The 72,089-nt window shown below is 41.3% G+C and overlaps 1 non-coding gene and 2 pseudogenes across 1 annotated transcript; 2 read left to right on the top strand and 1 right to left on the bottom strand.

The window, feature by feature from the left end:
- Window positions 1-752: 752 nt before the first annotated feature.
- Window positions 753-880, bottom strand: LOC120093452 (small nucleolar RNA SNORA17). The gene has a single exon (XR_005486508.1). It is a non-coding gene; the product is annotated as a small nucleolar RNA SNORA17 (small nucleolar RNA).
- A 29,302-nt stretch (window positions 881-30,182) lies between these two features.
- Rpsa-ps12 (ribosomal protein SA, pseudogene 12) lies at window positions 30,183-31,802 on the top strand (annotated as a pseudogene).
- A 20,901-nt stretch (window positions 31,803-52,703) lies between these two features.
- On the top strand, window positions 52,704-54,947 carry Tomm70-ps1 (translocase of outer mitochondrial membrane 70, pseudogene 1; annotated as a pseudogene).
- The last annotated feature ends 17,142 nt before the right edge of the window (window positions 54,948-72,089 follow it).

Raw genomic sequence — 72,089 nt, 5'->3', positions numbered from 1 at the left:
TAATGCAGCCGGCTAGGGGCAGATTCAGCTGTCTTTCTTTCATGTCTCCAGAGACAGCTCTCTCGTGATGCCAGGTGAGGGCTAGGGCCAGTTCTGCACAGCACTCAGACATTATGTCCCTGGAGCTGCAGCCCTGACAAGGGATGTCTGCCTGTCCTGCCTGCTACTGCAGGGCCACACATAGGCCGGGACCTCACCGTGGTTTCAGGTGACATCTTACTCCAGATTGTTCATCATTACTCTCAACTCTTCTGTTCTGGCTCTCTTCACTGTGCCCATATCCGTCTGTTTCTTTTTCTCTTCCCTTTCTCCACCACTGACTTGCTTCTCTCAAAGGTGCCCAGGGTCTCTTGAGTATCTGCAATCATATCCCAAGAGTACTATTCCCTGCTCATGCGTTATGGGACCAGACAGGGGTCATCTCAGGCATGGTCTTTCCTCCCAGTCCTGTGTAGCATCAGACTCATGGCCATCTCAATATAGCTCCCTGTCCAGGTCCCATGGCTGGTCATCTCTGGCTCTCTCCTTATGAGGCCAGCCAGAGTGGACCCATGTAAGGGTCATCTGTCTCTGGCTCACTTCCACCCAGGGCCCCAGGATCCCAGGAGGGGTTCTAGCATCTAGCTTGATCCCTATCCTGGGAGCCCATCCAGGTCTGCATATCATGAGACTGGTGTCATTTTAGACTAGCTTCCTGACCGGATCCCTGACACTGGACAAGTTGTAATCTCGGGCTTTTTTTTTTTTCAGGGAATATTAGGATACTAGTCATTCGGATCAGGTCAGAACACTGAGCAGAGACACAGCTTCTCTCCTCTCTGCCACCTATCGATGCAGATGTGACACCGCATCCACATCTGCAATGCCTCTAGGGGGCAGTCAATAATATTGTTTTCCCAGGATTAAATAAATAAAATCTTTGTAACAAATGCTTCTTCCAAGAAGCACTCTATTAATTCTAAATGTACATTTTTATTCTTTAGAATACCCTATGCCAGCAGGAACAAATGGGAACAAAAAAATTTTAGGACAAAGCTATGAATAAGACAGTATTTTTTAAAAAATTATTTACTTACTATCCAACTGACCCCCCCTCCAGGTCCCCCTCCCTCAGTTCCTCATCCCATTCCTCCTCCCCCTGTCTCCAAGAGGGTACTCTGCCTCAAGAGGTCTGCCCCCTCCTTGGGGTCTCAAGTCTCTAGGTTTAGGAGAGTATTCTCCCACCAAGGCCAGAACAGGCAGTCTTCTGCTATGTATGTGCCAAGGGCCTTGGACCAGCTTGTGTATGCTGCCTGGTTGGTGGCTCAGTGTCTGGGAGATCCCTGGGGTCCTGGTTAGTTCAGACTGCTGGTCTTCCTATAGGGATCCCTCCTCCTCAGCTTCTTCAATCCTTCCCCTAAACCAACCACAGGGATCCCCAACTTCAGTTCAATGGTTGGGTGTAAGTATCTGCTTCTGTCTCAGTCAGCTGTAGGTTGGACCTCTCAAAGAAGAGCCATTCTAGGCTCCTGTATGTAAGCACACTAGAGCATCAGTAAGAGTGTCAAGCCATTGTTGCCCCTACCACCCTCATGCGATGGATCCCAAGTTGGGCTGGTCACTGAACCACCTTTCCTTCATACTCTTCTCCATTTTGTCCCTGCAGTTTTTTTAGACAGAAACAATTCTGGGTCCGAAATTTTGACTGGGTTGGTAAACCCTTCCCTCCACTTGAGGCCATGTCTGTCTACTGGAAGTGGACTCTAAGAGTTCCCCCTCCCCAGTGTTGGGCATTTCCATCTAAGATCCCTCACATTGAGTCCTGATAGTCTCTCACCTCCCAGATCTTTGGTACTTTCTAGAGGATCCTCCCACCTCCCACCTCCCACCTCCCCGCCCAAGGCTACATATTTCTATTCATTCTACTGGACCTCTGGGCTCCCCGGCCCCCGCCATACCTAATCCTGTTTTCCCTTCCTCCTCTCCCCTCTCCCACCAAGAACCCTCCCTCCCCCTGTCTTCCATGATTTTTTCCTTCCCCCATCTAAGTGGGATTGAAGCATCCTTACTTGGGCCTTTCTCCTTGTTGTGTGTGTTGTATCCTAAGTATTCTGTATACTCAGCTAATATCCACTTATTACTGAATATAAACCACTTATGTCCATTTGAGTCTGGGTTACCTCACAAAGGATGACATTTGCTAGTTCCATCCATCTGCCTACAAAACACATGATGTCTTCATTCTTACTGGCTGAATAGTATTTCATTGTGTAAAGGAACCATATTTTCTGCATCTATTCTTTGTTAGAGGGACAGCTGAGTTGTTTCCAGCTTCTGGTTATTACAAATAAGGCCACTAAAATCACAGTGGAGCATGTGTCCCTGTGGCATGGTGGGGCATCTTTTGGATATATTCCCAAGAGTTGTATAGCTGGGTCTTCAGGTAGATCTACTTACAGTTTTCTTAGGAACCTCCAGAGTGATTTCCAGAGTGGTTGTAGCAGTCCCACCAGCAGTGGAGGAGTGTTCCTCTTTCTTCACACCCTCCCCAGCATCGGCTGTTATCTTAGCCACTCTGACTGCTGTGAGTGGAATCTTAGGGTTATTATGACTTGCATTTCCTTGATGACTAAGGACTTGTACGTTTCTTTAAGTGCTTCTCAGCAATTTGAGATTTCTCTATTGTGAACTCTCTGTTTAGTTCTCTACCCCGTATTTTAATTGGGTTATTTGGTTTTCTGGAGTCTAACTTTTTGAGTTCTTTGTATATTTTGGATATTAGCCCTCTATCAGATGTAGGATTGGTAAATATCTTTTCCCAATCTGTTGGTTGCCATTTTGTCCTAATGACAGTGACCTTTGTCTTCAGAAGCTTTGCAGTTTTATGAGGTCCTATTTGTCAATTCTTGATCTTAGAGCATAAGCCATTGGCGTTCTGTTCAGGAAAATGTCCCCAGTGCCCATTTGTTCAATGCTCTTCCCCACTTTCTTTTCTATTAGCTCCAGTGTATCTAGTTTTATGTGGAGGTCCTTGATCCACTTGGAATTGAGCTTTGTACAAGGAGGTAAAAATGGATAAACTTGCATTCTTCTACATGCTGACCTCCAGTTGAACCAGTACTATTTGTTGAAAATGATGTCTTTTTTCTACTGGATGCTTTTAGCTCCTTTGTCAAAGATCTGGTGACCATAGGTGTGTGGATTTCTGGGTCTTCAATTCTATTCCATTGATTGGTTTGTCTGTCTCTGTACCAATATCATCCAGTTTTGTTTTATCACTATTGCTCTGTAATAGAGCTTGAGGTCAAGGATGGTGATTCCCCCAGAAGTTCTTATTACTATGCTGCGTTTTTTGTTTTTCCATATGAAATTGAGAATTGCTCTTTCTTTCTTTTTTTTATAGCATTTCTCAATCAGTTTATTTTACCACAGACTCCAGGGAAACAAATTTTATTTTAAAAAAATTTTTTTTATTAACTTGAGTATTTCTTATATACATTTCGAGTGTTATTCCCTTTCCCGGTATCCGGGCAAACATCCCCCTCCCCCCTCCCCTTCCTTATGGGTGTTCCCCTCCCAACCCTCCCCCCATTGCCGCCCTCCCTCCACCAGTCTAGTTCACTGGGGGTTCAGTCTTAGCAGGACCCAGGGCTTCCCCTTCCACTGGTGCTCTTACTAGGATATTCATTGCTACCTATGAGGTCAGAGTCCAGGGTCAGTCCATGTATAGTCTTTAGGTAGTGGCTTAGTCCCTGGAAGCTCTGGTTGCTTGGCATTGTTGTACATATGGGGTCTCTAGCACCTTCAAGCTCTTCCAGTTCTTTCTCTGATTCCTTCAACGGGGGTCCAATTCTCAGTTCAGTGGTTTGCTGCTGGCATTCGCCTCTGTATTTGCTGTATTCTGGCTGTGTCTCTCAGGAGCGATCTACATCCGGCTCCTGTCAGTCTGCACTTCTTTGCTTCATCCATCTTGTCTAATTGGGTGGCTGTATATGTATGGGCCACATGTGGGGCAGACTCTGAATGGGTGTTCCTTCAGTCTCTGTTTAAATCTTTGCCTCTCCCTTCCCTGCCAAGGGTATTCTTGTTCCCCTGTTAAAGAAGGAGTGAAGCATTCACATTTTGATCATCCGTCTTGAGTTTCATTTGTTCTAGGCATCTAGGGTAATTCAAGCATTTGGGCTAATAGCCACTTATCAATGAGTGCATACCATGTATGTCTTTCTGTGACTGGGTTACCTCACTCAGGATGATATTCTCCAGTTCCAACCATTTGCCTACGAATTTCATAAAGCCGTTGTTTTTGATAGCTGAGTAATATTCCATTGTGTAGATGTACCACATTTTCTGTATCCATTCCTCTGTTGAAGGGCATCTGGGTTCTTTCCAGTTTCTGGCTATTATAAATAAGGCTGCGATGAACATAGTGGAGCATGTGTCTCTTTTATATGTTGAGGCATCTTTTGGGTATATGCCCAAGAGAGGTATAGCTGGATCCTCAGGCAGTTCAATGTCCAATTTTCTGAGGATCCTCCAGACTGATTTCCAGAATGGTTTTACCAGTCTGCAATCCCACCAACAATGGAGGAGTGTTCCTCTTTCTCCACATCCTCGTCACCATCTGCTGTCACCTGAGTTTTTGATCTTAGCCATTCTCACTGGTGTGAGGTGAAATCTCAGGGTTGTTTTGATTTGCATTTCCCTTATGACTAAAGATGTTGACCATTTCTTTAGGTGTTTCTCAGCCATTCGGCATTCCTCAGCTGTGAATTCTTTGTTTAGCTCTGAACCCCATTTTTTAATAGGGTTATTTGTTTCCCTGCGGTCTAACTTCTTGAGTTCTTTGTATATTTTGGATATAAGGCCTCTATCTGTTGTAGGACTGGTAGAGATCTTTTCCCAATCTGTTGGTTGCCGTTTTGTCCTAACCACAGTGTCCTTTGCCTTACAGAAGCTTTGCAGTTTTATGAGATCCCATTTGTCGATTCTTGATCTTAGAGCGTAAGCCATTGGTGTTTTGTTCAGGAAATTTTTTCCAGTGCCCATGTGTTCCAGATGCTTCCCTAGTTTTTCTTCTATTAGTTTGAGTGTGTCTGGTTTGATGTGGAGGTCCTTGATCCACTTGGACTTAAGCTTTGTACGGGGTGATAAGCATGGATTGATCTGCATTCTTCTACATGTTGACCTCCAGGTGAACCAGCACCATTTGCTGAAAATGCTATCTTTTTTCCATTGGATGGTTTTGGCTCCTTTGTCAAAAATCAAGTGCCCATAGGTGTGTGGGTTCATTTCTGGGTCTTCAATTCTATTCCATTGGTCTATCTGCCTGTCTCTGTACCAATACCATGCAGTTTTTATCACTATTGCTCTGTAATACTGCTTGAGTTCAGGGATAGTGATTCCCCCTGAAGTCCTTTTATTGTTGAGGATAGCTTTAGCTATCCTGGGTTTTTTGTTATTCCAGATGAATTTGCAAATTGTAATGTCTAACTCTTTGAAGAATTGGATTGGTATTTTGATGGGGATTGCATTGAATCTGTAGATTGCTTTTGGTAAAATGGCCATTTTTAAATGGACATATATGTTGGAGGTAAAATGGACATATATGTTGGAGGGATAGTGATTCCCCCTGAAGTCCTTTTATTGTTGAGGATAGCTTTAGCTATCCTGGGTTTTTTGTTATTCCAGATGAATTTGCAAATTGTTCTGTCTAACAATTTGAAGAATTGGATTGGTATTTTGATGGGGATTGCATTGAATCTGTAGATTGCTTTTGGTAAAATGGCCATTTTTACTATATTAATCCTGCCAATCCATGAGCATAGGACATCTTTCCATCTTCTGAGGTCTTCTTCAATTTCTTTCCTCAGTGTCTTGAAGTTCTTATTGTAGAGATCTTTTACTTGCTTGGTTAAAGTCACACCGAGGTACTTTATATTATTTGGGTCGATTATGAAGGGTGTCGTTTCCCTAATTTCTTTCTCGGCTTGTTTCTCTTTTGTATAGAGGAAGGCAACTGATTTATTTGAGTTAATTTTATACCCAGCCACTTTGCTGAAGTTGTTTATCAGCTTTAGTAGTTCTCTGGTGGAACTTTTGGGATCACTTAAATATACTATCATATCATCTGCAAATAGTGATATTTTGACCTCTTCTTTTCTGATCTGTATCCCCTTGATCTCCTTTTGTTGTCTGATTGCTCTGGCTAGAACTTCAAGAACTATATTGAATAAGTAGGGAGAGAGTGGGCAGCCTTGTCTAGTCCCTGATTTTAGTGGGATTGCTTCAAGTTTCTCTCCATTTAGTTTAATGTTAGCAACTGGTTTGCTGTATACGGCTTTTACTATGTTTAGGTATGGGCCTTGAATTCCTATTCTTTGCAGGACTTTTATCATGAAGGGGTGTTGAATTTTGTCAAATGCTTTCTCAGCATCTAATGAAATGAGCATGTGGTTTTGTTCTTTCAGTTTGTTTATATAATGGATCACGTTGATTGTTTTCCATATATTAAAACATCCCTGCATGCCTGGGATGAAGCCTACTTGGTCATGGTGGATGATTGTTCTGATGTGCTCTTGGATTCGGTTTGCCAGAATTTTGTTGAGTATTTTTGCGTCGATATTCATAAGGGAAATTGGTCTGAAGTTCTCTTTCTTTGTTGTGTCTTTATGTGGTTTAGGTATAAGAGTAATTTTGGCTTCGTAGAAGGTATTCGGTAGTGATCCATCTGTTTCAATTTTGTGGAATAGTTTGGATAATATTGGTATGAGGTCTTCAAGTAAGGTTTGATAGAATTCTGCACTAAACCCGTCTGGACCTGGGCTCTTTTTGGTTGGGAGACCTTTAATGACTGCTTCTATTTCCTTAGGAGTTATGGGGTTCTTTAACTGGTTTATCTGTTCCTGATTTAACTTCGGTACCTGGTATCTGTCTAGGAAATTGTCCATTTCCTGAAGATTTTCAAGTTTTGTTGAATATAGGTTTTTATAGTAAGATCTGATGATTTTTTGAATTTCCTCTGAATCTGTTGTTATGTCTCCCTTTTCATTTCTGATTTTGTTAATTTGGACGCACTGTCTGTGTCCTCTCGTTAGTCTGGCTAAGGGTTTATCTATCTTGTTGATTTTCTCAAAGAACCAACTTTTGGTTCTGTTGATTCTTTCTATGGTCCTTTTTGTTTCTACTTGGTTGATTTCAGCTCTGAGTTTGATTATTTCCTGCCTTCTACTCCTCCTGGGTGTATTTGCTTCTTTTTGTTCTAGAGCTTTTAGGTGTGCTGTCAAGCTGCTGACATATGCTCTTTCCTGTTTCTTTCTGCAGGCACTCAGCGCTATGAGTTTTCCTCTTAGCACAGCTTTCACTGTGTCCCATAAGTTTGGGTATGTTGTACCTTCATTTTCATTAAATTCTAAAAAGTTTTTAATTTCTTTCTTTATTTCTTCCTTGACCAGGTTATCATTGAGTAGAGCATTGTTCAATTTCCAAGTATATGTGGGCATTCTTCCCTTATTGTTATTGAAGACCAGTTTTAGGCCGTGGTGGTCTGATAGCACGCATGGGATTATTTCTATCTTTCTGTACCTGTTGAGGCCCGTTTTTTGACCAATTTTATGGTCAATTTTGGAGAAAGTACCATGAGGAGCTGAGAAGAAGTTATATCCTTTTGCTTTAGGATAGAATGTTCTATAAATATACGTTAAGTCCATTAGGCTCATGACTTCTCTTAGTCTGTCTACATCTCTGTTTAATTTCTGTTTCCATGATCTGTCCATTGATGAGAGTGGGGTGTTGAAATCTCCCACTATTATTGTGTGAGGTGCAATGTGTGTTTTGAGCTTTAGTAAAGTTTCTTTTACGTATGTAGGTGCCCTTGTATTTGGGGCATAGATATTTAGGATTGAAAGTTCATCTTGGTGGATTTTTCCTTTGATGAATATGAAGTGTCCTTCCTTATCTTTTTTGATGACTTTTAGTTGAAAATTGATTTTATTTGATATTAGAATGGCTACTCCAGCTTGCTTCTTCTGACCATTTGCTTGGAAAATTGTTTTCCAGCCTTTCACTCTGAGGTAGTGTCTGTCTTTGTCTCTGAGGTGTGTTTCCTGTAGGCAGCAGAATGCAGGGTCCTCGTTGCGTATCCAGTTTGTTAATCTATTTCTTTTTATTGGGGAGTTGAGGCCATTGATGTTGAGAGATATTAAGGAATAGTGATTATTGCTTCCCGTTATATTCATATTTGGATGTGAGGTTATGTTTGTGTGCTTTCATTCTCTTTGTTTTGTTGCCAAGACGATTAGTTTCTTGCTTCTTCTAGGGTATAGCTTGCCTCCTTATGTTGGGCTTTACCATTTATTATCCTTTGTAGTGCTGGATTTGTAGAAAGATATTGTGTAAATTTGGTTTTGTCATGGAATATCTTGGTTTCTCCATCTATGTTAATTGAGAGTTTTGCAGGATACAGTAACCTGGGCTGGCATTTGTGTTCTCTTAGGGCCTGTATGACATCAGTCCAGGATCTTCTGGCCTCCATAGTTTCTGGCGAGAAGTCTGCTGTGATTCTGATAGGTCTGCCTTTATATGTTACTTGACCTTTTTCCCTTACTGCTTTTAATATTCTTTCTTTATTTTGTGCGTTTGGTGTTTTGACTATTATGTGACGGGAGGTGTTTCTTTTCTGGTCCAATCTATTTGGAGTTCTGTAGGCTTCTTGTATGTCTATGGGTATCTCTTTTTTTAGGTTAGGGAAGTTTTCTTCTATGATTTTGTTGAAGATATTTACTGGTCCTTTGAGCTGGGAGTCTTCACTCTCTTCTATACCTATTATCCTTAGGTTTGATCTTCTCATTGAGTCCTGGATTTCCTGTATGTTTTGGACCAGTAGCTTTTTCCGCTTTACATTATCTTTGACAGTTGAGTCAATGATTTCTATGGAATCTTCTGCTCCTGAGATTCTCTCTTCCATCTGTTGTATTCTGTTGGTGAAGCTTGTATCTACAGCTCCTTGTCTCTTCTTTTGGTTTTCTATATCCAGGGTTGTTTCCATGTGTTCTTTCTTGATTGCTTCTATTTCCATTTTTAATTCTTTCAACTGTTTGATTGTGTTTTCCTGGAATTCTTTCAGGGATTTTTGTGTCTCCTCACTATGGGCTTCTACTTGTTTATTTATGTTTTCCTGGAATTCTTTGAGGCATTTTTGCAATTCCTTTCTGTAGGCTTCTACTTGTTTATTAATGTTTTCCTGTGTTTCTCTAAGGGAGTTCTTCACGTCTTTCTTGAAGTCCTCCAGCATCATGATCAAATATGATTTTGAAACTAGATCTTGCTTTTCTGGTGTGTTTGGATATTCCATGTTTGTTTTGGTGGGAGAATTGGGCTCCAATGATACCATGTAATCTTGGTTTCTGTTGCTTGGGTTCCTGCGCTTGCCTCTCGCCATCAGATTATCTCTAGTGTTACTTTGTTCTGCTATTTCTGACAGTGGCTAGACTGTCCTATAAGCCTGTGTGTCAGGAGTGCTGTAGACCTGTTTTCCTCTCTTTCAGTCAGTTATGGGGACAGAGTGTTCTGCTTTCGTGCGTGTAGTTTTTCCTCTGTATAGGTCTTCAGCTGTTCCTGTGGTCCTGTGTCTTGAGTTCACCAGGCAGATCACTTGCAGCAGAAAAGTTGGTCTTACCTGTGGTCCTGAGGCTCAAGTTCACTCGCGGGGTGCTGCCCTCGGGCTCCCTGTGGCGGCAGCAACCAGGAAGATATGCGCCGCCCTTTCCGGGAGCCTCAGTGCATCAGGGTTCCAGATGGGGTTTGGTGTTTTCCTCTGGCGTCTGAGATGTATGTGCAGAGAGCAGTCTCTTCTGGTTTCCCAGGCTTGTCTGCCTCTCTGAAGGTTTAGCTCTCCCTCCCACGGGATTTGGGTGCAGAGAACTGCTTATCTGGTCTGTTTCCTTCAGTTTCCTGCGGTGTCTCAGGCAGGGGTCCTGCCACTCCTGGGCCCTCCCCCACGGGAGCCCAGAGGCCTTATACAGTTTCCTCTTGGGCCAGGGATGTGGGCAGGGGTGGGCAGTGTTGGTGGTCTCTTCCGCTCTGCAGCCTCAGGAGTGCCCACCTGACCAGGCGGTGAGGTCTCTCTCTCTCACGGGGTCTGGGAGCAGAGAGCTGCTGCAGGCCGGGATCCGAGGGTGTGGGACTTCCGGTAAACACAGGACGTGCCCGGTCCTAGAGGAATTCTGCCTCCATGTGTCCCGATTTCACCAGGCAGCTTTCTTGCAGCAGAAAAGTTGGTCTTACCTGTGGTCCCGAGGCTCAAGTTCGCTCGCCGGGTGCTGCCCACGGGCTCTCTGCGGCGGCAGCAACCAGGAAGCGAGAATTGCTCTTTCTAACTCTATGAAGAATTGAGTTGGAATTTTGATGGGGATTACATTGAATCTGTAGATTACTTTGAGCAAAATGGCCATTTTTACTGTATTAATCCTGCCAATCCATGAGCATGGGCGATCTTTCCATCTTCTGAGGTTTTTGATTTCTTTCTTCAGAGAATTGAAGCTTTTGTCATACAGATCTTTCACTTGTTTGGTTAGAGTTAAGCCAAAATGTTTTTATATTATCTGTGCTATTGTGAAGCTTGTTGTTTCCTATTTTCTTTCTCAGCCCATTTATCATTTGTATAAAGGAAGGCTACTGATTTGTTTGAGTTAATTTTATATCCAGCCACTTTGCTGAAGTTATTTATCAGCTCTAGAAGTACTCTGGTAGAATTTTTGGTGTCACTTATATATTTTATTGTATCATCTTTTTTTCCTATTTGTGCCCCCTTGATCTCCTTTTGTTGTCTTATTGCTCTAGCTAGAACTTTGAGTGCTATATCGAATAGATATGGAGAGAGTGGACATCCTTATTCTGTCCCTGATTTTAGTGGGATTGATTCAAGTATCTCTCCATTTAATTTGACATTGGCTGTTGGTTTGCATTTATTATTATTTTATTATTTACTGGTTTTTATTATGTTTAGGCATGGGCCATGAATTCCTGTTCTCTCCAATACTTTTAACATAAAGGGGTTTTGTGTTTTGTCAAATACTTTTTCAGCAACTAATGAGATGATCACATGATTTATTTTCTGAGTTTATATAGTGAATTACACTAATGGATTTTCATATATTGAACCATCCCTGTATCCTTGGGATGAAGCCTAATTGATCATAGTGAATTATGTTTTTGATATCTTCTTGGATTTAGTTTGCTAGGACTTTATTGAGTATTTTTGCATTGATATTCATAAGCAAAATTGCTCTGAAGCTCTCTTTCTTGGATCTTTGTGTGGTTTAACTGTGGCTTCACAGAATGAATTAGTTGGTTTTCCTTATGTTTCTATTGTTTGGAATAGTTTGAGGAGTGTTGGAATTAGTTCTTCTTTGAAGATCTGGTGGAATTCTGCACTAAAACCACCTGGCCGTGGGCAGTTTTTGGCTGAGAGTTTTTTAGTGACTATTTCTATTCCCTTATGGGACTTAGCTTATCTGTGCTTGAGTTAACTTTGATACATGGTACCTGCCTAGAAAGTAATCCATTTCATCTAGATTTTTCCAGTTTTGTTGAGTAAAGGCTTTTGTAGTAAGATCTGATAATTTTTTGAATTTCTTCAGTTTCTGCTGTTATGTTGCCCCTTTCATTTCTGATTTTGTTAATTTGAATACCGTCTCTGTCCTTTGGTTAGCTTGGCTAAGGGTTTACCGATCTTGTTGATTTTCTCAAAGAACCAGCTTTTAGTTTTGTTGATTCCTAATATTGTTCTCTTTGTTTCTAATTGGCTGATTTCAGCCCTGAGCTTGATTCTTTCCTGCTGTCCACTCCTCTTGGGTGTGTTTGCTTCTTTTTGTTCTAGAGCTTTCAGGTGTGCTGTTAAGTTACTGGTGTAGGATTTCTCAAATTTCTTTACAAAGGCAGTTAGTGCTATGAATTTTCCTCAGCACTGCTTTCATTGTGTCCTATAAGTTTGGGTATGATATGTCTTCATTTTCATTGAGTTATAGAAAGTCTGATTTTTTTATTTCTTCCCCACCCAAGTAGAGAGTTGTTCAGTTTTGATTGGTATGTGGGCTTTCTGTTGTTTTTGTTATTCTTGAAGTCTAGCCTTAGTCCGTGGTGATCTGATAGGATGCATAGGATTATTCCAAACTTCTTGTATCTGTTAAGGTTTGTTTTGTGTCCAATTATGTGGTCAGTTTTTAAAAAGGTAACATGAGATGCTGAGAGAAAGGTATATTCTTTTGTTGTAGGGTGAAATGTTCTGAATATATCTGTTAAATCCATTTGGTTCATAACTTCTGTTAGTTTCACTATGTCTCTGTTTAGTTTCTGTTTCATTGACCTGCCGATTGATGGGAGTAGGGTATAGAAGTCTCCTGCTATTATTGTGTGAGTTTCAGTGTGTGTTTTGAGCTTTAGTCAAGTTTCTTTTGTGAACATGTGTTGTGGTAATTATTAAATATATATGGTTCTTTTATCCCACACTAGAGCCAGAACCATAGGGCCACATGGCATTTGCAGGGTACTTTCATCTCAGCAGCAGCCTGTTTTAGTGTGGCACCACAACACCTTATCTCTTGTTATCCTCTAGCCCCATCAGTCTCTCAGCCCCCATTGCTAGCTGCCCTCTCCTGGCTGTCCTTCTACCAACTGTGAACTCTCTGGTCCCAGGTACTGGGTAAAATCAGAACACTAGAGGTCCAGCAGTGGCTGGTTTATTGAAACACCCTGTCACAGACTCTGCCCACACTCCCAACAACTACCCTCCCCACTTCCCCTGGTGTTTATAGTGTAAACTCCCAACAACCTGATAAAATAACTCAATAAGCCGCAATTTAGCAATCAGATTTATGTTAAATTCTCAATCCACAGTACATCCACACAATAAACTCACAACCAATTGATAAAGATATAAACTGCCCACATAGATAAGATAAATTGACCTGTAGAAATGCATCCCTTAAGAAATATTCATAACTAAGTATGGCCCTAAGACCACATGGATCTGGGTCACCCTTTTCTGCTTCCTTCTTGGTTCTTCTCCCTTCTTTCCTCTTCTCTATCTCCTTACCAAAACTTTGTCTGCACCTTACTTTTTACTGTCCAATCATGGGCCTTAACTTAACTTGCCCTCAGCTGCATATAGACATCAACCAACAAACATGGGTACCCTTGCATTTGGGGCATAGATTTTCATAATTGAGACTTCCTTCTGATAGACTTTATATTTGATGACTATCAAGTGTCCTTCTCCATCTTGTTTGATTACTTTGGGTTGAAAGTCTATTTTATTGAATATTAGAATGTCAACTCCGCTTGTTTCTTGGGACCATTTGCTTGGCAAACTTTTAAATCAGTCTTTTACTCTGAGGTAATCCTGTTTTTGTCATTGAGGTGTGTTTCTTGTATGCAGCAAAATGCTGGATTCTCCTTGTATATCCAGTCTGTTAGCTTGTGTCTTTTTATTGAGGAATTGAGTCTGTTGATGTTGAGAGATATTAAAGATGGAAGACTGTGAGTTCTTGTCATATTTGTTGTTAGAGGTAGAATTATGTGTGTGTGTGATTCTCTCCTTTGGGGTTTCTTGTGAGATGATTAATTTTTTGTCATCCCCCCTCACCCCACTTTGCTGTAGATACCCTCTCTGGGTTGGAGTTTTCTTTCTAGAATCCTCTATGGGGTTGGATTAGTAGATACATATTGTTTAAATTTGGTTTTGTTTCTCCATCTACGATGATTGAGAGTTTTACTGGGTATAGTAGCCTGTGCTGACATTTGTGTTCTCTTAGAGTCCACATGACATCAGTGCAGGATATTCTACCTTTTAGAGTCTCTGTTGAGAAGTTTGGTATAATTCTGATAGAATTTATATGTTACCTTTATGTGCCTTTATGTGTTACTTGGCCTTTTTCCCGTATAGCTTTTAGTATTCTTTCTTTTTTCTGTGCATTTAGTGTTTTGATTATTATGTGACAGGAGGATTTTCTTGTCTGGTTCAGTCTATGTGGTGTTTTGTAGGCTTCTTGTACATTTGTGGCCATCTCTTTCTTCAGGTTAAGGATGTTTTATTCTATGATTTTTGTCAAAGGTTATTTTGTTTCTTTGTTTTTGTTTTTGTTTGAGGCTTTTTTTGTTTTTGATTTTGTTTTGTTTTTTGCTCTTTAAGCTGGGAATCTTCAGAATCTTCACTCTCCTCTATTCTGATTATTCTTAGGTTTGGCCTTTTGTTTGTGGCCTGGATTTCCTGAATGTTTTGGGTTAGGAGTTTTTCATGCTTTCCTTTTTCTTTGACTGTTGTGTCAATCTCTTCTACAGTATCTTCTACACTGAGATTCTTTTTTTTCTATCCCTTGTATTTTGCTATTGATGTTTGCATCTGTAGCTCCAGATCTCTTTCCTAGGTTTTCCATTTCCAGGATTTCCTCCATTTGTGATTTCTTTATTGTTTCTACTTCCATTTTTAGGTCTTCAACTGCTTTGTTCAATTCCTTCACCTGTTGTGTTTTCCTGTATTTCTTTAAGGGATTTGTTTGTTTCCTCTGTTTACTTATATTTTCCTATATTTCTTTGAGTTATTCAGATCCTCCTTAAAGGTCTCTACTATCTTCATGAGATGGGATATTTTGGTCAGCATCATACTTTTCAGGTGTGTTAGGGTACGCAGAGCTTGCGGTGGTGGAAGAACTGAGTTCTGATGATGCCAAAGTATATTTGCTTCTGTTGCTTCTGTTCTTCCACATGCCTCTAGTTATCTGGTTATCTCTGGTATTAACTGGTCTGGGTGTCTGGAGTCTGCCCACTGTGTCCCTGGTTGCAACAGATCTCCTGGGAGACCTGCAGACTGTGGGATGCTGAGAAGGTCAGATATGCAGATCTGCCCCAGCAGAGGTGCAGACTGGAAGGGAGATTGGGATTCGTGTAGAGTAGAGGGGTCCTGCATCTGCCGAGCTTCTTGGGGGTCCCAGCTGGTGAAGTTTTTTGGGTGGATGTCTTACCTGTTATCCTGCTTACACCAGATGTCCTGAAAGACCTAGAGACTGTGGGATGTTGAGAGGGACAATTTGCCCTGGTGGGCGTGCAGACCAGAAGGGAGAAGGGGTTTGCATGAAGGGAGAATAGAACAATATTTCTAACAATGGCATTTTTCCTAAAAATTTCAAATGAGAAGATGCATTAAGGGTAAATTTCAGACATATGATGAAGGAATTGGTAGAGAGAATATAGAAAAAGCATTAAAATACAAGAATATATGAAAAAATCAAGTTTTGTTGAAGTTAGAGTTTGCAAAGACTTTAAAATGTTTCCTGAAATACAAACTTTATATTGATAAAAACAAAGCAAAAAAAAAGAACCTTAAAATTACAAATAAACGTTCTCTAAAAATAAAAAAAATTTAAAACACCACAAGTTATAATCTCTCATTCCTTTAAAGAAGCTACACAGAATAAGAGATACAATTTTGAAATCAGAATCCGAAGTCTTGTGTTATAATTTAGTATCTAGAACCACAGTAGACATGGTGATTAGAATAAAAACATACTCTTTTTCTGGGCTTCATGTAAAATTCAAAAACTGGCCTAGATAGTTTATAACATTTCTTTAAGTGTTAAAATTCTCTGATACATGATAAAAAAAAAAACAGTCTTGGATAATATCGACTCTAGTTGAAATCACATAAAACACTGGCATCTCTTGTACAGATATCTGTAATAGCTAAATGATGATCCATCATTTAGATCTATGTACCCAAATCCTGTGAGGGAGAAAGCAGGACTCTCAGAAGTGTGGATATTCCTGAGAACTCAGGGGAGACCTCCACTTCTGCTGATATTCCTGGCCCAAGACCTCTGGGCACAGGAAACTAAGAGCAGTCAGAGGCAGGACCCTTCTGGTTTCTGCCTGCACCCAGAGCTAAAAGCCAGTTGCCAGGTGTGCTAACACACCAGAGAGCATAAGTAAGCTCAACTCTTCTGCTCTGAGCCACCCGAGGGCAGACCTCAGGACATACAAACCCAGGAGCAGCTTGGGACAAGACCCTTTTGGTTTCTGCCTATGCCCGGAGCTGAACTGGTCCCACAGCCCTCTGTACCCAGATCCAGCTGTAAGAAAACAGGTCTACAGGAGTGCTGACACACGGGCTTGCAGGAGGGTCAAGCCACTGTCAGAGACAGCAAAACAAGCTAACACCAGAGACAACCAGAGGTGAGAGGCAAGCACAGGAACCTAAGCAGCAGAAACCAAGACTACTTGGCGTCATCAGAGCCCAGTTCTCCCACCAAAGCAAATACTGGATGCCCAAACACACCGGAAAGGCAAGATCTGGATTTAAAATCACATCTCATGATGATGATAGAGGATTTAAAAAAGGATATAAATAACTCCCTTAAAGAAATACAGGACAATACAGGTAAACAAGTAGAAGCCCTCAAAGAAGAAACACAAAAATCCCTTAAAGAATTATAGGAAAACACAACCAAACAGGTGAAGGAATTGAAAAAACCACCCAGGATTTAAAAATAGACATAGAAACAATAAAGAAATCACAAAGGGAAACAACCCTGGAGATAGAAAACCTAGGGAAGAGTTCATAGCCACAAGCATCACTAACAGAATACAAGAGATAGGAGGGAGAATCTCAGGGGCAGAGATACCATAGAAATCATTGACACAACCGTCAAAGAAAATGTAAAATGCAAAAGGCTCCTAACCCAAAACATACAGGAAATCCAGGACACGATGAGAAGGTTAAACCTAAGGATAATAGGTATAGAAGAGAGTGAATATAGTATAGAAAGGTCAGTAAAGATCTTCAACAAAATTACAGAAAAAAAAAAAAACTTCCCTAACCTAAAGAAAGAGATGCCAGAAAGATACAAGAAGCCTACAGAACTCCAAATAGACTGGACCTGAAGAGAAATTCCTCCTGTCACATACTAATTAAACACCAAATGCACAAAACAAAGAAAAAATATTAAAAGCAATTAAGGGGAAAAGGTCAAGTAGCATATAAAAGCAGACCTATCAGAATTGCACCACACTTCTCACCAGAGACTACAAAAGCCAGAATATCTTGGGTAGATATCATACAGACCCTAGGAGAACACAAATACAGCCCAGGCTATATATCCAGCAAAACTCTCAATTAACATAAATGAAGAAACCAAGATATCCCATGACAAAGTCAATTTTACACAGTATCTTTTCACAAATCCAGCCCTTCAAAGGATAACAGATGGAAAACTCCATCACAAGGAGGGAAACTACACCCTAGAAAAGGCAAAAAAGTAATCTTCTTGCAACAAACCCATGAGAAGAGAAACAAACAAACATAATTCCACCTCTAACAACAAAAATAACAGGAAACAACAATCACTATTCCTTAATATCTCTTAACATCAATGAGCTCAATTCTCCAATAAAAAGACATAGACTGGGGTTGGGGATTTAGCTCAGTGGTAGAGCGCTTGCCTAGCAAGCACAAGGCCCTGGGTTCTGTCCTCAGCTCTGGGGGGAAAAAAAAGACACAGACTAACAGACTGGGTATGTAAAGAGGACCCAGATTTTTCTGCATAAAAGAAACACACCTCAGAGACAAAGACAGACACTACCTTCAAGTAAAAGGCTGGAAAACAATTTCCCAAGCAAATGGTCCCAAGAAACAAGCTGAAGTAGCCATTCTAATATCGAATAAAATTGACTTCCAACCAAAAGTTATCAAAAAAGATAAGGAAGGACATTTCATATTTATCAAAGGAAAAATCCACCAAAACGAACTCTCAATCCGGAAAATCTATTCTCCAAATGCAAGGGTACCTACATTCATAAAAACAACCCTACTGGCTGCCGCTACAGAGAGCCCATGGGCAGCACCCGCGAGCAAACTTGAGCCTCGGGACCACAGGTAAGACCAACTTGTCTGCTGCAAGAAAGCTGCCTGGTGAAATCGGGACACACAGAGGCAGAATTCCTCTAGGACCGGGCACGTCCTGTGTTTACCAGAAGTCCCACAATCTCGGATCCCGGCCTGCAGCAGCTCTCTGCTACCAGACCCCGTGGGAAAGAGACCTCACCGCCTGGTCAGGTGGGCACTCCTGAGGCTGCAGAGCAGAAGAGACCACCAACACTGCCCACCCCTGCCCACATCCCTGGCCCAAGAGGAAACTGTATAAGGCCTCTGGGCTCCCGTGGGGTAGGGCCCAGGAGCGGCAGGACCCCTGCCTGAGACACCGCCGGAACCTGAAGGAAACAGACCGGATAAGCAGTTCTCTGCACCCAAATCCCGTGGGAGGGAGAGCTAAACCTTCAGAGAGGCAGACAAGCCTGGGAAACCAGAAGAGACTGCTCTCTATACATACATCTCGGACACCAGAAGAAAACACCAAAGGCCATCTGGAACCCTGGTGCACTGAAGCTCCCAGAAGGGGTGGCACAGGTCTTCCTGGTTGCTGCCGCCACAAAGAGCCCGAGGGCAGCACCCCGCGAGTGAACTTGAGCCTCGGGACCACAGGTAAGACCAACTTGTATGCTGCAAGAAAGCTGCCTGGTGAACTCAAGACACAGGCCCACAGGAACAGCTGAAGACCTGTACAGAGGAAAAACTACACGCACGAAAGCAGAACACTCTGTCCCCATAACTGGCTGAAAGAAAACAGTAAAACAGGTCTACAGCACTCCTGACACACAAGCTTATAGGGATAGTCTAGCCACTGTCAGAAATAGCAGAACAAAGTAACACTAGAGATAATCTGATGGCGAGAGGCAAGCACAGGAACCCAAGCAACAGAAACCAAGACTACATGGTATCATCGGAGCCCAATTCTCCCACCAAAACAAACATGGAATGTCCAAACACACCAGAAAAGCAAGATCTAGTTTCAAAATCATATTTGATCATGATGCTGGAGGACTTCAAGAAAGACGTGAAGAACTCCCTTAGAGAAACACAGGAAAACATTAATAAACAAGTAGAAGCCTACAGAAAGGAATCGCAAAAATGCCTGAAAGAATTCCAGGAAAACATAAATAAACAAGTAGAAGCCCATAGAGAGGAGACACAAAAATCCCTGAAAGAATATCAGGAAATCATAAATAAACAAGTAGAAGCACATAGAGAGGAGTCACAAAAATCCCTGAAAGAATTCAAGGAAAACACAATCAAACAGTTGAAGGAATTAAAAATGGAAATAGAAGCAATCAAGAAAGAACACATGGAAACAACCCTGGATATAGAAAACCAAAAGAAGAGACAAGGAGCTGTAGATACAAGCTTCACCAACAGAATACAACAGATGGAAGAGAGAATCTCAGGAGCAGAAGATTCCATAGAAATCATTGACTCAACTGTCAAAGATAATGTAAAGCAGAAAAAGCTACTGGTCCAAAACATACAGGAAATCCAGGACTCAATGAGAAGATCAAACCTAAGGATAATAGGTATAGAAGAGAGTGAAGACTCCCAGCTCAAAGGACCAGTAAATATCTTCAACAAAATCATAGAAGAAAACTTCCCTAACCTAAAAAAAGAGATACCCATAGGCATACAAGAAGCCTACAGAACTCCAAATAGATTGGACCAGAAAAGAAACACCTCCCGTCACATAATTGTCAAAACACCAAACGCACAAAATAAAGAATATTAAAAGCAGTAAGGGAAAAAGGTCAAGTAACATATAAAGGCAGACCTATCAGAATCACACCAGACTTCTCGCCAGAAACTATGAAGGCCAGAAGATCCTGGACTGATGTCATACAGACCCTAAGAGAACACAAATGCCAGCCCAGGTTACTGTATCCTGCAAAACTCTCAATTAACATAGATGGAGAAACCAAGATATTCCATGACAAAACCAAATTTACACAATATCTTTCTACAAATCCAGCACTACAAAGGATAATAAATGGTAAAGCCCAACATAAGGAGGCAAGCTATACCCTAGAAGAAGCAAGAAACTAATCGTCTTGGCAACAAAACAAAGAGAATGAAAGCACACAAACATAACCTCACATCCAAATATGAATATAACGGGAAGCAGTAATCACTATTCCTTAATATCTCTCAACATCAATGGCCTCAACTCCCCAATAAAAAGACATAGATTAACAAACTGGATACGCAACAAGGACCCTGCATTCTGCTGCCTACAGGAAACACACCTCAGAGACAAAGACAGACATTACCTCAGAGTGAAAGGCTGGAAAACAATTTTCCAAGCAAATGGTCAGAAGAAGCAAGCTGGAGTAGCCATTCTAATATCAAATTAAATCAATTTTCAACTAAAAGTCATCAAAAAAGATAAGGAAGGACACTTCATATTCATCAAAGGAAAAATCCACCAAGATGAACTTTCAATCCTAAATATCTATGCCCCAAATACAAGGGCACCTACATATGTAAAAGAAACCTTACTAAAGCTCAAAAAACACATTGCACCTCACACAATAATAGTGGGAGATTTCAACACCCCACTCTCATCAATGGACAGATCATGGAAACAGAAATTACACAGAGATGTAGACAGACTAAGAGAAGTCATGAGCCAAATGGACTTAACGTATATTTATAGAACATTCTATCCTAAAGCAAAAGGATATACCTTCTTCTCAGCTCCTCATGGTACTTTCTCCAAAATTGACCATATAATTGGTCAAAAAACGGGCCTCAACAGGTACAGAAAGATAGAAATAATCCCATGCGTGCTATCAGACCACCACGGCCTAAAACTGGTCTTCAATAACAATAAGGGAAGAATGCCCACATATACGTGGAAATTGAACAATGCTCTACTCAATGATAACCTGGTCAAGGAAGAAATAAAGAAAGAAATTAAAAACTTTTTAGAATTTAATGAAAATGAAGGTACAACATACCCAAAATTATGGGGCACAATGAAAGCTGTGCTAAGAGGAAAACTCATAGCGCTGAGTGCCTGCAGAAAGAAACAGGAAAGAGCATATGTCAGCAGCTTGACAGCACACCTAAAAGCTCTAGAACAAAAAGAAGCAAATACACCCAGGAGGAGTAGAAGGCAGGAAATAATCAAACTCAGAGCTGAAATCAACCAAGTAGAAACAAAAAGGACCATAGAATCAACAGAACCAAAAGTTGGTTCTTTGAGAAAATCAACAAGATAGATAAACACTTAGCCAGACTAACGAGAGGACACAGACAGTGCGTCCAAATTAAAAAAATCAGAAATGAAAAGGGAGACATAACAACAGATTCAGAGGAAATTCAAAAAATCATCAGATCTTACTATAAAAACCTATATTCAACAAAACTTGAAAATCTTCAGGAAATGGACAATTTCCTAGACAACTACCAGGTACCGAAGTTGAATCAGGAACAGATAAACCAGTTAAACAACCCCATTACTCCTAAGGAAATAGAAGCAGTCATTAAAGGACTCCCAACCAAAAAGAGCCCAGGTCCAGACGGGTTTAGTGCAGAATTCTATCAAACCTTCATAGAAGACCTCATACCAATATTATCCAAACTATTCCACAAAATTGAAACACATGGATCACTACCGAATACCTTCTACGAAGCCACAATTACTCTTATACCTAAACCACATAAAGACACAACAAAGAAAGAGAACTTCAGACCAATTTCCCTTATGAATATCGACGCAAAAATACTCAACAAAATTCTGGCAAACCGAATCCAAGAGCACATCAGAACAATCATCCACCATGACCAAGTAGGCTTCATTCCAGGCATGCAGGGGTGGTTTAATATATGGAAAACAATCAACGTGATCCATTATATAAACAAACTGAAAGAACAAAACCACATGATCATTTCATTAGACGCTGAGAAAGCATTTGACAAAATTCAACACCCCTTCATGATAAAAGTCCTGGAAAGAATAGGAATTCAAGGCCCATACATGAACATAGTAAAAGCCATATACAGCAAACCAGTTGCTAACATTAAACTAAATGGAGAGAAACTTGAAGCAATCCCACTAAAATCAGGGACTGGACAGGCTGCCCACTCTCTCCCTACATATTCAATATAGTTCTTGAAGTTCTAGCCAGAGCAATCAGACAACAAAAGGAGGTCAAGGGGATACAGATCAGAAAAGAAGAAGTCAAAATATCACTATTTGCAGATGATATGATAGTATATTTAAGTGATCCCAAAAGTTCCACCAGAGAACTACTAAAGCTGATAAACAACTTCAGCAATGTGGCTGGGTACAAAATTAACTCAAATAAATCAGTTGCCTTCCTCTATACAAAAGAGAAACAAGCCGAGAAAGAAATTAGGGAAACGACACCCTTCATAATAGACCCAAATAATATAAAGTAATTCGGTGTGACTTTAACAAAGCAAGTAAAAGATCTGTACAATAAGAACTTCAAGACACTGAAGAAGGAAATTGAAGAAGACCTCAGAAGATGGAAAGATCTCCCATGCTCATGGATTGGTAGGATTAATATAGTAAAAATGGCCATTTTACCAAAAGCAATCTACAGATTCAATGCAATCCCCATCAAAATACCAATCCAATTCTTCAAATTGTTAGACAGAACAATTTGCAAATTCATCTGGAATAACAAAAAACCCAGGATAGCTAAAGCTATCCTCAACAATAAAAGGACTTCAGGGGGAATCACTATCCCTGAACTCAAGCAGTATTACACAGCAATAGTGATAAAAACTGCATGGTATTGGTACAGAGACAGGCAGATAGACCAGTGGAATAGAATTGAAGACCCCGAAATGAACCCACACACCTATGGTCACTTGATTTTTGACAAAGGAGCCAAAACCATCAAATGGAAAAAAGATAGCATTTTCAGCAAATGGTGCTGATTCAACTGGAGGTCAACATGTAGAAGAATGCAGATCGATCCATGCTTATCACCCTGTACAAAGCTTAAGTCCAAGCGGATCAAGGACCTCCACATCAAACCAGACACACTCAAACTAATAGAAGAAAAACTATGGAAGCATCTGGAACACATGGGCACTGGAAAAAATTTCCTAAACAAAACACCAATGGCTTATGCTCTAAGATCAAGAATCGACAAATGGGATCTCATAAAACTGCAAAGCTGGACTGGGGATTTAGCTCAGTGGTAGAGCGCTTGCCTAGCAAGCACAAGGCCCTGGGTTCGGTCCCCAGCTCCGAAAAAAAAAAAAAAAAAAAAAACTGCAAAGCTTCTGTAAGGCAAAGGACACTGTGGTTAGGACAAAACGGCAACCAACAGATTGGGAAAAGATCTCTACCAATCCTACAACAGATAGAGGCCTTATATCCAAAATATCCAAAGAACTCAAGAAGTTAGACCGCAGGGAAACAAATAACCCTATTAAAAAATGGGGTTCAGAGCTAAACAAAGAATTCACAGCTGAGGAATGCCGAATGGCTGAGAAACACCTAAAGAAATGTTCAACATCTTTAGTCATAAGGGAAATGCAAATCAAAACAACCCTGAGATTTCACCTCACACCAGTGAGAATGGCTAAGATCAAAAACTCAGGGGACAACAGATGCTGGCGAGGATGTGGAGAAAGAGGAACACTCCTCCATTGTTGGTGGGATTGCATACTGGCACAACCATTCTGGAAATCAGTCTGGAGGATCCTCAGAAAATTGGACATTGAACTGCCTGAGGATCCAGCTATACCTCTCTTGGGCATATACCCAAAAGATGCCCCAACATATAAAAAAGACACGTGCTCCACTATATTCATTGCAGCCTTATCTATAATAGCCAGAAGCTGGAAAGAACCCAGATGCCCTTCAACAGAGGAATGGATACAGAAAATGTGGTACATCTACACAATGGAATATTACTCAGCTATCAAAAACAACGGCTTTATGAAATTCGTAGGCAAATGGTTGGAACTGGAAAATATCATCCTGAGTGAGCTAACCCAATCACAGAAAGACATACATGGTATGCACTCATTGATAAGTGGCTATTAGCCCAAATGCTTGAATTACCCTAGATGCCTAGAACAAATGAAACTCAAGACGGATGATCAAAATGTGAATGCTTCACTCCTTCTTTAACAGGGGAACAAGAATACCCTTGGCAGGGAAGGGAGAGGCAAAGATTAAAACAGAGACTGAAGGAACACCCATTCAGAGTCTGCCCCACATGTGGCCCATACATATATAGCCACCCAATTAGACAAGATGGATGAAGCAAAGAAGTGCAGACCGACAGGAGCCGGATGTAGATCGCTCCTGAGAGACACAGCCAGAATACAGCAAATACAGAGGCGAATGCCAGCAGCAGACCACTGAACTGAGAATAGGACCCCCGTTGAAGGAATCAGAGAAAGAACTGGAAGAGCTTGAAGGTGCTAGAGACCCCATATGTACAACAATGCCAAGCAACCAGAGCTTCCAGGGACTAAGCCACTACCTAAAGACTATACATGGACTGACCCTGGACTCTGACCTCATAGGTAGCAATGAATATCCTAGTAAGAGCACCAGTGGAAGGGGAAGCCCTGGGTCCTGCTAAGACTGAACCCCCAGTGAAGTAGACTGTTGGGGGGAGGGCTGCAATGGGGGGAGGGTTGGGAGGGGAACACCCATAAGGAAGGGGAGGGGGGAGGGGGATGTTTGCCGGGATACCGGGAAAGGGAATAACACTCGAAATGTATATAAGAAATACTCAAGTTAATAAAAAAAAAAAACCCTACTAAACCTCAAATAACATATTGCACCTCACACAGTAATAGTGGGAGACTTTAACACCCCACTCTTATCAATGGACAGATCATGGAAACAGAAAACAAACAGAGACATAGATTAAATAACAGAAGTTATGAACCAAATGGATTTAACATATATTTATAGAACATTCCATCCTAAAACAAACGAATATACCTTCTTCTCAGCACCTCATGGTACCTTCTCCAAGATTAAGCATATAATAGGTCACAAAACCGACCTCAACATATACAAAAAGATTGAAATAATCTCATGCATCCTATCAGAGTAAGGCTGGTCTTCAATAACAACAAAAAGGACAGAAAGCTCACATACACATGGAAGTTAAACAATGCTCTACTCAGTGATAACTTGGTCATGAAAGAAATAAAGAAAGAAATTAATGACTTTTTAGAATTTAATGACAATGAAGGCACAGAATACCCAAACTTATGGAACACAATGAAAGCAGTGCTAAGAGAAAAACTCATAGCTCTGAGTGCCTCCAAGTAAAAACGGGAGAGAGCATACATTAGCAGCTTGATGCACACCTAAAAGCTTTAGAACAAAAAGAAGCAAATACACCCAAGAGGAGTACACAGCAGAAAATAATCAAACTCAATGCTGAAATCAACCAAGTAGAAACAAGAAGAACTATACAAAAAAAAATCAACAGAACCAGGAACTGCTTGTTTAAGAAAATCAACAAGATAGATAAACCCTTAGGCAGACTAACCAGAGGTCACAGAGAGTCTATCCAAATTAACAAAATCAGAAACATAAAAGGGAAACATAACAACAGAAATTGAGGAAACCCAAAAAAATCATCAGATCCTACTACAAAGTCCTATACTGAACAAAACTGGAAAATTGGGAAGAAATGGACAATTTTCTAGACAGATTCCAGGTACCAAAGTTAAATCAAGAACAGGAAGACCATCTAAAGAGTCTCATAGCCCTAAAGAAATAGAAGCAATTATTAAAAGTCTCCCAAACATAAGGGAATTGGTCTGAAGTTCTCTTTGTGGGGCTTTGTGTGGTTTAGGTATAAGTGTAATTGTGGCTTCTGAGAAGGAACTGGGTAGTGCTCTTTCTCTTTCTATTTTGTGGAACAGTTTTGACAGCATTTGTGTGAGGTCTTCTATGAAGGTCTAAGAGGATTCTGCACTAAACCCACCTGGCCCTGGTTTTTTGGTTGGGAGACTTTAGTTCTGGTACAACAACTCTGGAAATCAGTCTAGAGGTTCCTCACAAAATTGGACATAGTACTACCTGAGGACTCCTGGACATATACCCAAAAGATGCTGCAACATATAGCAAAGACACATGCTCCACTATGTTCATAGCAGCCTTATTTATAATAGCCAGAAACTGCAAAGAACCCAGATGCCCTTCAACAGAGGAATGGATACAGAAAATGTGTTACATCTACACAATGGAGTACTACTCAGCTATCAAAAACAACGACTTCATGAAATTCTTAGGCAAATGAATGGAAAGAGAAAATATCATCCTGAGTGAGGTAACCCAATCACAAAAAAATAAATAAATAAATAAATAAATAAATAAATAAATAAATAAAATTTTAAAAATCACATGGTATGTACTCACTGAGAAATGGATATTAGCCCAAAAGCTCAAATTACACAAGATACAATCTAAAGACCACATGAAGCTCATGAAGCTCAAGAAGGACGACCAAAGTGCAGATTCTTCAGGCCTTCTTAAAAGGGGGAACAGAAATATTTCTAGGAGGAAATATCAAGACAGTGTTTGGAGCAGAGACTGAAGGAACGGCCATTCAGAGCCTCCCCCACCTGGACATCTCACCCATATCTCCTGGACATATACCCAAAAACATACAACAAGGACACATTCTCCACTATGTTCATAGCAGCCTTATTTATAATAGCCAGAAGCTGCAAAGAACCCAGATGTCCTTCAACAGAGGAATGGATACAGAAAATGTGGTACATCTACACAATGGAGTACTACTCAGCTATCAAAAACAGTGACTTCATGAAATTCATAGGCAAATGGATGAAACTAGAAAATATCATCCTGAGTGAAGTAGTCCAGTCACAAAAGAACACCCATGGTATGCACTTACTGATAAGTGGATATTAGCCTAAAAGCTCAGAATACCCAAGATACAATTCACAGACTACATGAAGCTCAAGAAGTAGGAAGACCAAAATATGGATGCTTCTTTCCTTTTTGGAAGGGGGAACAAAATATTCAAGGGAGGTAATAAGGAGACAAAGAGTGATGCAGAGTCAGAAGAAAGGCCATTCGCAGACTGCCCCATCTGGGGATCCATCCCATATACAGTAACCAAACTCAGACACTATTGTGGATGCCAAGAAGTGCATGCTGACAAGAGCCTGATATAGCTGTCTCCTGAGAAGCTGTGGCAGAGTCTGACAAATACAGAGGTGGATGCTCACAGCCGACCATTGGACTGAGCACCGGGCCCCCACTGGAGGAGTTAGAGAAAGGATTGAAGGAGCTTAAGGGGTTTGCAACCACATAAGAAGAATAACATCAACCAGCCAGACTCCCTGGAGCACCCTGGAAATAAACCACCAACCAAAGAGTACACTTGGAGGGACCCATAGCTCCAGCCGCATATGTAGCAGAAGATGGCCTTGTCGGACATCAATGTGAGGAGAGGTCCTTGGTCCTGGGAAGGCTTGATGCCCCAGTGTAGGGGAATGTCAGGGTTGGGGGGGGGGGTGGAAATGGGAAGGTGGGTGGGTGGGAGAGCATCCTCATAGAAGCAGGGGGAGGGAAAATAGGATAGGGGGTTTCCAAAGGGGAAATCAGGAAAGAGAATAACATTTGAAATGTAAATAAATAAAATATCCAATAAAAAATTTTCAGATTTAAAAAAATAAAGAATTTAATTTTATGTCAGCCAGGAATAAACAGAAGAGTGTGGTAAGCCTCTTGGCTAGGTTGATACATCTTGTATCCTCTGACACTGCATATAATTAATAACACATAATCATTTCATCTGAAATAACCGATTAGGAATTAACTGATCATTCTAAGTGTCCATGTTTTTATTCAACTAACCTGAATTAGATACCTTCCACATCTTGACGGTGTCTTCGGCACATGTAACAGAGGAGAAGAGAATAGAAGTCTTTCTGAACTAGCTGGTACGCTTGTTGGTATGCATAAGAACAATCCAGTGACAAGAAGATTGCAGTTGCGGACAACAGCTCTTCCTTTTAAAGTATAATGTCACGGTTCCCGCCGTAGATCAAATGAATTAGGGAAAGCTTTCTGGAGTTGGTAGGAATTAAGATAAAACTGTAGGAAAAGAACGGAAAAGCGAAGCAGCATAAACTCGAGTAGTAGAAGATATAGAGCTTCAAAGCTTTCGTTCAGCTTGGCTGGGAGTCTTTTTATTATTAAGACTCCATTTGTAAAAGAATGAACCATATTTAAAAGGGACCTATGGTAACAACAGAGTGGAATGGATTTTTTTTAAGTGCGTGTGATAATAATATAAAGTCCACAAGGACGGCGCCAATCCCAGCGGGAAGAACGAGACAGAAAAGCTTGAAAATGGCTGGACTTTCCGTTACTTGAAGACAGATAAGGGTCCTCTATGGCCTCATCAGTACAAATCAAGTCAGCCAAGGTGCGAGTCACCTGAAGAAACAGTCATAAGTCACCGTGCGCATTTGTTTTCCCTACCGCAGTCCAGAAAGCAGGACGGAATCAGTCCTGAAGCCTGAGCTTCACCTGCGCGAGTGATAGATAGCAGGTCATTCTCAGCGGGTCAAGTCCAGCGTCGCATTTACTCAGCACTGAAATGTGCTTAGGGCACAGGAAGTTGGATGGCTTCCAGAATTATGAAATCAAATGTTTGACAACAAAATTAATCAAATGAGCAAATGTCTTCTGAGGGCGTTTTCTTACCTCGGGCTTGCCTGGAGCCAACATTAGATTATTCAGCGCTTTACCTCATCCTGAAGACTTTGTCCCACGTGATAAAAATCATTAATATTAGGTACATATAAATTTTGTATTCCGGAGTCCATCATTTTATTCCTGAAGCCCAACACAAATTGATACCTGGATCGTGATATTGGCTTTGCCAACGGCCATCTCGCCAGGGAAGTCCGTTTGTTTATAATTGCCAAATATTAAATCGTAATAAACTGAAATTGCTCTCCACTTAAATTAGCTTCTTTTGTCAGCTGAGCTCAAAGCATGCTACCCAACTAGACTTAACTGGGTTTTACCGTCTTAGCTCTGGGTTTTATTATTCTGTAATCCCGAGTAAATGGAATGGCCCACCCATTCTGTCACAATCTCCAAACTGGAGAAGGAGGCATACGAGTTATTTTCATTTCTTTAGTCATGGCGTCCTGCTATAAATTCTAAAGCACAATTCTAAGACATAATTTTGAATAAGAGCTATAAATTACCATTTTGTGATAGCAAGAGCAACCTTGAGCTTTAACGTAACAGAAAACTTGGATCAGAAGCCCAAAATTTAGTCCATAGTTTGCACACTTTATATTGAACAAGCGGAGCCTGCATATTCTCCAGTTCTTCTGACTGAGATAGCTTGTATAGAGCAAGCAGCTCTCTTGTTTCTTTCCTATGTGGCTGAGAATGTTTAATGAAAATACAGTGCATTGAAGGGCACTGTAAGAAGAGATCAGAGCCACAGAACGTATCTTACCATGAAGTCATGACGTCTAACCCTTTGAACAGGCTCATGATGAGTCGCTCCCTCACCACGACAGCTACTGCTATCAGGACAGAGTATTTATCACAAGCCTGTGTGTTCTTGTCCTCATGCTAGACACCGAGATATAGCAAATGAATTAAACAGACATAGTCTGGCTGAACTCCTAGTAGCACAATAGATAAAAAGAGGAACTGGGTTCCCACACGTAACTGTCCTTTCAAAGGGAATCTTTATCAGCTTTTCCTTCAGCCTGATTCATAACGTGCAGCACTCTGGACTCTTGCGGGTTGAGAAAGACTAACTGAGAACTGAATAGACAAATTAGGTCAGTCAGTGCCACCTGCAGTCAGAACGGTGACATAAAGCCTGCCACTTCTTAGTGGGAAAATCACATAGAAACTTAAATAAGGAAGTCAGCAAAGATAGCAAACACTGGGGGACATATTGGATACAGTTTAGAGGGAAGAGGAATAAGAAGAAAAATTTAATACCTTTATAGTTCTTTTCTCTATTCTATTCTATTTGTACAAATTTAAATCCATAAGTTTAATATCTATATATCTAGTATTAAAAAACAGTGTCATTATGAAAAGTTACATACACTTGTACCATATTTTGCTGATATTAGCCCTCCTCATTTCTTTACTTTGTTTCCCTTCCCCTCTTCTAACTGGTCACCTCAGTTTTTATTTTACCCATAGAGAGACATAACTGCGAACAAAGGACACACTGATTGCCAATAAAGAACATCTGAGCATAGTGACCACTGTGACGTTTCAAAGATGCCTTGACTAAAAAGGAACTGGAGCTTTCGGGGCTGTCCAGGGGACGGTCCACATCAGAACTTAAAGGGAAACTTATACGTTGTCGGGAGCCCTTTATGTCTAACAAATGGAGAGGAATATCCTCAGATTCCTCGTCTCGCAGAAGGAACCCACTTAGGAGGCACCAAACCTGACTTTCAGAAGGAGCCATACGCATACAAAAGGAAAAGTGACAGTGTCTACATCCTAAACCTGAAGAGGACCTGGGAGAAGCTGTTGCTTGCACTTCGGGCTGTCGTTGCCATGGAGAATCCTGCTGATCTCAGCTTCCTCTCCTCCAACACTGGATGCAGCAGCTACCTGTGTTGAAGTTTGCTGCTACCACTGGAGCCACTCCCGACGGCTTCACTCCTGAGACCTTCACTAACCAGATCCAAGCAACCATCAGGGAGCCACAACTTCAGGCGGTGACTGTTCCCAGGACTGACCACCAGCCTCTCGTAGAAGCATCTTTTCTCAAGACGCCTTCACTCTACCCGCGGAACACAGATTCTCCTCTGTGCCACATGGACATTGTCATCTCTTGCAACAAGGGAGCTCACTCCATGGGCCAGACACGGTGGACGCTGATCCCAGGCAGTTCTTCGCATGTGTGTCACTGTCTCCAGTGAGCACCTGATCTCTACTTCTACAGAGACACAGAGGAGGTTGAGAAGGACAAGCAGGCTGCTGTTAAGAAGGCTGTGACCAAGGAGGGATTCCAGGACGAATGGACTAATGCCATTTCCTGCGTTCACTGCTGCTCAGCCAGAGGTGGCAGATTGGTCTAGAGGTGGCAGATACCCTCAATGCCCATCTAGCAATTCCTGGCAGAAGACTGGGGTGTGCAGCCGGCCACTGAGGATTGGTCAGTGGCTCCCACAGCTCAGGCCACTGAGTGGGTTGGAGCCACCACTGAATGGTCCTGATCTCTGATGCAGACACCTGAGCAAAGAGGAAAAGGGGAAGGAAAATGAGAGATGAGAGAGAGAGAGAGAGAGAGAGAGAGAGAGAGAGAGAGAGAGAGAGAATTGGAAAGCAGTTAAAGGTGTGTGAACTGATACATTTATAATGCTTTAGATACAGCAAAGCACAACCAGAACTTGACTTCATGTTATCTTCAACTGATGACAATAAGCATGTTGATATGATATAATGATAACATAAGTAAAATATGGAAACTCTTGAGAAAATAATGAGGAAAGTATATAAAAATTATAAAATGTTCACTCATCTAGTAGAATATGAAAGCTGGACTTGAAAGGACTAAGTCATGGGGAACACACAGCCATTACCTCTCCAAATACTGAATCTTCTTCCTTTTTCCAATAACTGTTTTTCAGGTAGATACATACTAATTCATGTTAGTTGCTCTAAATTTCTTAGTTCGAATTTCAAAGTCTCTTCTCCTTGTGTACATACACACTAAGAATTGTGTTTTCAAGTGTGCTGGTCTCATACTTTGTAATATCTGGGTATTTTTCAGGTATCTTTCTGCTGTGTTTTTCTACATCTTAAGTTTCCATGACAGTACTTAATAGCACTATTAGACTTTATAAAAATAATTAAAGTGACCTTTTGAGCCTTGAAATGGCTCAGCGTGTGAAAGTATTTCCTGAGGCATTATTTTGAAGAGAGTGCTCAGATATCTCTCTCTCTCTCTCTCTCTCTCTCTCTCTCTCTCTCTCTCTCCCTCCTTCCCTCCCTCCCTCCTTCCTTACACACACACACATACACACACACACACACAGAGAGAGAGAGAGAGAGAGAGAGAGAGAGAGAGAGAGAGAGAGAGAGAACATCATGCTAGACACCCGAGGATCCCGGCCCACAGCAGCTCTCTGCTCCCAGACCCCGTGAGAGAGAGAGAGACCTCACGGCCTGGTCAGGTGGGCACTCCTGAGGCTGCAGAGCGGAAGAGACCACCAACACTTCCCACCCCTGCCCACATCCCTGGCCCAAGAGGAAACTGTATAAGGCCTCTGGGCTCCCGTGGGGTAGGGCCCAGGAGCGGCAGGACCCCTGCCTGAGACACCGCCGGAACCTGAAGGAAACAGACCGGATAAACAGTTCTCTGCACCCAAATCCCGTGGGAGGGAAAGCTAAACCCTCAGAGAGGCAGACAAGCCTGGGAAACCAGAAGAGACTGCTCTCTGCACACACATCTCGGACGCCAGAGGAAAACACCAAAGGCCATCTGGAACCCTGGTGCACTGAGGCTCCCGGAAAGGGCGGCGCATATCTTCCTGGTTGCTGCCACTGCAGAGAGCCCGTGGGCAGCAGCCCACGGGCGAACTTGAGCCTTGGGACCACAGGTAAGACCAACTTTTCTGCTGCAAGAAAGCTGCCTGGTGAACTCAAGACACAGGCCCACAGGAACAGCTGAAGACCTGTACAGAGGAAAAACTACACGCACGAAAGCAGAACACTCTGTCCCCATAACTGACTGAAAGAGAGGAAAACAGGTCTACAGCACTCCTGACACACAGGCTTATAGGACAGTCTAGCCACTGTCAGAAATAGCAGAACAAAGTAACACTAGAGATAATCTGATGGCGAGAGGCAAGCACAGAAACCCAAGCAACAGAAACCAAGACTACATGGCATCATCGGAGCCCAATTCTCCCACCAAAACAAACATGGAATATCCAAACACACCAGAAAAGCAAGATCTAGTTTCAAAATCATATTTGATCATGATGCTGGAGGACTTCAAGAAAGACGTGAAGAACTCCCTTAGGGAAACACAGGAAAACATTAATAAACAAGTAGAAGCCTACAGAGAGGAATCTCAAAAATCCCTGAAAGAATCGCAAAAATCCCTGAAAGAATTCCAGGAAAACACAATCAAACAGTTGAAGGAATTAAAAATGGAAATAGAAGCAATCAAGAAAGAGCACATGGAAACAACCCTGGATATAGAAAACCAAAAGAAGAGACAAGGAGATGTAGATACAAGCTTCACCAACAGAATACAAGAGATGGAAGAGAGAATCTCAGGAGCAGAAGATTCCATAGAAATCATTGACTTAACTGTCAAAGATAATGTAAAGTGGAAAAAGCTATTGGTCCAAAACATACAGGAAATCCAGGACTCAATGAGAAGATCAAACCTAAGGATAATAGGTATAGAAGAGAGTGAAGACTCCCAGCTCAAAGGACCAGTAAATATCTTCAACAAAATCATAGAAGAAAACTTCCCTAACCTAAAAAAAGAGATACCCATAGGCATACAAGAAGCCTACAGAACTCCAAATAGATTGGACCAGAAAAGAAACACCTCCTGTCACATAATAGTCAAAACACCAAACGCACAAAATAAAGAAAGAATATTAAAAGCAGTAAGGGAAAAAGGTCAAGTAACATATAAAGGCAGACCTATCAGAATCACACCAGACTTCTCGCCGGAAACTATGAAGGCCAGAAGATCCTGGACTGATGTCATACAGACCCTAAGAGAACACAAATGCCAGCCCAGGTTACTGTATCCTGCAAAACTCTCAATTAACATAGATGGAGAAACCAAGATATTCCATGACAAAACCAAATTTACACAATATCTTTCTACAAATCCAGCACTACAAAGGATAATAAATGGTAAAGCCCAACATAAGGAGGCAAGCTATACCCTAGAAGAAGCAAGAAACTAATCATCTTGGCAACAAAACAAAGAGAATGAAAGCACACAAACATAACCTCACATCCAAATATGAATATAACGGGAAGCAGTAATCACTATTCCTTAATATCTCTCAACATCAATGGCCTCAACTCCCCAATAAAAAGACATAGATTAACAAACTGGATATGCAACGAGGACCCTGCATTCTGCTGCCTACAGGAAACACACCTCAGAGACAAAGACAGACATTACCTCAGAGTGAAAGGCTGGAAAACAATTTTCCAAGCAAATGGTCAGAAGAAGCAAGCTGGAGTAGCCATTCTAATATCAAATTAAATCAATTTTCAACTAAAAGTCATCAAAAAAGATAAGGAAGGACACTTCATATTCATCAAAGGAAAAATCCACCAAGATGAACTCTCAATCCTAAATATCTATGCCCCAAATACAAGGGCACCTACATATGTAAAAGAAACCTTACTAAAGCTCAAAACACACATTGCACCTCACACAATAACAGTGGGAGATTTCAACACCCCACTCTCATCAATGGACAGATCATGGAAACAGAAATTAAACAGAGATGTAGATAGACTAAGAGAAGTCATGACCCAAATGGACTTAACGAATATTTATAGAACATTCTATCCTAAAGCAAAAGGATATACCTTCTTCTCAGCTCCTCATGGTACTTTCTCCAAAATTGACCGTAAAATTGGTCAAAAAACGGGCCTCAACAGGTACAGAAAGATAGAAATAATCCCATGCGTGCTATCAGACCACCATGGCCTAAAACTGGTCTTCAATAATAATCAAGGAAGAATGCCCACATATACTTGGAAATTGAACAATGCTCTACTCAATGATAACCTGGTCAAGGAAGAAATAAAGAAAGAAATTAAAAATTTTTAGAATTTAATGAAAATGAAGGTACAACATACCCAAACTTATGGGACACAGTGAAAGCTGTGCTAAGAGGAAAACTCATAGCGCTGAGTGCCTGCAGAAAGAAACAGGAAAGAGCATGTGTCAGCAGTTTGACAGCACACCTAAAAGCTCTAGAACAAAAAGAAGCAAATACACCCAGGAGGAGTAGAAGGCAGGAAATAATCAAACTCAGAGCAGAAATCAACCAAGTAGAAACAAAAAGGACCATAGAAAGAATCAACAGAACCAAAAGTTGGTTCTTTGAGAAAATCAACAAGATAGATAAACCCTTAGCCAGACTAACAAGAGGACACAGACAGTGCGTCCAAATTAACAAAATCAGAAATGAAAAGGGAGACATAACAACAGATTCAGAGGAAATTCAAAAAATCATCAGATCTTACTATAAAAACCTATATTCAACAAAACTTGAAAATCTTCAGGAAATGGACAATTTCCTAGACAGATACCAGGTACCGAAGTTAAATCAGGAACAGATAAACCAGTTAAACAACCCCATAACTCCTAAGGAAATAGAAGCAGTCATTAAAGGTCTCCCAACCAAAAAGAGCCCAGGTCCAGACGGGTTTAGTGCAGAATTCTATCAAACCTTCATTGAAGACCTCATACCAATATTATCCAAACTATTCCACAAAATTGAAACAGATGGATCACTACCGAATACCTTCTACGAAGCCACAATTACTCTTATACCTAAACCACATAAAGACACAACAAAGAAAGAGAACTTCAGACCAATTTCCCTTATGAATATCGACGCAAAAATACTCAACAAAATTCTGGCAAACCGAATCCAAGAGCACATCAAAATAATCATCCACCATGACCAAGTAGGCTTCATCCCAGGCCTGCAGGGATGGTTTAATATACGGAAAATAATCAACGTGATCCATTATATAAACAAACTGAAAGAACAAAACCACATGATCATTTCATTAGACGCTGAGAAAGCATTTGACAAAATTCAACACCCCTTCATGATAAAAGTCCTGGAAAGAATAGGAATTCAAGGCCCATACCTAAACATAGTAAAAGCCATATACAGCAAACCAGTTGCTAACATTAAACTAAATGGAGAGAAACTTGAAGCAATCCAACTAAAATCAGGGACTAGACAAGGCTGCCCACTCTCTCCCTACTTATTCAATATAGTTCTTGAAGTTCTAGCCAGAGCAATGAGACAACAAAAGGAGGTCAAGGGGATACAGATCAGAAAAGAAGAAGTCAAAATATCACTATTTGCAGATGATATGATAGTATATTTAAGTGATCCCAAAAGTTCCACCAGAGAACTACTAAAGCTGATAAACAACTTCAGCAAAGTGGCTGTGTATAAAATTAACTCAAATAAATCAGTTGCCTTCCTCTATACAAAAGGGAAACAAGCCGAGAAAGAAATTAGGGAAACGACACCCTTCATAATAGACCCAAATAATATAAAGGACCTCGGTGTGACTTTAACCAAGCAAGTAAAAGATCTCTACAATAAGAACTTCAAGACACTGAAGAAGGAAATTGAAGAAGACCTCAGAAGATGGAAAGATCTCCCATGCTCATGGATTGGCAGGATTAATATAGTAAAAATGGCCATTTTACCAAAAGCAATCTACAGATTCAATGCAATCCCCATCAAAATACCAATCCAATTCTTCAAAGAGTTAGACAGAACAATTTGCAAATTTATCTGGAATAACAAAAAACCCAGGATAGCTAAAGCTATCCTCAACAATAAAAGGACTTCAGGGGGAATCACTATCCCTGAACTCAAGCAGTATTACAGAGCAATAGTGATAAAAACTGCATGGTATTGGTACAGAGACAGGCAGATAGACCAATGGAATAGAATTGAAGACCCAGCAATGAACCCACACACCTATGGTCACTTGATTTTTGACAAAGGAGCCAAAACCATCCAATGGAAAAAAGATAGCATTTTCAGCAAATGGTGCTGGTTCAACTGGAGGTCAACATGTAGAAGAACGCAGATCGATCCATGCTTATCACCCTGTACAAAGCTTAAGTCCAAGTGGATCAAGGACCTCCACATCAAACCAGACACACTCAAACTAATAGAAGAAAAACTAGGGAAGCATCTGAAACACATGGGCACTGGAAAAAATTTCCTAAACAAAACACCAATGGCTTATGCTCTAAGATCAAGAATCGACAAATGGGATCTCATAAAACTGCAAAGCTTCTGTAAGGCAAAGGACACTGTGGTTAGGACAAAACGGCAACCAACAGATTGGGAAAAGATCTCTACCAATCCTACAACAGATAGAGGCCTTATATCCAAAATATCCAAAGAACTCAAGAAGTTAGACCGCAGGGAAACAAATAACCCTATTAAAAAATGGGGTTCAGAGCTAAACAAAGAATTCACAGCTGAGGAATGCCAAATGACTGAGAAACACCTAAAGAAATGTTCAACATCTTTAGTCATAAGGGAAATGCAAATCAAAACAACCCTGAGATTTCACCTCACACCAGTGAGAATGGCTAAGATCAAAAACTCAGGTGACAGCAGATGCTGGCGAGGATGTGGAGAAAGAGGAACACTCTTCCATTGTTGGTGGGATTGCAGACTGGTAAAACCATTCTGGAAATCAGTCTGGAGGTTCCTCAGAAAATTGGACATTGAACTGCCTGAGGATCCAGCTATACCTCTCTTGGGCATATACCCAAAAGATGCCCCAACATATAAAAAAGACACGTGCTCCACTATATTCATTGCAGCCGTATTTATAATAGCCAGAAGCTGGAAAGAACCCAGATGCCCTTCAACAGAGGAATGGATACAGAAAATGTGGTACATCTACACAATGGAATATTACTCAGCTATCAAAAACAACGAGTTTATGAAATTCGTAGGCAAATGGTTGGAACTGGAAAATATCATCCTGAGTGAGGTAACCCAATCACAGAAAGACATACATGGTATGCACTCACTGATAAGTGACTATTAGCCCAAATGCTTGAATTACCCTAGATGCCTAGAACAAATGAAACTCAAGACGGATGATCAAAATGTGAATGCTTCACTCCTTCTTTAAAAGGGGATCAAGAATACCCTTGGCAGGGAAGAGAGAGGCAAAGATTAAAACAGAGACTGAAGGAACACCCATTCAGAGCCTGCCCCACATGTGGCCCATACATATACAGCCACCCAATTAGACAAGATGGATGAAGCAAAGAAGTGCAGACCGACAGGAGCCGGATGTAGATCGCTCCTGAGAGACACAGCCAGAATACAGCAAATACAGAGGCGAATGCCAGCAGCAGACCACTGAACTGAGAATAGGACCCCCGTTGAAGGAATCAGAGAAAGAACTGGAAGAGCTTGAAGGGGCTCGAGACCCCATATGTACAACAATGTCAAGCAACCAGAGCTTCCAGGGACTAAGCCACTACCTAAAGACTATACATGGACTGACCCTGGACTCTGACCTCATAGGTAGCAATGAATATCCTAGTAAGAGCACCAGTGGAAGGGGAAGCCCTGGGTCCTGCTAAGACTGAACCCCCAGTGAACTAGACTTGTGGGGGGAGGGCAGCAATGGGGGGAGGGTTGGGAGGGGAACACCCATAAGGAAGGGGAGGGGGGAGGGGGATGTTTGCCGGGATACCGGGAAAGGGAATAACACTCGAAATGTATATAAGAAATACTCAAGTTAATAAAAAAAAAAGAAAACAAAAAAAAAGAGAACATCATGCTAAGTAAAATAAGCCAGACACAAAAAGATGAATATTATATATCTTTCTCTCCTCTCTCTCTCCCTCCCTCCCTCCCTTCTTCCTTACACACACACACACACACAGAGAGAACATCATGCTAAGTGAAATAAGCCAGACACAAAAAGATGAATATTATATATATTTCTCTCCTCTCTTCTCTCTCTCTCTCTCTCTCTCTCTCTCTCTCTCTCTCTCTCTCTCTCTCTCTGTGTGTGTGTGTGTGTTTGTGTAAGGAAGGAGGGAGGGAGGGAGGGAGGGAGGGAGGGAGAGAGAGAGGAGAGAAATATATATAATATTCATCTTTTTGTGTCTGGCTTATTTCACTTAGCATGATGTTCTCTCATTCCCCCACTTTCTTGCAAATTCCCTTATTACTTTTATGTTTGAATTAAGCTCCTCCATATGTGTATATATATATATATATATATATATATATATATATATATATATATATACCATGTTTTCTTTGTGCCACCTGGTGTCAGACATCTAAACAGATTTGATATGCTGGATATGAATACTGCTATAATGGATGTAGACTATTACATGTGTTATGACATGGATTGCTTTGGGTGTATATTCAGGAGTAAAATATCTTGATCATGTTATCTTCCTAGCATTTGGAGGACTGCCACCATGATTTTCATATTGGTTCCATTAGCCATGTTAAGAATGCCTTTGCTCCTACATCCCCATCACCAGGATTTCCAGGAATTATTTGGGGGTTAAAATAAAATTAAGTGCAAAAATATATTTTGTAAACTATAAGGATATACCCCTTTATATTTCTTAATTTAACTTTTCTCTCCATAGTGAAATTATCTTCAGTAAAATCCACCAGCATTTTGAAACATAATTCTCTTAATTTTCTAAAAATGTGTTTATAAAAACAATGTCTTGAGTTTTGATCCATTCTTCATACTTTATCTCTTTATGTATGAAGCAGACTTTGGCAGAATAGAAACTTGCTTGGATCGTATTTTCTTTTATTGAGTATCTTTTGTGAATTGTAATTAGATTTATTATTGTGTATACACACACACACACACACACACACACACACACACATGCATGCTCATGCACATGTATATGTTGGGGGCCAAAACACAATGTAGAATACATGGAAGTCAAAGAACAATTTACTGCACTTAGTTCCCTTCTCTCCCTTTATCTGTATTTCAGGGAACAAAATTCATATCAACAGGCTTGCTTCATCCTATGAAAAGTACCCACTGAACCTTTTTAAAGTTTTTCCTATTTTATTTATTTATTTATTTATTTATTTATTTATTTATTTATTTATTTATTTTGGTCAGGTTGACATAAGCTAGAGTCATTTGAGAAGAGGGACCCTAGATTCACAAAATATCCCTGCCATATTGGTCTTTGGGGAAGCCTGTGGGGCACTTTCTTAATTGATATGGGAGGGCTCAGCTTACTGTGGGTAGTGCCAACCCAAGGCAGGCAGTCTTGTGTTGTATAAGAAAGCAAGCTGAGCAAGTCATGAGTGGGCAAGCTACAAGCCAGTGTAAGCAGTACGCCTCCTTTTAGATAGCTTTCCCCCTTTTAGACAACTCTAGCTTGTGTCAAGTTGACAAAAAATAATCAGTCAGTACATCATCCAAACGGAAAATATCAGGACAAAAGGAGTTCACCAGTGCGAACTCTACCAAACATTGAAAGAGAGCGTCTGCCAATTCACTTCAGTCTCTTTCAGAAGACAGGAATAAAGGGGCTGCTTCCTAATTGCTTTTCAAGGGCAACATTGCTCTATTAAAAAAATCAGACAGTGATATGGCAAGAAAAATGAATCCCATATGACAATCAAGTGCTATTCATCCCGTGTGTACAATAATGCTTTACCATTCCAAACTCAACACAGCATGTTGACTTTCTAAAGAAGAAAAATCTCACGGTCGTAACAGTAGATGTGGAAAAACCATTGTGCACAAATTTACCATCAGTTCATGGTAAACACTCTTAGTAAGGCAGGAATAGAGGGAAAGACCCTCCCTTGATAAGAAGCACTTCACAGATGCAGATTACATCTATAACAGTTAAACTGGAATCATTCCCACCGACAGAGCAAAAATGTCCCTACTCCCTGCTTCATTTTAATATTGTACTGGAAGCCCTAAGTTAATATAATAAGTCAAAAGAAAAGGCACACAATCCGGGCTAAACTAAATAAAAATGTTCATGACCATCTGGTTCAAAAACACAACAATGAAACAACTGCATTTGGAACTAATGAGAGATTACAGCATCAAATGCATTACCACCGCCTCATACACCAACAAGAAATAAATTTTGAAGTTAAAAACATATTACTAGTCATAGGAGCAGATTTCCCCAAGTTGAGAAACATAGAAATTTATCAAGATGTGTATACAACTGATAAAAGGAATTTAATAAAACACTGATGATAAATCAAAGAACTAAATAAGTGAGAGACATGACATGATGTGCTCATAGATTGAAAGAGAATATTATTAACAAATCAGTTATATATATAATAAAAATCAATGCAATCATATCCAACTATCCTGTTTTATGTAAATAAATTAATTTCAAAGGTAACATAGAAAGGTAGTAGACTTAGAGCATCCAACTGCACGATGACACAGAAAAGCAAGGTAGAAGAGAAATGAGTCTATCTGATTCATTAATGAAGTCTTAGTAAAATGTTAGAAAAAATAGAATAGTAGACAAATTGTGAGCCCAGAAATTGCTCCTCATGTATTTACTCTGAAATATATAAAATTCTTAGCAAGTAACATAGCAGATATGATTAATGAAGAAAATAATTGATAAGGTTGATTTCATTAAAATAAAAAAACTTGTGCCCTAAAAAGGCAATAGTAAGATCATGAGAAGATCATTTGCAGACTGTTTGAAAAGACCGTATCTGTTTTAGTCTGACTTTCCATCACTGATGAATGCCGCCAGAAAGTTAAAGGAGGCAACGTGTTTCTTGGACTCAACAGTTTCAGTCCATACCTAGATAACTCCATTGTTGCAAGCCTGAGGGAGGGGTGAATATACAGGAGGGAGCACTTGGTAAAGAAATGCATGATGTAAAGGGAAAAGAGAGGGAAAGGGTCCAGGAAGAACACATCCTATTCCTCAGTTGTCGCTGACGTTTAATGTTTCTGCAGCCTTTAAAATAGTGCCACCAGAGAGCCTTCGATAAATAAGTCTATGTGGACATTTTATCTCTAAGCCACAATATCTAATAAAAAAACCTTTTCTGACATATCCATAGAATGCTTAAAAACAACAATAAGAAAACAACCAGATTTTAAAATGTCATAGGCCAAGGATACCCTTTAGTAGATAGAAATTGTAATGTACACGAATAACCGTATATACAGTATAAAAACTCAACGATTAAAAAAAGAACCGAGCCACAAAGGGACATAGAAAAGAAACAAATGCATTCTAGGACTTGAAATAAGGCATAGCTTTAAGTTTTGCCTAGTATCTGATTCTAAATACATGAATTTATGAAAAATAAAAAATAGAAGCAGTAAAGTGAACCTAATTACTATTGAGTAGGAAAAACCAGTCATATAGTGGTTAATCTTGAGTGTTGACTGCACCAAGAAATACCTACAAGCTCATGATAGCCCACCTCTGGATGTATCTGAGAGGACTCGTCCTGAGATAGATAACTAATGAGGAAAAACCCACCATAAATGTTCAGGAAACCCGTAAGTTGGGCACCAGCACAGATCAAAACGTACAGAAGGAGAAAGCCAGGGACTGCAGTGACCATTCTCTCTCTTTGCCTCCCCCTCCCCCTCTCTCTGTTTACGACAAAGTGGCCGGCTCTTCTCTGTCCTCTGCTTCTCACTTGGAACTGAAACTGTGAAACTATTAACCAAAGTTCGCCCCTAAGTTACTCTTTCATGTGTGTTCCCACAGCATAGAAGACATTCAGGATGGTGAAAATATTCTCTGTCATACTAAAATGGTAGGTTCATGCCATTATCTGCCAGACCCAGTCGATTGCATAAAACCGAGATTAAACCCTTCTGTGAACCATGGATGTTAGGGAAACTATGTTGATGTACTAGTTTGAACAGGAGCACTAATGGAGCACAATAGAAACTGTGCATGTGTGATGGAACACACATGAAAAATATTTTTCAGTAAAACACACACACACACACACACACACACACACGCAGCCACACAGCCACATCTGTGTTTGCTTTTTATTATGGTGATAAAACACCATGACCGAAAGCAGCTAGCGAGAAAGAGTTCATGTCATCTTAAAATTCTCAAGTCGCACTCCATTACTGAGTGAAGAAGACAGGGCACTAACTCAAGACAGGAACTGGAGGCAGGAATTGAAGCAGAAGCCATAATGCTTCTTACTATTTACCTCTCTGTAGCTTTCTCACATTGCTTATACACACCAGGATCACTTGACCAGGTGTGGTACCAACCAAGGTCACTGGGTCTTCTCACATCAATCATCAAGAAAATACCCACCACAGACTTGCCTACAGACAAACTGAGAACACAATTTCTCACCTAAGATTCTCTATTTCCAGCTTGAATCAAATTGACAAAAAAAAACCCAACCAGCATAATATGTGCATATAATACACATAATTTTATATACTATACAGTTTATTGATATACAATTATATATCAGTGGATCAGAATTCAAAGTCCATAAGTAATGCACAAATCAATGAACAGTTCATTTTTCACAGACACTCCCAGCACAATCTAGATCGGTGCTTCTCAACTTTCCTGTCCTAATGCTGCAACCCTTGAATACAGTTCCTCATATTGTGGTGACCCCCAACCATAAAATCATCCCATTGATACTTCATAACTGTATTTTGCTACTGTTATGAAATGTAATTATCTGATATGCAGGATATCTAAAATGTAACCCCCAAAGGGGTTGTTATTCACCGGTTGAAAACCTCTAACCTAGGGGAAGCAAGTTTTTAACCACTGGTGCAGGGATGCTCAAACACCACATTGAGAGAATGTTCTTCCTTATTTTTGTATAAAGATAGATTTAATGGTATAAGAGCTCAAATATAAGAACCCGAACTATAAAACTATCAGAAGGCATCATTCCTCTGTTAGTTCTCAGGGACCTTACATTTCTTTTATAGTATTGTGGACTTGATATCAATAGTGAAAATGGAAAAACGAAGGAAATTGTACTTCATAAAAACTAAATCTCTGTTTCACTTGACATAATGCCACACACCTTTACCCTCATTATCCTAGAAGCAGTGCCAGGGGAACTTTATGGAATGGAGGCCTACATGGGGAGGGCCAGCTCAGCCAAGCTGCATAGAAAAACAATGTGTCATACAACCAAAAAGAAGATTTTAATTAAACCATTGTTTGTATCAAAAGGTATTAGCCAGAAAATCAAAAGAATCTCCAGAATTAGAGTATATACATATATGATAAAACTTTTGCATTCAGGTGCAACGAGATTCAGTCTATAACAAAAGGACAAATAATGTTATAAAAAGCAGCAAACAACCTTGAGCCCATGTTTCTCCAGGAAGAAATGCCAATGTGCATTAATGTGAGATGCACATCATTCAGTCACTGAGGAAGCATAAACATAAGTCACTTCACATATTAGAACACATTATTCTTCTGCTGATAAGGACAAATGTATTAACAAGGAGGTAGAACGTTTGAAGTCTTTCTTTTAATAATGAGATTTTTTTTTTAATGATACATCCATGAACAAAAGACTGGCTCAAAAATTTAAACAAAATTAACATTTGATTCAATTTTAGATACATTGTAAAAAAATTAAAAACAAGGCCTCAGATGAGTTCTTTCACGCCGATATTTGTTACAGGTGTGTCTTAGGGTTTCCACTGCTGTGAGAGACACCATGACCAAGGCAACTCTTATAAAGGAAAACATTTCATTGGGGCTGGATTATAGGTTCAGAGGTTCAATCAGTTATCATCATGGCAGGATTCATAGTGGCATACAGGCAGACACGGTGCTGGAGAAGGAGCTGAGAGTTTTATATCTGGATACATAGACAGCAGGAAGAGAGAGCAACGTTGGACCTGGCTTAGGCTTCTGAAACCCTAAAGCCCATCCCCGGTGACACGCTTCTTCCAACAAGGCCACACCTACTTCAACAAGGTCATAACTTCTAATAGCACTGCTTTTTAAGCATTCAAATAGGAGTCTATGGGAGCCATTCTTATCCGAACCACCAAAAGACGGGAGCAATCCAAGCACTCTGGCGGAGGAACGGATACGCTATAGAGGCAGATACAAAGAGTGAGCTATTACTCAGTTTGAAGGAACGAAATTCAGGTTCATGCTTCACCCTGGAAACAGACCAAATGAAGAAGTCAGATACAAAGGTCACATGTTCCTTGATGTCTTGGCAAAGACAACATCTGGTCTAGACACATGTCTAAGTACAGAAGGTAAGTCTGTGGTTAGCAGGCTGAGAGGAGGAGTGAAACACAGACAGCTATAACTTGATGACGACCAAATGTTCTAACTCGGGGACAAAACGGTTACACAACATTGTGACTGTTCCAGGATAATACATTCTAGACTTTAAAATTATTATATGTATGTGATATAAATTCACCTCAATAAAAACTAAAGTTTTGGACTAAAAACTTAAATGTTTAGTTCATTATTACTCCATAATTATACAGGGGCTGGAGAGATGGCCCCAACTGTTACGAGTCCTTGCTGCTCTTACAGACAACCCAGGTTGGGTTCTCAGGACCCAAACAGTGGCTCCCTTAAGACCTCCATGGACACCAGGCATGCGCATGGTGCTTTTCCATACATGCAAGTGAAACACAGAAATACATTTTGCATCAAAAATAAATAAATGATTAAAAAATAAAAATAGGAATTTTTTAATTATTTCGACAAGAAAACACCAAGCCCTCTTTGTTTCTAAGATAATGGCTTGCAGTGTTACCTTTCCTTAATTTAAATTTGTCATCCTCCCCTACCGAATCTTAATCTCCACATCAAGACAAGATGCTACAGGAAATTATCATTTTCTTCTGAGACACATCCCTCAGTGTTCACAGTTGGAAGGCGTTACCTGGTCGGGTATGTGTAGAATTGACTGAAGTGCTTCTGGTCCAAGTCGGACACATAGATCACTTCACACGTTTCAGGGTTCTATCCCAGCAGGGTGATGCGGACCACTGGATACTATTTAAATTTGTATGCTCATACAGAATTGGTGAGTGTTTGAGTCATGGCCATGTTGCCCTCCAATTTCAACCTCTACCACTGCTCTTCTGAGTAGCAAGGACCATCAGGCAGAGATGTTACAGGTATGTAATAGCATGACTGTCAGGCCATAAAGAAGGTCTCACAAATTCTTAGGTTCTGGGGAGAGAACTTGTTACCTATTCTGAATTATAAGCATAATGAGGGTTGATTTTACTCCTTCGTGATTGAGTGCATGACTGTTGATCTTCGGCTTGGCAGGCTCTAGAGTCACCAAGAAGGCAAGCCTCTGGGTATGGCTTTACGGGAGATTCTAAATTGGGTTAGGAGAGGTGCAAAGAACCACCCTATATGTGACTGGTGATAGGCTGGGCAGCAGCATACAGCACTTCCTTTCTGCTTTCTGACTACGCATCTGACCCAGGGGTATCAGGCTTCTGCCAGCACACCTTCCCCACCATGTGAGCCCCACCCTCAAACTGTGAGCCAAAAGTAAACTTTCCCTTCCATTTCCCTCAATTGTTTTTTGTCCCAGCAACAGAAAAACAGTAAAAAGTGGAATGCACTTGTCTAGAACATGCAAGGTTCATTTCAAAGCAAAGCCAAGCTTTCCTGCTGGATGGGGTGGCCAAGGTCTAATGTTGTAGGACTCAAAAGGATGAGGTGGGGCGGGGGAATATGAGGCCGGTCTAGAATACATAGCAAACTCCTACCTCAAAATAAATAAATGAATGAACACACCTATGCATTGAATGGTTAAAACAATTTCCTGTCACCTTTGCCCTTAGCTCAGCTCAGCATTATGAATGAGTTGACTACAAACAGGTGGGAACCTTTGTCAGCAAGATGCTTCTAAAGCAACTCAAGGGGCTGGAGAGATGGCTCGGCAGTTAAGAGCACTTGCCACCCATTCGGAGGACCTAGGGTTAATTCCTACACCCACATAGCAGCACACAGTCATCTTAAACTCCAATGTCCTCTTCTGATCTTCTTGGGCATCAAGTACACATGTGGTGTACAGACATACATGCAGGCAAAACACCTATACACATAAAATAAATACAAATAAATCTAAATGATGATGATGATGGTGGTGGTGATGAATTCAAGGGAAAATCATTCTCAAAATAGTTCAGTGGAATTCAGTATTTTTCAACAAACGCTGTACGTTATCATAATAAATGTGTAAAATATACATAATTAAAATAGTTATGTCATGATTCCTGTCTTGGGGCAAAAACTACACAATGTTGTAGGTTTGTGTATCCCTTCTGCTCTACCATTGGGCATGGTCACTTGGGGAGGCAGGACACAGGGAATTTGTGCTTACCCACACCACACCAGGCAGGTATGGGGCCATAGGGAGTGAGAAAGTGCAGTCTGAGTATTGGGAAAGCAGGAGCTGGTTCAGGGGTTCCCAGGGTGGGGCCATTGGGGTTCTCTGACTCATGGACACGGAGGCAGAGGCACCACTGGGAGTCACAGAAGAGCTGAGAACGAAGTGGGGGTCTGCGGGACAGGTCTGACCCAGGGCCCAGGGGAGGGGGAGAAGAAGGCACGCTCTGCCTGGTCCCATGAGGAGAGTCCTTGGCTCGAGAGTGGCAGGCTTGGTGGCAATTGTGGCTGGGAGTGCAGAGAGGCCTTCTGTGGAAGACTACAGATCTCTAGGTGAAGGCACTCTCTATGGCTCCCTAGAGTAGATCCCGATGAAAAAGACAGTCTGTGGTTCCAAACCATTTTTCGTCATTGTTGAAAATAGATGAGTAAAACTGTACACCCTTTTCTTAGGATGGGCCTGAGATTAATTACCTGTTGCAGGGAAGAATGTCTGAGAAGGGAAATTTATTGGCTCCGCCCTCCAGGCCTCCAGGTACTTCATTAGCATGGAGATCTGTGTGTTGAGCCTACATGGCCACAGGTCAGGTCTCTTTTCCTATTGTCTTGGTCTGAGATGTTAGGGATGCCTCATCTACATGCAGAGGGCCTTGTGGAATTGCCCTTACATGACTGATGGCCACAAATCTATGGGTGACTGTGGCTACGTGACAGGGGCCTGGTACTGGGAACAGGTGAAGATCCTACCATCCCTTTAGGGTCTCTGGGCTTCAAGCCTTTAGCCCCACACAATGTCATGAAAGCTAAATCTACTTCATGTGCCTGAGCCATACAATCTCCTTGCAATTATAATAATCTGTTTTTCCTTCCATAGAAGACCACTGAATAAAATGTGTTTGCTGTCCTTAATTATCACAACTAATAGTTCCATTGACTCCAATCGTGATTAAAATTTCAATAGTTATCCAACTGTTCACCAGAACTTTGACTACTCACTTGCATAGTAGAATTAATCTAGCTATTCATGCAAGGTAGAATAAAGTCCATGTTTAAAGCAATACTCCACCCAGTGGTGGTGAGTAAGAAACGCAGAGAAATTCTTTGAATGAATGTTACAACTCCACTGACTGAAATAGATTATTTCCCCCTTTTTCTCTTTGAAGAAAAAGAGCAGGAAATTATATATAGATTATATAGAGATCATATATATGTGTATATATATATATATATATTAGTGATCTCTGAAAAACAAAATACCATCCAATACATAGAAAGCAAACCTTCAAGAATAAGATTCCAGATACAATGACTAATTTCAATATGCATGTTTCGATACAAAGTACATTCTAACTTTAATGTAAAAAGTTCTCTCTCAAGTAAAAGAAAGACAGACACTTTCTTCAATTTAAAAAAGTCAAAATAAAAGGTAAAATTCATATGAATGGTTTTATATGCTATGTAGTGAAATATCCTTAATCACAAAGGCATTTTATGGTGAAAATGTTTTAAATGCAAAATGTGTTTTCAATCCTTTTACATGTTAATAATGAAGGTGTTTTATTTTGAGTTTTTAAGGTTATTGACTTAGTTACTTTTTCACTTTGCTATGGTAAAATACCCTGACAAAAGCAACTTAACAGCTTTCTTCTTGTCTTGTTGTCTGTGCTGTAGAACTATTATAGGTGTAGTTCTCTTGTCATTAGTAGGAGACAGACTCTCGCAGACTTCTTGGGCCTCTGATGTTTACAGTCTTTTCAGTACATTTGTGTCCCCTGTACCTTAGGTGTTTCCTGAGCCTTAGGTGCAGAAATTATTCTGTAGATGCATCTGTCGGAGCTGGGCACCACATACACAGTTAATTAATTCATGTTTCCCAGTGTGGTTTTCTGTAATGTTCTCCATTTATTGCAAAGCGTTCATTGATGAGGGGTGAGAGCTATACCGGTCTGTGGGTATAAGGATAAGTATTTAGAATGCAGTTAGGAATTATGCTGGACTAGCTAAGTGTCAGCACTAGTACTAGGCTCTCTTCAAAGATCCATGCCTTCACTAGTCCGAGGAGTCAGCTAGGTTTCTAGAGCTGTGCATGGTTTCCCTCCATTTGAGCAGGCGTTAGGTCCAATTAGACACGTGTTAGCTACTGTGTAGATATAAGTGTCACTGTTGCACCTCTAGAAACATTTCACCCTCCTGGTCTAAGTTTTTATCAGGGCAATATTTTATTTTTACTTTTAAAAGAAACTCTCTAATGCATGCATATACTCGTTTTCCATCACTGTAACAAAAAATTTATAAAGAGAAAAAATTATTTTGCTTATTGTTGAAGATCACAGTCCAGTCACAATCCATGAAACCTGTTGCTTTGGCCCCGTGGTGACATGGCATGCAGGATACTCAGCAAAGCAAAATTATTCACCCTATAGTAAAGAAGAAAAGGGGAATGGAACAGAGAAGTGGGGAAAGTAAAGGAAAGAAGAAAGAAAGAAAGAAAGAAAGAAAGAAAGAAAGAAAGGAAGGAAGGAAGGAAGGAAGGAAAGAAGGAAGAGATTCTGTTCCATACCATGCCCCCTCTCTGTACCTAGAACAACTCGCTAACCCCACATATTAATGGCTCTACCACATCCTGATAGTTATATGCTAGGGACTGAAACTGTAGCACATGAACCCTTGGAAGATCATCCTGGACCTAAACTATGTAGATACACAGTGCACCAAAAATTCTTCAATGCAAACACAAAGAGAGCCCTCCAACCTTTCCTTGGGTTGCATTGCAGAAGTCTCCGCCATTTCCAGCCATTGCTCTTTGCTATTGGATCGACTCTGTAAGCACTGGCCAATCCCTTGGGGAAGTCATCATGGAATCTGTTAGGTGGAAAGAGCAAATTGAGCGCTAGCTCGAGTGACTTTATGGCTCTCTTCTCACTAAGTACTTAAGGTGATCAGCTGCTTCAAGGTTCTGCTACCTGGGCTTTTCACCATGATGTATTCTACCTTGAACTGTAGCTAAAACAGCCCTTGTATTTCCCTAAGATGCTTCTTGCCAGGGAATTTTATCAGAGCAAAAGTAAAAGAAACAGAGGCAAGAGGGTTACTATATTTTTACAAAGAAATGATAAACAGCATTAAATTTGTGTAAGGTAAGGGGTTAGTCATATTTTGTTAAATCTGAAGAAAGCTTACAAAGCTCGTAGTGCATGCACACATAGACTAATGTGTGGGGTGCTGGAGAGATGGCGGCTCAGCAGTCTTCTGGAGCTCTCAGCTCTGGTTCCCAGAACCTTACATTGCAAGGCTCATAACTACCTGTAACTCTGTCTCCCAGTGTGTCAGATCCCTCCTTCCAGCTTCAAGTTCACATAGCCACCCAGAAGTGCACATATAAACATAATTTAAAATAATGAAATAAATGATAAAAAGTAGTAAATGAGTTAGTCATTGTGAGCCTAATGATGCAAGAGATAGAAGGTGAATTCATCTTAACTCAATAACTGATCTTTAAAAACATTAGGCCTGGGTCTATGTGACAGGTTCAAGTTGTCTGCCTTACAGCCTGATGACTTGAGTTTGATATTTTACAAACACTTTATTCTGTAATCCCCAACTCTACACAAGCGTTATTATATATACCCACTATTCATATGTGTCAGTACATATTAAGAATCTACATTGTTCGATTGTAGGAAATTATTTATGGAACTGGATTTTTAACCCTTAAATATAAAACTAATAAACATGGCTAGGCTGTGTAAGAAGTGACTGGTTTTGTCATTCATTCATGCATTTAAAGCTAACATTCTCTAACACATCTTATTGTTTTATCATTTTTGTTCTTGTAGTTTACGGCATAATAATAATAATAATCATAAAAATAATAATCATCGGCATCAACAAAAATTTTGAAAAAGAAAGACGAGTTTTCCCTTAAGATAGCCAAGCTCATCAAAAGGATGGTCCAATTTAAAAAGGAAAAGAAATATGAAAACTCCCAAGATCCATTAGAGTGATCCTAGCTAAGACTCCTAGCAATGGGGAATATGAAGCCTGAAACAGCCACCTCCTGTAACCAGGCAAGACTTCCAGTGGAGGGATTTGGGGGGGGACCCCAAACCCCAGATAGGAAATATCTGACACCATTAATGATAATCTGCTATGCTTGTAGACAAGGACCTAGCATAACTGTCTCCTGAGAGGCTTCATCCAGCAGTGAAAGGAGGCAGATGCAGAGACCCACCGTCAAACATCAGGGGGACCTCAAGACCCTTGTAGAAGAGTGAGGGATAGAACTAAGCAAACCAGAGGGGCCAAGGACACCACAAGAAGATCTACCCAGTCAACTGCCCTGAGCTCTTAGGGGCTAGCAGAGACTGAACCAGCAACCAATGAGTGTTCAGGGGCTGGACGGAGGCCCACTACACATTTCTAGCAGATATGCAACTTGGTCATCATATGGGTCCCCTAACAGTTGGAGCAGAGACTGTCTCTCACTGCTGCTTGCTGTTGGATCCTCTTCCCCTAGCTGGACTGCCTGGTTGGGCCTCAGTAGGAGAGGGCACTGAATCCTGCTTTTACTGAATGTCCCAAGGCAGGTTTCCTCTTCTCTGAGGAGAAGGGGAGAGGGATTTGTAAGATTGGGACTGGGAGGAGAGGAGGGACAGGGAGTGGGGGTGGAGGTGGAGATTTTAATCAGTATGTAAAGTGAATAAATGAAAAAACAAATGAATAAATGAAAAACAGAGATTAATTTAGTACAAACTCATACACTCTAGAAAAGCACTATCTTTATTATTTTATTTTTAAACAATATATTTTGATCGTACTCTTTCCTCTCCTCCTACTCATGCAAGGAAATTTCCCCTCCCTGCCCACCTAACTTTATGTTCTCTATTAAAAAAAAATACGTACGTACAAATCGAAAAGGCAACACCAAAGGGGGGGGGGAGGGAGGGAAGGAGGAAGGAAGGAATCTGTTTTGTGTTGACAGCCGCTTTTCAGCATGGTTTCATGCTGATAAGTGGTTGCTATACCCAGTGTTACTCCATTTCAGGTAACTGAGTTTCCTTTTCTCAGAGTCTATCAATTATAAATAGCTCCTTAGTTACAGGTGGAACATTGTAACCACTTCTTTTTTCTCTTTCTTCTCCTCCTCCTCTCCCTCCCCCTCCTCCTTTCAAGCTAGGGTTTTGTCTGGCTGGAAGCTGTGCAGGTCTTGTGAGTGCTACCACAGTCTCTGTGTGTTCACATGTGCACACACCCTGTTGTGTCTGGAAAGTGCTCTTTCCCTGGAGTCATCCGCCACCTGTGCTCTTTTTTCTTTTTTCTTTTTCTTTTTTTTTTTTTTCTTTCTTTTTCTGGAGCTGGGGACCGAATCCAGGACCTTGCGCTTGCTAGGCAAGCGCTCTACCACTGAGCTAAATCCCCAACCGGCCACCTGTGCTCTCACAACCTCTCTGCTTCCTCTTCTGCATAGATCTGTGAGCCCGGAGAGGAGGGGTTTGAGAAAGACATTCCCTTTAGGACTGAGTGCTCCAAGGTCTTTCTTTCCCTGTATATTGTCTAGTTCTGGATCTCTATGTGAAAATTCTACTTTAAAGTGTAGCTGATATAAAAATGAAAGATAAAAAGTATTTATATAGGCTCCTGCTGCTTAGCGTGCTCGCTCGCGCGTTGCTTTCCTCCACGCTCCCGGCTTCCTCTCCACGCTGCCCGGTGACCGTGGCGCCCGCGACCGGCGCGGCGGCGGCGGAGGACAGTCGTCATGGCCGCCTCTAAGCCCGTAGAGGCGGCGATGGCGGCGGCTGCTGCGCCCGCTTCTGGAAATGGAGTGGGCAGTAGCGGTGGGACTGCGGCCCCCGGCTCGGGCGCGGGGACCCTGCCGCGATGGCACGTGGCGCTGGCCATTGGGGCGCCCCTGTTGCTGGGTGCTGGGGCCATGTACCTGTGGAGCCGAAGACGGAGGCGCCGGGAAGCCGGAGGCCGGGGCGACGCCAGCGGCCTGAAGCGCAACAGCGAACGAAAGACCCCAGAGGGCAGGGCCAGTCCGGCCCTGGGCAGTGGCCCCGACGGTTCTAGTGACTCCCTGGAAATGAGCTCTCTGGACAGAGCCCAAGCAGCCAAAAATAAAGGCAACAAATATTTCAAAGCAGGAAAATATGAGCAAGCTATTCAGTGCTATACCGAGGCTATTGCCCTACTGAGAAGAATGCAGACCTCTCTACATTTTATCAGAACAGAGCTGCTGCCTTTGAACAGTTGCAAAAATGGAAAGAAGTGGCCCAAGATTGTACAAAGGCCGTTGAACTTAATCCCAAATATGTGAAAGCTCTCTTTAGACGTGCAAAAGCCCATGAGAAGCTAGACAATAAGAAGGAGTGTTTAGAAGATGTCACTGCTGTGTGTATATTAGAAGGGTTTCAAAATGAGCAGAGCATGCTGTTAGCTGATAAAGTTCTTAAACTTCTCGGGAAAGAGAATGCCAAAGAAAAATATAAGAACCGGGAACCTCTGATGCCATCTCCACAGTTTATTAAATCTTACTTCAGTTCTTTCACGGATGACATAATTTCTCAGCCAATGCTTAAAGGAGAGAAGTCTGACGAAGATAAGGACAAGGAGGGAGAAGCGTTAGAAGTAAAAGAAAATTCTGGATATTTAAAAGCTAAACAATATATGGAAGAAGAAAACTATGACAAAATCGTAAGTGAATGCTCAAAGGAAATAGATGCTCAAGGCAAATACATGGCAGAGGCATTACTACTACGAGCCACCTTCTACTTGCTTATTGGCAGTGCCAATGCGGCCAAGCCTGACTTAGATAAGGTCATCAGTTTGAAGGAAGCTAACGTGAAGCTTCGAGCAAATGCCCTTATCAAAAGAGGCACCATGTGCATGCAGCAGCAGCAGCCTATGCTGTCTACTCAGGACTTCAACATGGCTGCTGAGATCGACCCTATGAACTCGGATGTTTATCACCACCGAGGACAGCTGAAAATCCTGCTGGATCTAGTTGAAGAAGCAGTGGCAGATTTTGATGCATGTATCAGACTAAGACCGAAGTTTGCTTTGGCACAGGCTCAGAAGTGTTTTGCATTGTATCGGCAGGCATATACAGCAAACAATTCTTCGCAAGTCCAGGCAGCTATGAAAGGTTTTGAAGAAGTCATAAAGCAATTTCCAAGGTGTGCTGAAGGCTATGCACTTTATGCCCAGGCATTAACAGATCAACAACAGTTTGGTAAAGCTGATGAAATGTATGATAAATGTATTGATTTGGAACCAGATAATGCTACAACTTATGTTCATAAAGGTTTACTTCAACTTCAGTGGAAGCAAGATTTGGATAAAGGTTTGGAGCTTATCAGCAAAGCTATTGAAATTGACAACAAATGTGACTTTGCGTATGAGACCATGGGGACTATTGAAGTGCAGAGAGGAAACATGGAGAAAGTCATTGACATGTTCAACAAAGCTATCAACCTGGCCAAGTCGGAAATGGAGATGGCTCATTTGTACTCATTTTGTGATGCTGCCCATGCCCAGACAGAAGTAGCAAAGAAATACGGATTAAAACCACCGACATTATAAGCACCAGGGGAAACAGACTGACTCTTTTAAAAGAAGTTTACCCCCTCTTCAACTGAATCCTGAAGACACAGTCATGAATTGTTGAATGGTGGAACTCAGTATTCCCTTTGTGATGTTGTCATTACATCTGTTTCATGTTTAGGTGTAGTGGGCATGGCCTTCAAGGAAGTTTGCAGTCTTGCAGCTTTTATTCCCTGTGCAACAAAAGCTTAGAACCTGTTAAAGGGATATTAAAACAAAGTTGTAGAATACAAACAGTAATTGGCCATGCAAATAAAAACTTTGATTTGTTGAAAAAAAAAGTATTTATATAAAGCATCATACAATTAAAACCAAAGAACATGGAAAAAACACATGCAATGAATAGATAGACCAAATGAAATAACCCAGGTATAAGACAGCTATTGTTAGTGTGGATACAAAGTAAAACCCAACTTTTACTGTCTGTTAGAAACTTTAAACATGAAAAGGGAGTTAAGAGGGAAAAATGAGGCATTTTGTGTTATTACTCATGCAAAGAAAACTAAAGTAGCTGTGTTAATCTAATGCAAAAAGGACTCAAAATAAAAAAGAACTTTCTAGAAAAAAAGGGGGGCAGGGATGAATCACATATTAATAAAAGAATTACTTTTCTGAGAAGATACAGCAATACTAACCATGTGTATACCAAACAGGAGACCCTTGGAATTACCAGAGACCTATTACAAAGATCCATTCAGTGAGCCATTGGATAATACATTTCAGAATGCCCAATGTATTTCCAGGACTGGCAAAAGACACACAAAAATAAACAATAGTTAATTTAAATACTGCCTTCAAAATGTATGGGTGACAGTCTGTCGTGCGCCCAACGTCTCGCCAGCAAGAATGACGCGCGGACACCAGGATCCTTCTGCAGCAAAGCGTTTATTGCATCTTGAAGAGGAGAGAGCGAGCCCCAGAATGGCGCTGCTTATATACACCCTAATGTGGCGTGTCCACGCCTGATTGGTTGCTTACCCATGATCTCATTAGGCATGCCCCGGAGCGGGCAAAGACCTGGCACGAAGGCACTCTTGCACATGCGCACACAGTTAACTTCCTGGAAGGAAGTCGGCTGGCGCGGTGGAGGCCAGCGCCATCTTGTAATGGCGAAAGCTATCCCAGCTTTCCACGTGGGGCGCAGTGGAGGCCAGCGCCATCTTGTGGTGGCGAATGTTATTGCGGCCCTCTACAACAGTCCATCTAGTGTTTAGAGGAATTTTATAGCATGGATTACTTACATTAAAATATACCAAAAATAAGTAACATGCCTGACCACTTTGCTGAACTAAAGAAAAAATAAGCTTAATATAAAAATAATAAATAAAATTAGAGCTGAAATCAGTGTAGTTTATAAGTAAGATAAAATAAAATGTTTATTTTGAAAACGGTAATAAACTCCATAGACCATTAACTAAGAAAGGAAAAGAAGTCAGCCATAACCAACATTGGAAATCAAGGCAGTGTGGTCACCATAGATCTTACAATATCCCACAAAAATAAACTTATCCCAGGAAGAATTATGGTCTGCAACTTAGACAAATAGAATAAATTCCTTGAAAAGCATCAAGAAAAGTCACTCAAGAACAACATATGAAATTTTTGATATACCTAAGAATATAATTAATAGTCAATAACTTTCCAAAAGACGTGAGTGTTTTTCCTTCTGGAATATAACAAATATTGAACTAAGGAGTAGTAATAATGTTCCAAAATCATTCCCAGAATCAACTCCTCATAATTTATTCTATGAAGTCAACATTTCTCTAATTTTAAAATTAGATAAAATGCATTTCATTATAATAAAAGAAAACCTTACAGAGAGCATCGCTCATGGACATACCCACGGGACCTACAGTTAAGCCTCGGTTCCCTCTGCATCTGTGTCTGCACACACAGTACGCACTCCTAAGGTCTCCGGTCAGAAACGGGAAACTGCTGACTGCTACCATGCTCGCTTCTAGTTTCCTTTCTCAGTGTGTTTGCTGACGAAAAAAAAAAAAAAAGAATCATTGCTACATCTAAATTCTTAAAATACTTTTTATAAATGAAAGGCCTTTCATTTTAAATTATCCATATGCCAGTCACGCCATGTTAACAAGTTCTTGAATCCTACTATGTAGTAATTTTGGTTATAGTAAAAGTAGCAGCCCAAACAATATATCCTGGCATTTATTCTCCTTGCCCTTAGCCAGAGCGAACTACACGGCTGACTGACTGTTGCTTCGTGCAAGTCAAAAGTATTCATTGTCATATTCACTGGTAAACGCCTTTCCTGCCTTTGAGAAATTGGTGATCACTTCTTCAAAAGGTTATTAATTCAAAATATTGACCGTTGAACATGTAAGCCAGTATTGATACATATTGTTGGAGCTACAGTCATAAGAAAAACAGCACATACTCAGTAAATCCCTAAGAAATATAAAGTAGGATGAAACTTTTATATCAGTACTAAGCCTATCCCGAGATAGATTTGTTAGTTTCCAAACAGGCTCGCCCTAACATATAGAAATAACCCAAAGCCCTCCATAAAAACAGCATAAAACTTTCTGAAGCTGCAGATTCCTTGCACACTGTTGTTGTAAAAACATAAAAATAAAAATGTATAGTTGGTCTTTTACCCCGCTGGGTCTACACCTCGGTGCCCCAAGATATCTGTTAGATATCTTGGCGGAAACACAGCCCAGCCGCACACTTTCCTACACTCAAACCCTCACATAAAAGAACACACAACACAATACTCTTAGATCCAATTGGTAAGATATAATTGCCCACTTAAACATACAATGCCTGGTACTATCCATCCCTTGAGAACATTAATAAGAATCTGTAAATACACAGAGCAGAATCTTAACATCACCTGCCATCTTGTCCTGTCACGGCTTCTCCCCCTCTCTCCGGCTCCCATCTCCCCCTTTCTCTCCTAGTCTCCTCCTCTTCCTTCAAACTTCTCTCCTGCCCTCCTTCCTTCTCCTCCAATGACAGGCCTCCTTCTATCCTGTACGTGCCCCTCACCTGTACTTTACAAATTCAATGGGGAAAAGTTCTGGTGAAGTCACCTGATTCCTGAGTACATGACAGGGCAGCTGTCCTTGGGGCAGTGGAATTAGCATCAAAATACAGATAACTCCAGGGCAAACCACAACAGTATACATCTAAGGCATCCATCCATGGTACCAAACTTTCTCTGTCCTCCTTTCGAAGCATCAGGGCAGGGGTTTGTTTGTTCGTTTGTTCGTTTGTTTGTTCATTTGTTTATTTTTTGAACTTTTGTCAAGTGCTATACACAAAGGTCAAGTGACTATCCAGTTCATTCCTCTTCCAGAAAGTCTGGGGGATGTTCGAGCTCCCCTTCTCTACCTAAATGCTGACCTGTCATGGGCCTCAGTGCCCAGATTCCTTGGCCTTGAACTCTTCTCCCTCAATAATGTTGCATTCGGCCAGAGCTGCTTTGACGAGCTTCACCTCTGGGGGTTTTGTTTGTTTGTTTGCTTCCTTGCTTTGTTTTGTTGAACTGAGATGCCTCTGACGCCCGAGTAGCCAGCTTTTTGGCCAGCAGCTGGATCGCTTGCAGCGGAATGCTGTGACTCCGTGGGTAAGCTAAAATGATTTGTTTTTAATGTGCCAATGTTACGGAAGATGTTCAACTGCATTCTGAGCTAATTTTTGTCTTGTAATTCTAAGATTTAAAAGGAATAAGATAGATAGACGGTTGTGGTGGTACACACCAGTAGAATTTGCTAAAGGAAGCAAAAGCAGTAGGATCACGAGTTTGAGGCCAGCCTGGGCTACACATTAACCCAGCAGCTGACTCAGACAGATACAGACACCCACAGCCAAACAGTGGATGGAGCTTGGGGACTCTTATGGAAGAATAGGAGGAAGGATTGTGGGCCCCTAAGGGATAGGAATTCCACAGGAAGGCAGTCAACTAACCTGGACCCTTGGAACTCTCAGAGTCTGAATCACTAACCAAAGAACATACATAGGCTGGACCTATACCTCCCTGGACATATGTAGCAGATATGCAGCAGATGTGCAGCTTGGTCTTCATGTGTGTCACAAACTGGAGCTGGGGCTATCCCAAAAGTTGTTGCCGGTGCATGGAATTTGTTCTTCTATCCCATGGGCTGTCTTGTCTGGCCTCAGTGGGAGAGGGTGTGCCTAGCCTCACAGAGACTTGAAGTGCCAGGCAGGAGGGCTACACAGAGGAGCTCCCACCCATTCGGGGGAGAAAGGGAGGGGCAATAAGAGAAGGATTGTATTGGGGGTGACTGGGAGAGGGGAAGTGAGCGATGTAAAGTGAATAAGTAAAAATAAAATTTAATTAAATACACACACTTATATACAAAAAAGGAATGAGATAGGCGTAAGTTAGGGATATCACATTTCCAAATTTGTTAATATCCTAATGATCAAATGTTCATAAAACAATGGTTAAGTTCATGGCTTCCTGCTTATAAGAAGAAAAACTAATCCAGATTAAAATAGCATAAAAGAAATGAGAAGATGCCTTGTAGATTATCTCCAAATAAAACACAGGGTAGGGAAATATCAAATGTGTTAACACTAGTGACTATGAATATTAAAATTAGCTCTGTTATTTACATTTCTAATAATTTAAGTGCTTTTATGAGAAAAGTTAAATTGACGAACAGAGAATATTAGGAAAGAGAGAAGCTGTAAGAAATTTAAAGGTATTGTGTGATATAAGTGTTTTAATGTGTATTTTATTAAGAAATAGAAATATTAAGTTAGGGCACTGGGTCTCGAAGAAATTATTGGGACTCTGACCCATCCTTAGTGAGGTAAGGAGAGCTTCTCCCACAAATACCCTCCATGATGCTTGGCCTTACCACAGGCCTACAAGAGTGGAGCCCTCTGTCCATGGACTGAAACCTGTGACTCCATGAAGAAAAAGAGATTTTCCTGGGTATGTTGTCACAGTGACTGAAAGCCAGCAGACAAACGGTAATGCGAAATGGAACCGTTTCTCTGGTTATATGTGGGGATGAGGGTCATACGCCCTTAGAGTTTGCTGTGGGATTTTGAGACAGTTGGAGAAATAGGCAAGACGCCTTGACAGGCTACTCTAGAGTGTGGGCAGGAATGAGAACATGAGGGCCATGCTGTGAGGATGGAGATGGAGCCGGAAACTCTACTGGGAACTGGTCTACGGAGCCTTAGTGTCACCCTAAGTGTCACCGTAGTGTGATCTCTTGTCGGTGCCCTAAGACTTCACAGGAGCCTGCGTGTAAAGGCGGCCTGAATAAAGATGGCCGAAGTGGTCAGGGGCAAGCGCATGAGCTCTCAGCCTCAGACAAAGGCTACGGCAACTAAGGTAGGCTAAGACCAGGAGAGAGAGCTTTTCCCAGGGAAGAGCACACTGATCGTCTGTCTCATACCAAACGGTCAGCTCTGAAAGCATACACGGACAGGTAATATTGTACAAACTAAGCAAGTTATATTTATGTAATTAGAAATCAAGCAACAATAAAGTAAGAGAGGCCATGGATTTGAAAGTTGAGGGTGGGGGATGGGGGTGGTACGGGAGAAGGTTTGGAGGAAGGGAAGGGATGATGGGATTATATTAAACGCTAACATAATATATAAAGGTGATGAGATAGTGAACCTGGTAGGGAAATTTTCAGACAGTACGGTAGACAGTGGCATGAACATTGATGAATTCTTTAAGCAAAATTTACAGTGACTAACAGGGATAAAAAGCAGAGCAGGCCGCCCCAGTTACCAGGCTACAACCAGGTGTGCCTGGCACTATAAAAGGGTCTGCTTGCCCCTTCCTCGCCCTCTTGCTCTTGCTGTCTTGCTCCCTCTTGTTCTCTCTTGCTCTCCCCTTTGTCCCTTCTCTCCCCATCCCCCCCCCAACATGCTCATGTCTGGCCTTTACTCTTCTACTTCTCTTCTCTTCTCCTCTCACCTCCTCTCCCCTCCCCTCTCCTCTCTCTCTCTCTCTCTCTCTCTCTCTCTCTCTCTCTCTCTCTCTCTCTCTTCCTCCCTCCCTCTCTCCCTCCCTCCCTCTCCCTCCCTCCCCTCTGTCCCTACTACTCTCTTAACTCCCCTCCCCATGCCCTGAATGAGCTCTATTCTATACTGAAAAAAAAAAAAAAGAGCAGAGCAGATTTGGACAATTTCCCTTTTTAAGAAAGAGTGGGAGGCAGGCTTTAAAGGTTTCACATTTAAGAGCTGCAGTTATTAAAGACATTATTAGAAACAGTAAAAGTACAATTTTTTAAATTTAATTTTTTTTAATTTTTTAATTTAATTTTTTAAAAAATGAAGTAGGATGAGAAAAACCTGAGGGAAAATCAGGAATTAGCCAGTTTTATCACTCCTGGAGACAAAGTAAGACCCTCAGTTGAGAAGGGAGCTCTTGCTAGTGCCATAGTCACAAAGAAAAGGCTTACTGTGAGGATATACAGCCATGGCCCAGGATAGTCAGGTACAGTGTGGTTGACAATACATCATGATATCATCCAAATGATGGGACTCCCAAGTGTCCCGCGTTGCGTGGTTGATCCCCTGTTGATGGCACTATTAGGAAATGTTGGAAAAGAGTGAATAGGGTTTATTTGGGAGGAAGAATACCACTGAGCTGAGGGGAGGGGTGATGGCACTCTGTCATTATGTTCTGTCCAGTCACAGGTTCAAATGCTTAAAGCCTGTGAACTAAACCTCTAAAACTGGGTGTTAAAATAAGTTGTTCTTAGCCGAGAAAGAAATTAGGGAAACGACACCCTTCATAATAGACCCAAATAATATAAAGTACCTCGGTGTGACTTTAACCAAGCAAGTAAAAGATCTCTACAATAAGAACTTCAAGACTCTGAAGAAAGAAATTGAAGAAGACCTCAGAAGATGGAAAGATCTCCCATGCTCATGGATTGGCAGGATTAATATAGTAAAAATGGCCATTTTACCAAAAGCGATCTACAGATTCAATGCAATTCCCATCAAAATACCAATCCATTTCTTCAAATAGTTAGACAGAACAATTTGCAAATTCATCTGGAATAACAAAAAACCCAGGATAGCTAAAACTACCCTCAACAATAAAAGGACTTCAGGGGGAATCACTATCCCTGAATTCAAGCAGTATTACAGAGCAATAGTGATAAAAACTGCATGGTATTGGTACAGAGACAGACAGATAGACCAATGGAACAGAATTGAAGACCCAGCAATGAACCCACACACCTATGGTCACTTGATTTTTGACAAAGGAGCCAAAACCATCCAATGGAAAAAAGATAGCATTTTCAGCAAATGGTGCTGCTTCAACTGGAGGGCAACATGTAGAAGAATGCAGATCAATCCATGCTTATCACCCTGTACAAAGCTTAAGTCCAAATGGATCAAGGACCTCCACATCAAACCAGACACACTCAAACTAATAGAAGAAAAACTAGGGAAGCATCTGGAACACATGGGCACTGGAAAAAATTTCCTGAACAAAACACCAATGGCTTATGCTCTAAGATCAAGAATCGACAAATGGGATCTCATAAAACTGCAAAGCTTCTGTAAGGCAAAGGACACTGTGGTTAGGACAAAACGGCAACCAACAGATTGGGAAAAGATCTTTACCAATCCTAAAAAAAAAAAAAAAAAAAAAAAAAAAAAAAAAAAAGTTGTTCTTTATTTTTGTCATAGCATCAGAAAGACAAGTAACACAGGCATGGAGAATGTAGGACTTATGGGGTCATGAAAGCTTCCATTGAAATAGCCAAGGGAAGATAGGCAGTGGGTGGTACCATCCGAGTCCTTGAAAGCAGCCATGAAGTAGCAGTGCAGTCTGTGCAGATGAAGCAAAGCAAGGTTCTTGAGATATCAAGTATGGAGGCTGGTTATTAAGGGCCCATAGGCAGTGAGCACAGTCAGCTCAAGGCAGAAGCCACGTGGAGTGCATCCGAGGCAGAGACTTGTCCACATCCACTACCTTATGACCCAGATAACGAACACAGAACTTCAGGGTTTAGTATTTGCTGTCTGTCCTCCTCCCTTTTTTCCTTAGTCCTTCTGATTCCAAAGGGAAATTTTACCCAGTGGCATTCTATTTTAGAAAGCGTAAAAATGGTGTTTCTTTAATTTAAAAACTGAGCATATATACCACGCTTGTCCTTCTGAGACTGGATTATCTGACTCAGGATACTGCGTACTACTTCCCTAGAGTTGCCTGCAGTGTTCGTGATGACGTTTTGTAGTAACGACTGAGTGATACTCTGCTGTGTACGTGTACTACATTTTCTTTTCTTTCTGACTCAGAAAGACAAACATGGTAGGTACGCACTTTTAAGTGGATATTAGCTGGTAAGTAAAGGATGCTCATGCTATAATCCACAGACCCAGAGGGACTGAGTAACGAGGAATGCTGGACTTGGGAGACAGGGGATAGAGAGGGTAGGAAATGAGGAAGCACAGGACACATGTACCCCCATGGGAAAAGGAAATAGAATAGATATTTTGGGGGTGGATAGGGGTGGGTGGGTGTCCCGCGCGCGACTTTCCGCTGGCAAGAAGCACGCGGACATTTAGAAATCCTTGTTATGACCAACTTTATTAATCTTAGAAGAGGAAACCCCGCCGCGCCAACATGGCACGCTTATAAACCCCTAGTGTGGCGCATCCACACCTGATTGGTTGTTTACCCATGATCTCATAAGGCACGCCCCGGAGTGGGCAAAGACCTGGCACGAAGGCACTCTTGCACATGTGCACAGTTAACTTCCTGAAAGGGGGCCGGCTGGCGCGGCGAAGGCTGGCGCCATCTTGTAATGGCGGAGGCTATCCTGGCCTTCCACGTGGGGCACAGTGGAAGCCAGCACCATCTAGTGGTGGCGAATGTTATTGCGGCCCTCTACATCTCCCCCTATTTATTTATTTTATAACAAATCAATTATATTATAACAAATCATGATCACCCTATCGCGTGCAATGAGGAAACCTCAGCAATGTGCAAGGGCTGATCAAAGGATCACTGAGTCTCTCTCATCTCAGTGTAATGGATCCACAGATCCATGGGGTGTAAGAGCAGAGAACTCAGACACAGAGAGAGTCCCTCTCCTCCCAGTGTAATGGATCCACAGATCCATGGGGTGCAGGAGCAGAGAACTCAGATACGGAGAGAGTCCTGAGCAAGATAACCAAATTCCAGGGGAGGCCCCTAGTACAATGGCCACAAGTGTTTGAGTGATAACAGCCTTGTCACGTTACTGTTGAGATCTGAGTTTGTAAGCCAACCAAGTATGAACACTGATCCACAGCATAGGGCTGCACCAGACAGAGCCACTCCCGATAAGTAGTGGGCACCTCATTTGGTCCTCCTCAGCTGTTACCACCAAGGGCCGTAGTCAAACCGCTCCTATAATAAAATTTAGAATTCCCAATTGTTAGTAACTACTCCAGAAAGTTCACCCACTGTACTTGTCTAACAATAGATTGGGGGAGGATAACTCCAGACACTGCAGACACAATGTCTGCAGCAGTAATGGCTGTTACAATAGCAGCGAAAGTGTCAAGGTCTTTTCTAGGACCGTTCAGGATCAGTCATTTTTCTCTGGAACAACCAGCAGACAATGGAACCATTTCTGAGATCTGTATAACCAGGACAGAGTTCCCCAGTCTACTGTAGCTTTAAGCAGGTAGCATTCCCGTAAAGCTACAGTCTGTAAAATGACCAGTTAAGGCAGCAAGAGTCACCAGGAAAATGAAGGGGGCAGCAACGGCTGGAGTCCAGTCTTCCCCAGCAAGCAGCAGTGTACAGAGGGTCAGAGAGCAGGCCATAGTGGGATGGGACACACGCAGTGGTAACACTGACTGTAGCAACGGCAAAATCTCTGTGATAACAAAGGATGAAGGGGAATCTTCTATCTTCCTCTCAGGGCAGAGGAATGACTCCAGGGACCCGAACCAGGAGAGCTGAATCTTTATGCAACCAGGATCAGCAAGTCTCAGCAACCACTCAGGCAGCTGGCACACTCTTGTAGCATCCTGTAGAAAAAACACAAACATTCCCTCTTCCCCATATAAAATATCTGGACAGGATCATGTCAATAAGTGGATCTCTCTATTTCACCTAGGCAGAAGTATGCCTAGTTGTAGGGTGCCATAAACTTTGGCATCCAAAATTTTAAAATTGAAATAAAAGGAGCATTATTTAGCATACAGGGATAACTCCCCCCTTTTTATTTATTAAGATATAGTAAAGATATTATTTATTAAGGTAAGTCCTCGAGGATTAAATTGAGGACACTGAGCACTTGTATTTATAAATTGATTTGTATACCAAATTATTGTCTCCAGCATTATTGTATTGGATATATAAAGAATGAGATTTTTTTCACTAATTGTTCTTATGTAAGGCCTATGATCTGTCTGGTATCTTGTCCTCCCTTGTTAAAGAGCCCAGGCAATCCAGTTTGAGTTCTTAAATGTCCTATAAAGGAACAGTATTTAGTGCTCTTAACCACTAAGCCATTTTTCTAGCACCTCACAAACTTTATTTACCTAAACATAAGCATTAATTAGAAATGTCAAATCTTGTAAATATTGTCCAGATTCAGTCTTACTAGAAATCCCTGAGCTGGCAGGGTGAGGCTGGGAGTTGAAAGTAAGCAAATGGAGTCTTCCTCTTTTCGTGAGGGTGTGTTATCAACTCCATTACCATTTTTAAAGAGCTGGGTCTATGGTTTTGTTTAGTTGTCTGAGCCAGAGCACTGAAAGGACAGTGAGTTGTCAGACAATTTACACTGAAATCACTCACTGATTTTAAGTAGAAAACCTGTCTCTAATAAAGCATTAAGTAATTGAAATCAATTGTAAACCACAAGCCACACATTGGCTATCAGTATGTGAATAGAAAGTTTGATTTAAAAACAGTGGCTAAACTACGGAATTTAATAATCTGTGTTGAAGCAATAGAAACTCAAGAGAATAAACAAGTGATCCAATCATACCTGTAGCCTTTTCATTAGATGAACCACCTATAAATACAGTAAGCGCATTTCCTATGGGTTGTATGCACAAATATATAGGAAGTACAAAAGCATGTAAAGAGTAAAATTATCAATTTCGTCTGAAAAATTTGTATATGTAATAGGCCAAATATCAGTATTTTGTAATAACCAATTAACTGTTGTTTGGAATAAGATATGTTTTACCAGGTTTCTTTTCAAAATACTTCTATGACTCCAGTCCACAACTCTGTACTAACACAGCTGAAGCTTTATCTCCAATGTGTATAACAAAGACCTAAGTCCTCTAGTAGGGTGAGGTACTTGGCCAATTAACATATCCTTAGAAGCTTAAAATTAGCTTCAAATAGTCTTATCTGGAGTAATGTAACAGCTACTCCCCAAATATTAAAGCTCATTTTGAGAGCAAAGGTTTGTAGTAAAAATTTCCATATACATTGAAAGATTTAAGTTCTAACTTCTTATACTGAAGAAGCAACAAAATTACACAATATAAGGCTATTAGCCAATTTTAATGATATCACTCTATGGGTTCTCTAAAACTGTAAGCAAGCTCATGAAATGAAAACTCAAAATCAATCCTCTAAATCTATCTTGAAATGGCAGTTGGAGTAAGTAAACTGGCTGTAATGTTCTCACAAGTTTCAAAACCTCATCAATCCTTCGTAAATCTTGTAACAATCTCTACCTGTTTGATTTTTTCTTAATTAAAAATAAGTTTGAGTTAGTCAATGTAACACTGGCAATCCTAAATCACAATCTTTAAGTTCTCTTTGTAACACCAGCACACAGCCACAAGGTCACCTGAGTTCTGAGTACGTGACTAGGCAGCTGTCCTTAGGGCAGTGGAAATTAGCATAAAAATACAGATACAAAGTTTGACTGCCAGTTCTTATATATGAACGCACGATGGTGCGGTCTCCAATACCTCAACAAAGAGACAATGTCCTAAATTCTTTTAGAAGCCTGGTTCTTAGAATAAGAATTCCATAAAAACATTATCTCAATTTAGACCTGTCTCCCTAGGTTGGCCCATGTTACATGTTATCTAGAATGACTTCATCCAGATTACCAGCTTTATGTCAACTTTCTGTTACCAATATTATACGTTTTTAACTATATCTAATAACTTGAAAGCCAATAGTCCATAACCAAGGCAAGTAGAGCATATTTATACTTTTAAAACCAATGAGAAACAACATTGAAGTGGCTACACCTATCTTTAATATTTAGCCCAAACACCATTTTTACCTTTTTGCTATGATTTTAAGAGAAGCACCTTGTCACCTGTTGAGTCAAGTAATAAGTCAGGGATTTTTCTAAGAGAAACAGCTATCAACTCTTGTATGAAGAAGCTGAGAAGCTGTTGGCGCTTTTAAGATCAGCTTGTGTAGACCCTTAGCCTCTGGGCAGCTTCTCCAGCTAATCTAGACACCTGGCTCCAGGCACAGGGCTTCAAAGACCTGGTTGAAACTGTTTTTTATTCATTTGTTCCCTTTTGAAACGAGTTAAAACCAAGTCAAGGTGTGCACGACCGGCAGATAAAGTTTTTACCATTTTTTCTTTTGAACATGAAACATAAAACATTTAAACAACGAGAAATAAAAACCACAGACATACACTGACAGACATGGTACATCCTGGTGCACCAGAGACAAACAATAGACAAAGAGGGAAAAAACCAGATGGTGTTCACCTCGACTATCCACTTGAGTGGAGTCGATATGGGCGATGGATTGTCTCAATTCCTGGACTAGTCCACCAACGTGTTGAAACCCAATTCCTGTAAGATACTGAGATATATTATCTGAGCAGTACGACCGACATTCGCCAATGGTATGGAAGTGAAACACAGCCCTGAATATTTTTACTCACAACCCAATTACATTAACTCCATCAGGCTGTGCACGGGCACTGAGATGTCCTTTTGTTTGATTCTCCTGAATAAATTTTCAGGCGGTCTGCCTCTATCAAATCTGATCAGTATGACTCTGTAAAGCTGTCGCGTCAGCAGAGGACTGAGCTGGAACAGATCAAGGCTAAACATAGTCTCTCAGAGTTTTACCTGCATTCCACAGCTTCTGGATTTCTTCCGTGAAACGGAGGCTTCCCGTAGCGCCGGCGATGATGTGGCTTTTGTCCCGGGTTTCGGCACCAAATGTCCCGCGCGCGACTTTCCGCTGGCAAGAAGCACGCGGACACTTAGAAATCCTTGTTATGACCAACTTTATTAATCTTGGAAGAGGAAACCCCGCCGCGCCAACATGGCGCGCTTATAAACCCCTAGTGTGGCGCATCCACACCTGATTGGTTGTTTACCCATGATCTCATAAGGCACGCCCCGGAGTGGGCAAAGACCTGGCACGAAGGCACTCTTGCACATATGCACAGTTAACTTCCTGAAAGGGGGCCGGCTGGTGCGGCGAAGGCTGGCGCCATCTTGTAATGGCAGAGGCTATCCTGGCCTTCCACGTGGGGCACAGTGGAAGCCAGCACCATCTAGTGGTGGCGAATGTTATTGCGGCCCTCTACAGGTGGGCATGGAAATAGGAGGGATTAGACATGGGGGAGATGAGGGAGAGAGTACTGGGGAGAGACTGGAATTGGTGTGAGGGTAGGGGGCAGGATTAAAGGGGTTGTTTGGAAATCTTATGTCATGGAAACTGCCTGGAATCTATGATGGTGACCCTAATTAAGACTTGTAGCAATGGAGGATATGGAGCCTGAACTGACCATCTTCTGTGACCAAGCATAGCTTCCAATGATGGGTCTGACACATCAACCTTGCCACAAAACCTTCCAGCTATCGTTTGTCCTGTCTACAACATGTGGTGGGGTAAAGTGCCACAGATCTTGTGGTAGTGGCTAACTAATGACTGGTCCGACTTGTGACCCATACATGAGAGGAAGTCCGCACCTAACACTGTTTGTGTCTGGAGGGCCAGGAACCAGCAGCTGGATATCCCAGGGACTTAGAATGGAACCAAACACAGCTGATCCCCCAAATCAATGAGACAGAACCAGAAGCTGGATATCCCAGGGACTTAGAATGGAACCAAACACAGCCGATCCCCCAAATCAGTGAGACGATCCTTGATGATGTTCTACTGTACTCATGGAATGTAACTTAGCCCAATCACTGTCAGAGAAGCTGCGTCCAGCAACTGACTGGAGCAGATAAAGAGACCGACAGTCAAACGTTAGTCAAATCTTGGGGAACCCCTCAGAGGAGGGGTAGAAGGATTGTAAAAGCCAGAAGGGTTCAGGACATGAGCTCATAGCCCACGGAATCAACTAAGCAGAGCACATAGCAGCTCACAGAGACTGAATCGATAAAGAATTTCTTTATAAGAGTTGCCTTGGGGGCAGTACTCTAAGGACACACAAATTGTTAATAGTATAAAATTTCACCTTATCCGAATTGACAAACTACTACAATCAAATAAAAATAGTTGGCAAATAAATTAGGAAACCCCATAAGACACAGCAGCTGTTGTACAACACTTCCCAGCAGAACATTCATAACAGTCAAGAATAGAAATAATCCAAATATTAATCTTGATGGACAAACACAACGGGGTCAATATCACAAAATTACATTCAGGAAAAAGATGAAGCTGACATATAAACTATGAAAAATATTACACTGTTAAAAAAACTTAATCACAAAACATCTTCATAAAATGTATAGACCCCTTCCCCTGCAAGGCCCAGGAGCCACCTCAGAAGAGGGAGCAGAAATACTTGAAGAGACAAAGGCTGTGAGGATGGGATCAAAACAGTGTCTTTGGACATGGCTGGACCGCTGCACCCATTAGCCCAGGGCAGCTGTGGCTGCCTGCCTAAGACCTAACTAAGATCAAGTCAGTCAACAATCCAACATGGAGGAGCTCATAGGGGTCCTGACTGAGGGGAAAAGGACAGTTGACTTCAAAGGCAGGGAAAGACAGTTTTCTTTGGGTTGTAAGTTGACCTCACTCCAGTGGATGGCCCCATACCATGAGTATATGGGCAGTACAAACTGAACTCGGTGATTTATAAAAAACAAAGACAACAGAAACTGTGGGTGGACATGGATCAGGAAGGAGCCAGAAAGAACAAGAGGCGAATATAATCGACTGTATTGTATAAAATTCTTCATGATGGGGAAGAAGAGTTGCCTTGGTCATGATGTCTCTTCATAACAGTAGAACACTGATTAAGAAACATGGACAGATGCCCTTCAACAGAGGAATGGATACAGAAAATGTGGTACATCTACACAATGGAATATTACTCAGCTATCAAAAACAACGAGTTTATGAAATTCGTAGGCAAATGGTTGGAACTGGAAAATATCATCCTGAGTGAGCTAACCCAATCACAGAAAGACATACATGGTATGCACTCATTGATAAGTGGCTATTAGCCCAAATGCTTGAATTACCCTAGATCCCTAGAACAAACGAAACTCAAGACGGATGATCAAAATGTGAATGCTTCACTCCTTCTTTAAATGAGGAAAAAGAATACCCTTGGCAGGGAAGGGAGAGGCAAAGATTAAAACAGAGACTGAAGGAACACCCATTCAGAGCCTGCCCCACATGTGGCCCATACATATACAGCCACCCAATTAGACAAGATGGATGAAGCAAAGAAGTGCAGACCGACAGGAGCCGGATGTAGATCGCTCCTGAGAGACACAGCCAGAATACAGCAAATACAGAGGCGAATGCCAGCAGCAAACCACTGAACTGAGAATAGGTCCCCTATTGAAGGAATCAGAGAAAGAACTGGAAGAGCTTGAAGGGGCTCGAGACCCCAAAAGTACAACAATGCCAAGCAACCAGAGCTTCCAGGGACTAAGCCACTACCTAAAGACTATACATGGACTGACCCTGGACTCTGACCTCATAGGTAGCAATGAATATCCTAGTAAGAGCACCAGTGGAAGGGGAAGCCCTGGGTCCTGCTAAGACTGAACCCCCAGTGAACTAGTCTATGGGGGGAGGGCGGCAATGGGGGGAGGGTTGGGAGGGGAACACCCATAAGGAAGGGGAGGGGGGAGGGGGATGTTTGCCCGGAAACCGGGAAAGGGAATAACACTCGAAATGTATATAAGAAATACTCAAGTTAATAAAAAAAAAAAAAAAGAAACATGGACAGGAGTCTTTGAAGACGAAGCTAGAATATTAGAGATTGGATCTTAGATGTCTTCAAGGCTCATATACTAAAGACTTGGATGCCAGAAATGTAGTATTATTGGTGGGTGGTTGATAGAAGCCTAAATCAAGCTTATTTAGAAGTTAGGTCATTGGGAGGGGGTGTAGCAATATTTTTTATATATAAATCCCAGTGGCAGGTTCACTATGAAAGACACGCGCACGCACACACACACACACACACACACACACACACAGAGTCTTTATATCTTGATATGCTTTAAACAGCACAACAGCTGGGCCACTTCCTAACCTCCCATCGATAATCCCGAGTTATTACTTACTAAGATCTATATTCTACCTTGGCTGCCCTGGACCCAGAGGGCTGCCCAACTGGGCTGCATTCTCCTGGCTCCTTTACATGACAGCTATGCCTCCCTGTCCTCCATTGTTCTCAGCCATGGCATCTCTCCCTTCCCCCTTCCCCTCCTTCTCCCCTTCTTCCTCCTCCTCCCAGAATGGTGGTTCACCTGTTGCTCCTTCCTCTGTTTCAAGCCCTGGAATCCTCAAGTCCCACCTATCTGTCCTACCCAGCCATAGGCTGACAGCATATTTATTTACCAGTCAGGACCAACTGGGGGCAGGGTCTCTCAGTGTCTTATGTGCAGACACTTGTGTAAGCAGTTTTGAGGACCAAAATTAACAGTAACCCACTACAGGGGGAGGAGGTGTCCTAGAAGGTGATAATATGACCCTAGCCCCATCCTGCCCTGCTTCTTTGCACTCTGGCTACTATTACCTAACTTCCTCTAGTGGACACACCTCCCTTGGCACAAGCTCAAAAGCAACAATTCCTGATGAAGTTGGAAATAAAAACTATAAGCCAACTCTTCTTACCTTCTTTAAGTTTTGCAGGCATTTTGTCACAGAAACAGTGTTAATATAACAGGAATCATTCTTTCTAGTATTAAAAAGAGACAAACATAGAGATGTAATGGGAAACTGGGGAGTGGGGGGAATGTATAGATTTGTATAATTTTTTAAATGTGCATGTAGAAAAATATGAGAAAGTGAGGAGAATTAGGAAATAAGAATGACCAAGTATGGTGCGCTCCTGTAAACCTGGGGCTGTGAAGATGGAGTGATGACAAGTTCAAGACTAGCCAAGGCACTTAATATTACCATTCCTCAAAAATAGAAAAAGGAGAGAGAAAACAATGAGAAAGGTGTTAGTAGTCTTTGGATGTGGTTAGGATTGGCAACAGGAATGTTTAATTTTCTATAGAGGCAA

This window comes from Rattus norvegicus, chromosome 6 (assembly GCF_036323735.1).
Source record: "Rattus norvegicus strain BN/NHsdMcwi chromosome 6, GRCr8, whole genome shotgun sequence".
Classification (NCBI taxonomy): domain Eukaryota; kingdom Metazoa; phylum Chordata; class Mammalia; order Rodentia; family Muridae; genus Rattus; species Rattus norvegicus.
The sequence above is the reverse complement of the archived record's forward strand: the minus strand, read 5'-3'. Positions and strand labels throughout refer to the sequence as shown.